The sequence below is a fragment of the Scardinius erythrophthalmus genome (genome assembly GCF_964197995.2).
Source record: "Scardinius erythrophthalmus genome assembly, chromosome: 6".
NCBI lineage: Eukaryota > Metazoa > Chordata > Actinopteri > Cypriniformes > Leuciscidae > Scardinius > Scardinius erythrophthalmus.
Window position 1 is genome coordinate 45,097,181 of NC_138226.1, and position 60,948 is coordinate 45,158,128.

The window sequence follows — 60,948 nt, forward strand, 5'->3', positions numbered from 1 at the left end:
GTTGCATATGCTGGTGCTGAAGTCTAAAATGTTTTAGTAGGTCATATCTATCAGACAGAGATAGACTACACGCCTTAGACTTCCACATCCCTCCCACACCCCCACCCCATTAGAAAAAAAATCTAAACAAACTAGGCAAATACAGGTTTAGCTGGACCCTAGCATCATAAGCATGTCAACATTGGAATCAGTCAGTAAGACAAATTCACTGTTTTAGGCCAAAAATATTCAGGTCTGGCAAAACTTACAAGTAACTATTGAAATCACAAACTTGATGATGGCCGATGACCCCCTTCACCAGTAGTCATGTGGTTGGATGGCAGATAAGTGACGTTCTGAAAGAGATCCGATAAATTTACAACCATTAAAATATTTCATGAGTTATGGAGAACAAAGATAAATGAAAGCAATAGTAAAAACATAATACAGGACAAGATTAGCTGTTAAGAAGGAAACAGAAAACCCAATATTACAAAGACATCTTTACAGCGGTGGACTGCTGTACTTTTTTCAAAAAGTGAGCCCTAAAGTGTGTTCAGTAAAATATAAATTAGAGATGCATAACTTTGCATCAATTTTAAATCAACACATACATAAAATGTATTTATCATAACAAAATTTAAATTTGATGTTATTTTCACCAAACCTGGTTTTTCATTAAATTAGGCAGCATATATTAATCAAAGTCAGACTATTTTCGTTACTTTAGTCAAAAATGCTGAGTAGAATAACATAACTCCTTGACCATACTTCTAGTCACTTTTAAAAGCTAAGAAGGAAGGGAGTATTATTCCATGGTATTCAAACCAATTATCTAGCGCAGGGGTGCCCACACTTTTTTGCTTGATGATCTACTTTTAAAATGATCAACACAATGAGATCTACCAACTACCAACTAAAAAACACAGTTTAATAAAAAAAACGAAAAAAAAAAAACACTTCAAATGCTTGTTGCTACTACAGTAGTAGTACTGCATGTTATCTTGTAATTAAGGAGAAAAATAATAATACATGTTCATTGTTGATATTCAATTTTATCACTAAACTCAAAATACCTACAACATTTTGCCTTATTCTGATGACTTGCACTGACTGGAATCAGACAGTTTTATATAATCCGGGCAGAAGCTGCTGATAGCTAGTCTCAAACAGGCCTCCACATTGTCATCAGTCATGGTGGATCGGTGTTTTGATCATTTTCAAACAGTTTATTTTCAAATGGTTGGAATTTATGAATGAATGAATGGCATTTGTGTACGCTACCGATTCCGAATACTGTTAGCTTCACAATTTCGCGCTCTGTTCTCCGAAGCTCTTGAGCTGGAAAGCAGAAGCAGGCTAGTTGTCATGACAACCGAATAAACAAAAATCGCGCCTGGTAAAAATTCATTCGTCAAGTGCAAGTTATACAGAAACTAAAAGAAGGAAGGACAATGCTATATTTATTTTTATTCAAATTTAACAAAAGCATATTTTAAAATTATGTGCGATCTACCAGCATTGTCCTTGCGATCGACTGGTAGATCGCGATCGACCTATTGGGTTCCACTGATCTAGCCTTTCCAGGGTCAAAATTAAGGAAAATATACATACTCACCTAGTAAAATTAGAATCACTAGAATCAAATTACAGTAGTCAATTTTGCAAATGTATTTTCATATTGGTTGGTTGACAGAACAATTTTTATAACATAGGTTAACGTAAGCATTTTCACATCAGCACCAGCATCAGACTGTTTGAGACCCCTTGAAACTATAATTTTATATATGTTTTTGCGTACATTTCGACTACCTTTACCAGGGCTCGACTTTTTGACTCGTTTAGAATCGCCTTTGACCGCTTATGAGTGGCTGGCTACAGGCATTCACAAACATGTCTATAAAACAGGCACGTGCACAGGTAGGGCTCAACCTGTGCAGAGCACATGCCCTTTTTGCCCTAATACTCCGAAGTGTCCTTTTTTTGGTGGTGTTTTTTTTTTTTTTTTTTTTTTTTTTAATGAATGCCATCCCTTACGAAACAAAAATATATTGCAATATACTAGAATTTATATTGCAATACATTAGAAAATATATTTCAATGTATCAGAAACTTACTCATATATTTGAAAATATATAGCAATGTATGGATGGACAACCTATTGCTATATATTGATTCATATATTAAAATACATTGATATACAAACAAAACTGTATTACATTTATTGCATGTATGTTTAATTTGAAACAAAGTATTTTTTATAAGTTAAGCAAGCTCATAGTCCAAATCAAATTTTTGCATGACATTCATTATATTTTACATTATATAGCCATATGGATGGGCCATATATGGCTATGTATTGATTCATATATTGTAAAATGTAGATGAGAGTATTATAAATTAAATTATCATTAACAGCAGCAATTACAACATTTTTTTTTTTTTTTTTTTTGTACACTTTGAATTCCCCCACATGACATTTCATCCTCAACATGACCAAAGTCCAACTTTCCAAGCGCACTCGGCTACGTTTACACGGAAACGACCTGAAGAGAAAACGCAAAAGTGATCACTTTTTATTCTGCGTTTAGACGAGCGTTATCGGGGGGAAATCTGCGTGCATATGGGGACGCAAAAGTGTGTGAAATTCAATGTAGTATGCACTCCAGGCGGCTAGGTGGCAATGTGAAGCACTGATCGGTGCCTTCACTGTCTAGCAAACTTTTGCGTTTTTACCATTTGGACGGAAACGCGACGGTGGAGCGTTTAAGATTTCCACTCTGGAGGGTGGTTTCACTTTTTTGCATTTTTAAGCCCCGAAAACGCCGTCGCCGTCTAAACGAAAGGCACATCTGATAAAATATTTTTACGTTTTCACCCGCGAGCGTTCTCGTGTAAACAGGGCCTCAATCACAGTTTTTGTTAAGAGAAGAAATGCTTTGGAGAAATGCTCTGTGCTGCTGCCTGCTGTTTCATCAGATCTGCTCTCATCTGACTCTCTCTCCCCTGCTCACACTGGCAGCGGCGCCAGCGCGATCTGAATGCGCCACTCCTATTGGCTCTTAGCACCATAACATAACACTGCACTAAAGGATTGTTGTCCACTGAGGGATTGTTCTGTTTTTGTTGCACTAAAAACTGTTTTATTTGTTTACAATGAAGAACAGTTGTCCTTCAGCTGCTGCTTTTATAATAAACCTCATTCAGTTAATGTGAACTATATCGATGTCTTATTCAATCTATTATATTTTAAAATATATGACAGACATTGTACATTAGATTATTTCATATTTACCATATACAATATATAATATGATAATTATATAATATATTATGTAATATAAATCAATATATTTTTCAACATATTTAATATATGTTCCCATATAAATCTGATTATATTATCTTGTACATTGAGGTATATTATTGCATATAATTTTACATATATATTTACATATATATACAATGCCTCTTCCAATATATAATTTCATATAATGTGGGATATATTTCAATATACATAACAATATATTAAATAGTATAATAATATGTATTTATTCAATATATGAAAACGGCAATAATTGCAGTATTGTCCCATATATTGCAATATATAACTTACATATATAATATATTATTATATAATATATCATATGATATATTACTATGTCAATTTCACAATATATGGAGACACGTGAAATATATTGTCACGTAATATATTGAGAAATATATTTTTGTTGCGTAAGGGATTGGTCACCCTTTATGAAAGTTCTTAAAACGAGCTTGTGTAAATCTTATTGGATCCTCAAGCTGTCAGTATGCTGATAACTCTGCCACCTCTATATTCCCTGAATCAACTGAAGTTCCACAGCAGCCGCACAGTAGACAGCAACTGAACAAAGTTTTGCGAAGGGTAAATAAATATTTTGTTGTTTGAATAAGTACTACTAAACACTATGTCTCTAAAGGCTAATATTTTATTTATTTGATGTCTGACTCACTGACTGAGACATGTGGGACGTCGCCTGAGACTGAAAGAGAGGTCTAGGCTAGCATTTGCCATCTAGTCATAGCCAATACATAGCCTACACTTAAATAGTCTGTGCATACAGTAGTATTTCATCTTTTATAAAATGCAATTTTGGCCAAATGTATTTTACAACAGGAAAAACTGAGCGCCCTGCCTATATACGTTAGCTACAACAAACTACTTTGTAACCTAGCTGTTGATGAAAATGTAATGTGATGCCGCCGGTGCCGTTTTAATGACGGACAAAAAAATGCACATTTGCACACATTTGCTGATCAAAAACGATATATTGCTAAGTAATACAACAACATATAATTTTTTTTTACCATCGGAAAAACATCATAATGTGCTCCCCCGCGCTGTTTCGTACTGGAGCTTACACAAAGCGACGAGTGATCCTCACCTAACATATATGAAGTAAGAAATGTCTTCTTTGATTTATGATTGCTGATACACTTCATTTATTAACATTTAGGCTAATCATGTTATGGTAATAATATTAAATTGTGGTAATTCAAGACTGTTAATATGCACGTATTCGCTATTTTTTTTAATCTATAGTATTCTATACTCTCCGCTCGTCCTCACATGTATAAAATGTAGTAAAACATGGTTTTTCTACAGTAATGTTGTAGTAGTAATAAAAAAAAAAACATTACAGAAGATCACTGTGAAATCTTTATATTTTATCATGCAGAATGTAATTCATGATTTAATTCATTCCAAGGCTTCATTTATTTGATCCAAAATACAGCAAAAACAGTAATAGTGTGAAATATATTTACAATTTAAAATAACTGTTTTCTATTTGAATATATTTTAAAATGTAATTTATTTCTGTGATCAAAGCTGCATTTTCAGCATCATTACTCCAGTTCAGTACTCTTCAGTGTCACGTGATCCTTCAGAAATGCTTTTCACTGCAACTGTACTTTTCACACTATTTTATATATTTTTTTCATTGCTGGCTTATTTTAGGGAAAGTGTAGTGAATAAGAGACCTTCAAGAGACCAACATCCCTGGCTCACAGAAGGTTGCTGTTGTAATTAGGTTTAAAGAAGCCCTTAAAACCCTGTTTATCTATATTATCTATATTATTATTATTATGGTTGTGTGAATAAATCTAAAGCTTTTGAGACTACTATTTCGTGTTATTGAATTTGTCATGAAGATGTAACCATTTATTCCTTTTATGTAGGCTTACTAAATAATCTAGATATAAAAAAAATGGAGGGGGGGGGTGCCCTTTTTCAGTTTCAGCACATGCCCCTCAAAAGGTCTGTGCACAGCCCTGCTATAAAACAACCCTTAACGTTCGTTTTCAAAACTGTGCAACTCACCGAGTGGTTAGTGGTGTTCGTTGATGTTCCAAAACAAGACAGCGTAGCGAAATACAGTTTCTGTCGTGTTTTATTTGGCATTTTGTAAAATCCCATTGATTTCTGTTGGAGGACTCATTGCTCGTTGATATTACTGTGCTTCAGACTCAAATATCGAGCAGAAGTTTATACGCGGTTGTGAAGTATCTGAAAAAAAAGTTCCATTATAGCAAATAACACGGATTGAAATCATACATTGCGCCGATATATTTGTTTTAAATCATCAACGAACACCACTAACCACTCGGTGAGTTGCACAGTTTTGAAAATGAACGTTAAGGGTTGTTTTAAGGACATTTTTGTGCATGCCCGTAGCCAGCCACTCTGAAGCGGTCAAAGGCGATTCTAAACGAGTCAAAAAGTCGAGACAGGACCCATCGTCAAAATTTCTGTGTCCACCGCTCAAGTTCATCCATAAACCAGAAAAGAGACACAAAGTGCTAAATACCGGAATTATCCTTTAACTGAGAGCCAACTATCGTCACGTACGTTAGCATGAATGTGCCAGCATGACATTAACGGCCTGAGTACAAAAATAACAAACAAGCATGACCAAATATTGCTGAAAATGATGGACAGTCTGCTGATGACTTTATACACATCATTTTGTGGATGGATGAAAACAGATTTTTTCTTACCTTTTCCAAATGAACTCCAGGCACGCCAGGCAAGTTCTTCATGTGATAATCTTGTTATTTTCTGAGGCACGTGGTTTGTCATCTCGCGTGATCTCCCGTGATCTCTCTAGTCCATCTTCGGTGCAAGATCAGTCTGACTATATTGAATCACGTTATCTCAACATGACTGAATTTAACAAATGTTAATTTGTTGAATTTCATGCTTATCCTACATTATTTTATCACATTATTTTATCACATTCACCTTTGAAACATGAAATAATTTTGTTAAAATTACACGTTACGCTTGTTTTAATGTAATAACCAGCTAATTTCCTTTTTTGAGTGCATATCTGTAGTATTGTGAGAACCACTAGTAGTTCACATGACATGGGACATAATTGTCATGAGAACTTTGATGTTTGATGTGGGGGGGGGGGGGGGTACATAATTATCATGGTTTACCAAACAAAGGGCAGAAGCAAACATATAAAACCTTGAACAGAAGCATTCTAAACCATTTCTCTTTGTGCTTTGTGTGCTCTCTCTTTATGTTCTCTATCTCTCTCATTTGAAAAGGACATCTAAACAAATATTTTCTAGAGGACAATGTATCTGAGACAGACAATAATATTGAAGAAGCATAAGGAGCAGTTTAATCACGCACATCCAAATTAAGTACGGGTGCTGGATCTCATAAGCCCCTTTCACACAGTGATTCCGGAAAAACACGGATAAAGTGACCCGGGATTTAACCCGGGTTCGTTTGATTTTGGTTCATTCACACTGCCAGTGATTTTCCGGAATCAGAGTGTGTGTTCACACACAACCCGTAAAAATCCCGTAAAGACACGTGACATTGATGTGACTTCATAAACTTGCGCTTTACATTCCGTTTCACAGCTGGTGAATGATACCGGCTTCAGCGTCATCACTACGACACGGCATTATTACGGCTTTTGTTTACACAGCGCGCATTCTGGGACTGAACACGGCAATGTTACTAGGTCCCCAACATGGCATCGATCCCGGCATAAATCCTGGGTCGAGTTTGAGTTCACACAGAAGGCGCTCTGCCAATTTGACGGCAATTTCCCGGGTTCAAAGCGCTGTGTGAAAGGGGCTATATATAATGCAAGTAACCAACGTCACACATTAATAAATCATGTTAATGGGAGCTCTCCAGTGTGTGGATCTTTACTTTGTTAATATTGAGGAAGACCTTAATTATTAGATATCCTCCTCAGACAAGAAGTGTTGACCCTCCTGTTGTCTCTCAACCACCAGTAGACACTTTACCTTCCAAAAATGGAAAAAAGTTATTGTGGTCCTGCTCCCCACTTGAACTTCAGGGTATTAGTTCTGCTAATGTCCTCAAAATGGTTGCAGGGCTCACCAGATTATACCAAGATATACAATCTGCATTTGAGCTTTTCATTACACCATCAATTGAAAAGGATATACTTCAAATGACAATCTTAGAGGGGAGGCGTGTGCATGGGGATGGTTGGAAACACTTCGATGTGATTGACTTGCAAGCCTACATTGGGTTGCTCATTTTGGCAGGTGTCTACCAGTCAATAGGAGAAGCAACATCAAGCCTTTGGGATGCTGACACTGGAAGGGCAATATATTTTCAGCCAACATGTCTCTAAAGACATTCCATGTTTTCTCCCGTGTCATATGCTTTGTTGACAAAGAAACAAGACAGGGCAGATTAGAGCGTGAAAAACTCGCTGCAATACAGGATGTATGGGACAAATGGGTCCAGTGATTACCCTATCTTTACAATCCAGACCCCCACATCACTGTGGATGAATGTCTGGTTCCATTTCGTGGGCGCTGTCCCATCAGACAATACATGCCAAACAAACCAGACAAATAAGGCATAAAAATATTGGCCGCATGTGATGCACAGTCCAGCTATGCTTAGAAAATGCAGGTGTACACAATTTAATCCCCTGTAGAAGCACCTGAAAAAAATCAGGGCATGAGGGTGGTACTAGACATGACTGAGGGACTGAATGGCAATAACATTACACGTGATCATTTTTTTTCACATCGTACGTCCTGGGTGAAGAACTGCTAAAAAGGAAGGTTACCATGTTGGGGACAGTGAGGGGCCAGAACTTCCCCCTGAGCTTCTTGCGATAAAGAACAGGAAGGTAACATCTTCAATGTTTGCCTTCACTGAAAAAAGCCACTGTCGTCTCCTATTGCCCCAAGAAAGGTAAACATGTCCTGCTAATGAGCACTATGCACAAAGATGCTGTTCTGAGCACCAGAGAAGCCCGAAAACCACAAATGGTCCTGGATTACAATGAGACAAAGGGAGGGGTTGATAATTTGGACAAGGTCTCAGCCACCTACAGCTGCCTCATTCAACATCATTGATGTGAGTGCCTATAATGCCTTTGTGTTATGGAGTGAAATAAACAAGGATTGGAACAGCAGAAAACTGAGTCGAAGGATAATTTTCCTGGAGCAGCTGGGTTACGAGCTAGTGAAACCTCACATCGAGAGAAGACAGTGCCTTCCAAGAGCATCAACGGCTGCTGCAACTGTTGTGAAGGACATCCGAATGGAGACGCACACTCCATTGGTTCAAACTGCAGGCAGGACACGTGGCAGGTGCCAGGTCTGTCCCAACAGAAACGACACCAAGATCAGCAACACTTGTGTGAAATGCAAAAAAAAGTGGAGGGGTGGAGGGGTGGAGTGGTGGGTGGATGTCAATTTAAAAGGCTATTTAAGTAGTCAACAAAGACATAAATTACCAGAGACACAAACCTTTGTAAAAAAAAAAAAAAATCTTGAGGTTTAAATTGCTGGGGTCAATATCAGATTTGAGGGTAACAGGAGGGTTAGGAGGAGTAACAGGAGAAGCTGCTTGTTGTCGTGTAAACGTACCTTTAGTTTATAAAACCAAAATGTTAACTCATTGAAATATTAAATATTAAAGCAGTAGTTACTCACCAAGGAGGTGATCCAGCCCTGCAGTGTGCCCTCCCGTAAGCAAGTCCCTACGCTACTTTTTTGAAGAATGAAAGATTCTTGCGTCCCCCCAGTCCACCGGGCTACCATGTTAAGGAGGGATAGTCTGGCATCACAAATTATTTGCATGTTTATCCAGTGAAATGTTTTGCGATTGTCTTTGTCTATGCCTGGCCACCACACCAGGTTGCAACATCTCTGTTTAAGTTTCACTATGCCCATGTGGCCCTCATGTGCCATGGGCAGCACACGGGCGCGAAGGGCCCCTGGAATCACGGTGCAAAACCCACGCGCCACACATGTGTCATTCCAACAAGAGAGCTCCTGCTTGAGCCGAGAAAAGGCTAACAGCTCCTCTGGTAATTCCCGTGGCCATACCTGACAAATGTAGGTGCAGAGCTGGAAGATGACTGGATCCTGTTCTGAGGCTGCCTTCAGTTCATGTAGAGTGACCGTGGACTCGAGCGGAGTGTGTAGCGTGAGAATAATCTCACTTTCGTTGTGGTTGACACTGGTGGGCGGGGCCTGGGCAGGAACTGACCGAGAGAGAAGGTCTGCAATGACATTATCCCGGCCCGGGGTAAACTGTAGAGTATAGTTGTATTGGCGGAGGCGGTCATACCAACGATGCAGTCTCAGCAGCTTGTGCCCAGTGCCAGTAGAGGAGAGCAGAGCTGTCAAGGCCTGGTGGTCTGTTCTCAGCGTAAACTGGCAGCTATAAAGGTAGAGGTGCCATCTCTCGCAAGCCCACATACAAGCGAGTGCCTCCCGCTCCCCAACTGAGTATCTTTGTTCGGTTTGGTTCAGAGCTCGGGAGGCGAATGCAACAGGCCTCTCCACGCCATTCTGTACTTGTGACAGTACTGCCCCTATTGCCATGGCCGAGGTGTCACAGGTGACCAGGGTGTGACTGAATATGTCAAAATGTGCCAACACTGGAGGTGAGGTAAGTTGAGCTTTAGTCAGTAAGTTGAAGAGTTTGCACTGCCTTGGTGCATTCTAACGTCCAGACCCAAGGTTCATCTCTCCGAAGCAGCTGGCGCAGTGGGGCTGTTATGGTTGAATACTGAGGCATGAACTTCATGTAGTAGCCCGTCATGCCCAGCAATAAAGCGAGCTGGGCAGCCGAGGTCGGTTCGGGAACGGAGAGGATGGCCTCCACATTTGACTGAAGGGGAGAGATGCCCTCAGTGGAAAGTCGGAAGCCTACATATTCAATGGCCGGCACAGTAAAAACATATTTGCTGCCATTGAGGGTTAGACTGTGCTTGGTGAGGGCTTCAAACACACTCTGCAGGCGACTGTCATGGATAGTCGTAGTAGCACCATGCACCACCACATCATCAAGGTAAATAACAACACCTGGTATACCTGTCAGTACTGAGGTCATGACCTTTTGAAAGCAGGAGGGGGCGGAGCTAAGGCCAAACGGCATCCTTGTGTAGCAAAAAACACCAAGGTGTGTAACGAAGGCTGTCAGGTTTCTGCTTTCAGGGTGGAGGGGCACCTGGAGATAGCCCTCTCTGAGATCCTGTTTCAAAAAGACAGTGGAGCCGTGAAATTGTGCCGTGAGCTCCTCCGACGTGGGCAATGGGTATCTGTCTGGGATGACTGCTTTGTTTACTGCGCGGAGGTCCACACAGACTCGCAGAGACCGTGTTTTCTTTCTTACCACTACCAAATTCGAAATCCATGGTGAAGCATCAACCGGCTCAATGAACCGGCATCCAGCAGCCGCTGCAGCTCAACAGACACTCCATCCCTCAGGGCCAGTGGAATACGGCGCAGTGGCTGGACAACTGCCGTCACCGAGGAGTCAATGAGGGGTTGATGGGCAAAAGCAAACAGACAGCCCAGCCCTTCAAACAGTGATGACCACTTCTGATGCGGTCCGGCAGCGACAGTCATGATGGCAGCCCCCCCGTCTTTTAAAGTTGGCTCCGTGGTTCTTCATTACTGCCGATAGAGGTTAGACAGCAGAGGACCCGTTAACAGCTCTTAGCTTCTCCTTCGTTCACCGGGTCAATGATTCTCCATTCCTGGTGACAGAGACTGAACAGCAGAGGCTCAGTGATTCTTCATTCCTGGCGACAGAGACTGAACAGCAGAGGATCAGTAACAGCTCTTAGCTTCTCATTCGCTCACCGGCTCAATGATTCTTCATATTCACTCACCAATGACTAGGACAGTAAAGGACAGTAAAGGACAATCCAGCGCCGCTTCACAAAGGATCCATTCGTTGGGGCCACCAGTACACTCCACAGTATACATCCCACACTCGTGCATGCACTGCAACCATATAACTCTTCACACGTGATCAAAATAACTTCAAGCACTGTAAATACAAGACTCACAGGGAAATAGGGTAGTTGTACCGTGTCCAAACTAATGCCTCAGCAGATGGAAATATCAGAGCGCTGGTCAACTGAAGTTCATTCCTCCCTCCTCATCCATGGGTCCTTCGTGCTGCTGGCTTGGGGTTCTCCAGACTGTGTGAGGAATAAACATACCACAGGTGCTACAAGTTCTCTTCTTTCGCGGCTTCCCTCCGCTGCCTTTGTGTCTCTCTCCCTGTGTCTTCGCTGCTCTCCCCCTCTCTCTTCTTCTCTCTTAAAAATGGCCTTTTATACTCCACTTTGGGAGCATGTGCCCCAATCACCGCTCTAGCTCCTCCCCCTCCACACCTGCCGCTCATTTTTTTAATAATCACCTAATCACCCGGTGACATTACCATACCCATGTAGGACAGCAGTGGGCATGGACAGTGGACAGGAATGAAATAACTTATGGTATGTACTGGCATTCAGAAGGGAGACACTTGCACCTGTGTCTAGCAGCATGGGAATTATGGTGGTTGAACCACAGGGAGTGTGTCCATCCGACCTGGAGGGGGCAGAACGGCACATTTTTGCAAAGGGATTTTTCCTGCCACAGTTACAGCATGTTTGGTCATTAGCTGGACAGTGCCGGGCTCTGGTGGCATGTGTGTTTGATCCACAGTTACCGCAGGAAAACTGCCTTTGACGCTGACGCCGCCCTTGTTGTCTTGTGAGATGCATGACTGGGTCTAAGGCTGTGTCTGGTACATCCAAACCAGAGCTAGATTGCTGCTGCTGTTGCTGCTCATGTGACTATGCTCTTATGCATACTGCTTGGCTTAATGATGATTCTGTCCGTGTTAATTTAGCTGCACATTCCGCTGCACTTTCAATTTGGAATACAATGGCAACAGCCTTAGCTAGTGTCAAGTCGTCTGATTCGAGTAGCAACATCTCCCTGATTTTAGCCTGTGTAGTGTGCTCAATCAGTTGATCGCGTATCATCTCGTCTGTCAATACGCCAAATTTACAATGGCTGGCTAAACCTTTTAGGTTGGAGACGTACTGATGGACGGACTCCCCTGGTAGTTGATGTCGTTGTCTAAACATAAACCATCTCAATAAAGCACTCTGTGGGGCAGCAAACTGGTCTTTTAAAAGTTTCACTGTCCCTGCATAGTCTTTATTTGTCCCGTTGCCAGTTAACGTCCCTCGAGTCCTAAACAGTGCCTCAACAATGCTGTTTTCCAAACTGCACTCACGTCGGCTAGTCCCGTAGCTTGTAGGTATGTTTCAAAAGCCTGATGCCAGCGATTCCACGGTATTGTAGGCTCACCACGAAGTGCGAGGAAAGGAGGCTGAGGAGGAAGAGAAAATTCAGCCATCCTCGTCGCCAATTGTTGTGTATAAAAAAGGACGCTGGACGAGAGATTTATGCATGCAACTCTCTTTACTTTTTTGACAAAACCGCAACCCACCATTCAGACCAAAACAGCTGCAACCTAAATGTAGCAGGATGCAGCTGTCTGGCTCATGCTTCCCTAAGTGACACCACTGGTTTTTTTTTTTTGTTTTTTTTTGGCACAATTTGCTGTGCTGTGAGTGGTTCTGGACAGTTAACTCTAAACCCCTTTATAAACCGGGACTTTTCTTTTGACAAGTGATGTCACCGGTATACGACTTGTTGTCTTGTTTACCTGCCCAGCGACCTGATATCTGCCTTGGTTATCTGTTTACCGTAGCGCCACAGGTATATTTAGCTTCGTTTCTCTTTCGACTCGTTGACTTCATAACTTGGGCTTATAGGGAATATTTGCGTTATAGAATCCCCGGTGCGGCAGCAGCCCTGTTACCAGCTGAGTGTGTGCCCTGCTATCAGCGATCAGAGCTCGGGGCTTGTGACACAACGCTGTTTATCATAGGTATGTTGTTATACTGAGTAATAGTTGAATGATTAATGGGGGATATATTTGTAAATGGACATCCTGTGCATTTTAGGGAGTGCTATTTTACCAGGGGTGCGGCCGCCAGTTGGCTACATCAGCGCTGAACATCTGCTGCTTTGCTTATACTCTTCACGGTACATGTTCACGGATTTTCGTCGTACCTGGCTGCCTTTTCACACTGGACCAAGGAGTATTGCACTCAATTATTAGCCCAAGTTAACAGGCGGCTTGCTGGCGTGTTACATCGTTGCCTGTTTAACACTGTTTGATCCTTCTTCCTGTCTTTGTTGTGAATCAGTGTTTGAGTGTAGAGTGTGTTTGATGGACTGACACCACTTTAATGGTTTTGTTTTTGTTTATTTATTTATTTGAACTCTTGTGTGGAGGCCTTTTCTTGCTGCTGATATTCGAGGATTGACCTAATTGTGATTTTTCTTTTGTGATTTGTCCATGTTTAATTGTTTATTTTGATTTATTGCGTGATTGTGAATCTCTGTTCATATTGCTAACCCCAGTACCACCTTGGACTTTAGAATGGGTGACATATTAGACATTGTTTATTGTAATTTTGTGTGTAATTTTGTTTAACTTCAACGTGTCTGCCCATTGTCCAGGTGCTGAGAACTGTCAGTGGGAGCAGTGCCCCTTGCGGTGGCGGGTCCCTTGGTGTGTGCTGTGGCTCTTTCAAAACGCTTAAACGCACACAGCAGAATCTGTAAAGTGTCACAGGTCGAAAGACTGCACTAAATTGCCTCATGTCTAAACTGCATAACATTACAGTGATAATGAACATAAACAACTTGCAGTGCTCTAGTTGTCGTGAGGCCTGGAGTAAAATACGAGGAGGACTCAAATTTCACTTCGTGAACAATATAATAAATTCCATGCCACAGTGAGTAATCGTGAAGCCTCCCCGATTTGCGGTTCCAGAGAGAACAGGCCGTAATCCTGCGGACGTGAAGAGAAGCAAAGACCAACGTCAGACAGAGAGAACCCAGGAATGTCCAGCAAAAGACGAGGACAGGGACCAGCAGGTGAACTATCCTGCACCGATCTTCACGTCTAGGAATCCTGAACACAGATCACTGGTAAGTAGCACAGCAAACACCAACAGACCAGAAACACACACACAACATAAAACAATCGACTGACAAACACTGGTAGACACAGCTGGGGATATAAAGGGTAGAGGAAACGAGCGACAGGTGGGGAAGATCAGCTCGTGATTGTGCTAATTGCCACCCTCACGAGCTGCAGAAATGACAGGACCAAAACAAACAACAAAGAGGGACCGGTGACACACCCTGAGCCATGACAGATCCCCCGCCAAAACAAACAACAGAGTGGGACCGGTGACACACCCTGAGCCGTGACACTAGTTGTACCACCTATAGCGAATACGACTTTGGGTAAATTTGAATTAGCTCAAGAATATAGGGAATTTTGGAAATATTAATAATTATGACTCATGGTCATAATTCATAAGTCGCATATACATTTATTTTATCAATTATAGAGATTAACTGGTTCTGTAACTGATCTAATCGTTATTCGTCCAGCGAATAACGGTGAGATTATCACAGTTAAGAAGGGTTATCTCTTTACAAACTCCAAGAAAGTTTGATCTCCTGGCCACGGACATCAAACCTTCTGAGTTTATTAATTAAATCTACTGAATGTAGTCTAATATCGAGCTTGTAGCTTAAGATCTTTTGTTTCATTGACTTTAGAATGGTGGGTTTTCAAACACAGAGACAGTGAAAAGTATAAATGGATTTTAATAAATGTGACTAAAGATTATATGAGCTACGAATAGAAACGTACGTAAAAATGCAAACAATAAACACAAACAAACATTTAAACAATAATAACATATGTGATAAGAATAAAATGAAATGAAAGAAAGAAAGAGAGAAATAGAGAGAAGGGAAAAGCTAGTAATTGTTACATACAGAAACCTAAACGACGGACCCCAGAAAAGCAGCTTTTATCAGATAAATATACTTGCACGTCTGTTCTCTGTTTGGTTGATGCTGAAAGCGCGGACGAGGTCCTGTTTCGACTGCGTCTTCCGGTGTCGCGGGAAGCTTGAAAAGGCTCACTGAAATGTAACGTTACCGAGAAAGTTCGTCTTCATCTTCCGTGAAGGAAGAGGCAAATATAACTTAGTTGCAAAGGAACGGCTGCTACGACTCGAACATGTGTTTGTCCGAGGCCTTCCGGGATGTTCCTCGGGGAAGCGTTGCGCCGGTAGAAGAGGAGGAAGGATGAGAGCGAGGTGAGAGAGAGAGAGGTGAGAGAGCCCGCTGTGTTTTGAAGGAGCTCAAGTCACGCCCCCTTGCGTGCGTGACCCAATCGCCTGGGAGGACGTATTGTGGTCATGTCCTTTCATTTGGAAAGGTACACGCCTCTTCTAACTAATGCTGGCGGAATAAACTTCGTTCATAAACATTTATAAAACTGGTATTAATCAAATAATGCATCCTCTAATATTCTGTGCTAAATATTCAACACCGTTGTGTTCTTCTGAACAAAACAATACCGCGAATGACAATTCTGTTAGTCAACAACACAAAGAAACAGGATTTCTCGTGATTACATGCATATTAAACTGATTACATATCAATAAAGCTTATAGATATCGTATTTCGGGTATAAGGATCATAAGCACAGCAAGAAATACATTTTAAACATTTTAAAAAGGTAATTTTGACCACAAGTGGTCGGGCATGATAAGGAGTCTGTGTTTTGTGTGTGTGTATGCAGAGTCGTGCACACGTGGAACCGCGTGGCAAACTTTGTCCTTCCTTTTCAGTGTGAATATCTTCTTGAGTTGATGAGATTAACTCAGGGGACCTGACCGAGCATCTGCTAACACTGTTGTTTTGTTTTGAGGGGTTAATCAGTACCTTTTGTTTGTTGATTAGATTTGATTAATCAACAAAAAGGCAGACCTGATCATCTGCTTTCCGTTACAGTCCCCCCTTGATGAGTTGATAGGGCGTGTATGGGCCTAGTTGACTCATCACGGTAACAATGGTCAGATGGCAGGTGATTGCTAGGCTGATGACTCAGCTCAAATGAGGTTGAGGGGGGTCGATAGTGTGGGATCCCCCCTTTTCGGGGTTCCATAGGAAACCGCCGGACACGGCTTTGTGAGCTAGGCTGTGGATGTTCACATTTCGTTGAGGTAATGTGCTCTTTCGACGTTGCTGGGTTTAAGTCGAATGTACACTTTCGGAGTGTGAGTCCTGCTTTGGTAATCAGGACTCGGGGTTGCTCTCTCTCCATGCGATGCCGGATGCCGGATCTGGTGATGTCCGATTGTGGCTGCTTTCTAACGAACCACCACAGCATCCTGTTGGAGGAAAAAGAGAGAGAGAGAGAAAGGGAGGAAAAACTTCAGCGATGGATGTCCTTGGTTGGCTAGGGCATCTTGTTGCTTCGCTGAGGTTGGTATGCCACATGCTTTGGTGTGCCATGCGTGGGTTTGGTGCTGCGGTGTTCAGCACATGATGTGTTCTCGGCACGCCTGACCCCCCTTTGTGCGCTGTGGCCTTACAAGCTGTGGCGCTGTGATGGCACAGGTGCACAATGCGTACTGAAGTCCTGTGAACGCAGCTTGTGCGTGGTGGCAGACAGTTGTCTGAGGCACTGGCTGCCAGTGAGCTCAGATGGCTTGCGAGGGTGGTGGAGGGGTAAGTGGCGGCATAGAAAAAGTCTGTTCTTCAGAGGCCCGCATGACCTTTTAACACAGCGGAGGTAGCGTAAGCAGCTCTGAGGCGTGCAGTGTAGTTGGTAAAGTTCGTTTTTGCTGTGTAGTCACTGCAATCGTGAGGGTGGTTGGTCTGTGTGGTCAAGAAACTTACGCACATCTCTATTTGCGGTTATTCGTAGCAGGTACAATTTGTCCCAAGCTGTCACGTTGGGGACAGTTTGCAGGTGAAAGTCAATGTCTTGTAAGTAAGCAAAAATGTCATGGTTTCCTGCAGGATCTGGGTTGAACGTAGGAATGTTGCGGGCTAGCTTGTCAAGGCTTTTGGGAGGAGAGCTGTTGCTGGGGGCCCAATCCGTCTGGAGAGGAGTCTGACCCTTTACAGCTCCGCCCCCTTCAGCTTTTGGTGTTTGGCTGACCGGGAGAAACTCTGTGATGCGTGTTTCTCCGTTCCAGACACTCTGCAATCTGTAAGCATGTTTTAGTTCTGCATGAACAGTGTCAAGTTCCTCTTGGAGCTCGTGTCTCTGCTGAGTGAGCTGATGGATTTTAGTCTCTGCTCTCTCAAGGAGAGCTTCAGCCTGTTGGAGCCTTTCGTTGAGTTCTTTTCTGGTTTTTCTCTCCAACTGTTCTCTTTGGTCTGTGTGTCGATGAAGATCGTCTAGGGCATTTTGAAGTCTTTCAACTTCCTGTTGCAGCGTCGTGTCCGTCTCGTCCTCTTCCTCGGTCAGGAAGAGTAGCTGGTCTAGACGGCTCTGTGTGTGTGCTCGGTCCTCCAGGGCCTCCGTGGCCTGGAGCTGTAGTGCGGCTACCTTCTGCTCCAGTTCGAGGGTGGTTCTTTCGCTGACCCGGGCCTTGACGACGAGTTTGAGTGCGAGGTTTCCGAAGATTCTGGACAGCTGCTCGTGGCTGTATGTCTGGGCTGGATCATGGGACTCGAACTGGCTCAGGTCTGTGTCCCGTTGCTCTTGGCTCGAGCGATGTGAGTCCTGGGGCAGCACGGTCTTTGTTATGTCTCTCAGCCATGCCTCAAGGTCGTCCCAGCGGACTGCAGGACAGGGTGAGCTCGACATCTCGGCTCACTGTTGGCGAGAGAAGCACAGCACACACAAAAAGAGACAAAATGCAAGTTTGTTTTAGGGTCAAATGAGCTATACTCATACGGGCTAGGCCGTTTATGAGAATTTCGGGGCTAACTGATGCCGACAGTTAGCGGAGCCAATTTCGTGGGTATGGATAAAGCCCACAATAGAGATTTTGACAGGCGGTAGCCTGGGGGTCGTCTAATGACGCCGGCTTTGATCGTTACTCTATTCACTTTCCTGGGGTCTCTCTTAGGTTCTGTCTGTCAGTGAAATGAGAGAAACAAATCACAACAGAAATGGAGAAAAATTAAAATAAAAACAAAGTTGAAGGTAGGGAAGATCAAAGGGAAACACAACACAAGGAAGTGAATTGGTCTGCAATGAAATGTCACAAGCAATAACACGGGGAGTGTTATAAAATAAAAATAAAGAGGCCTAAGCCTATAAAGACTGACTGAGTCCTGCCAATAGATACACAATAAGGGATTAAGATGTTAGACTCAATGTAAATTAAGGCTTTCTGGTTTCATCAAATTGAGTACATATGTATGCAGGAGTCCAAGGCAAAGGCTTTACTAAAATAGTGATACAACAAAAGGGAAATTATGATAACTGATGGTGATTTATCAGAATAACCTACCCCCCCCCCCCCTTTGGAGAAAAGAGGGAAGAGAAAAAAAGGAGAAAATTATCAATGAAAGAAAATGTGAATAACAACACAGGCTTGAGACGCAGGCAGAGGGATAGGCCCCGGCAGTGGGTTTGTGCCACTAGGGTGAGGGCCGTATGTCTTCTCAGTGGTCTTCCCTGGCTGATTAGACACAATTTTGAATTAAAATTCAAACTAGTTTGAATTGGAATTCAACTAAGCATGCAAGGGGAGGTTCAAAATAATAAAAATAAGGAAGGAAAGAAAATTAGAATGATGACAGTGATGTATCAATACTAAAATTAATTAAACTGAAATTCAGAATGACATCCTATAATCCCTACAATAACACTGAAGTTATTAGTATTGATTCTAAAAATAATCAAACGAAAAGGGTAGCAATGAGACACTTCAATTGCAGACTGGGGGTTAAACAGATATTGATAAGTCGACCCAAGATGGCCACACGGTGGCGTGCTTCTTCCTAGGTGGACCTATCAATGAACTGAGTGAATCAAATCTAAGTTTTTAATTTGAAAAGTTTTCTTTTTTTCCGAACTTAACTTAAAGTGTGACAGTCAAAAACAGAAAAAGGAATTGTCTAACTCCAAATAATATCAGCATAAGCTAAGCTTGAATGCAGTTAAGTATTTGAGAGAGAAAATGAATGCAGAGAGAAAAAGAAATTGAAAGCAGGTATTATCTTATAACGCCACGAGATGGCGTAGTTGCGCTCGCGCAGGCTGACGTCAGTGGGAGGCGACACTCACGCAGGATGACGTCGGTGGGGCGCGCGTGATTTGAGAACTGCCACACACCTAGAGGCTGCCCTCTAGTGTCGGTGACGTGATTCAGCAATTTAGACAGCAGATTTTTTTTTATCTGTGGAAATCACGAGTATTTCGCGCTCTGTTGCATGCGGAAAATTACACGAGTTTCATAACATGTGACTAACAGGAATTACACATCTATTTAATTACACATTATATATGAAACGGTTTAAATAAAACAGGCATTAAAACTTCCGTTTTTAATTAATCGAGCTGTGAGTAAACAGGCATTAGACTTCGGTTTACTTACACATTATACATGAAACGGTTTGAATAAACAGGGATTATCTTCTGTTTATTTCAGCTGTGAACAGGAATTTTTTCTTCTGTTTACTTACAGCTATGAACAGGAATTAAACATCTGCTCATTACAGGAACAGGAATTATTGCATCTGCTCCTCTCCCATAAGCATTAATCAAAATAGCACTTTATGATAATGCGTAGGTTTACGAAATTGGATCGCGAGGCCAATTTCTGACCAGGAGCTTATCGTTAACGTATTGTATATAATAAGGCCTATTACGACTGAAAAACTGAGTCACTGCTCAGGTCAGATTTACGTCTTCGTCCTAAAAGAGATCCTTTCGTCTTCATTTAGTCGGTTTAAATCGTATTACATGAACTAACTGTAAAGAGTTTTGCTTCATCTTTACAGAGACAAATGTAATATCATGAACTGCAGTTTTAGCACTTAACAGTGATTAAAAATGCTTAGACATTTTTGAAACTGTTAATTTGAAGAGCTGAGCTGGCTTTGTGCCTAACGTCAGCTGAGTGAGTTCGCTTTATAGCGACTTACCTCACAATTCAAAACGCGCGTGTAACGTTACAATTATTAATACCAATAATACACATTCACTGAAACTGAATTTTGCCCACCAAATAAAGTTTGAAACTGCCTAAAATAACTCCACCAAAATGTAGTGAATACGACTTTGGGTAAATTTGAATTAGCTCAAGAATATAGGGAATTTTGGAAATATTAATAATTATGACTCATGGTCATAATTCATAAGTCGCATATACATTTATTTTATCAATTATAGAGATTAACTGGTTCTGTAACTGATCTAATTGTTATTCGTCCAGCGAATAACGGTGAGATTATCACAGTTAAGAAGGGTTATCTCTTTACAAACTCCAAGAAAGTTTGATCTCCTGGCCACGGACATCAAACCTTCTGAGTTTATTAATTAAATCTACTGAATGTAGTCTAATATCGAGCTTGTAGCTTAAGATCTTTTGTTTCATTGACTTTAGAATGGTGGGTTTTCAAACACAGAGACAGTGAAAAGTATAAATGGATTTTAATAAATGTGACTAAAGATTATATGAGCTACGAATAGAAACGTACGTAAAAATGCAAACAATAAACACAAACAAACATTTAAACAATAATAACATACGTGATAAGAATAAAATGAAAGAAAGAAAGAGAGAAATAGAGAGAAGGGAAAAGCTAGTAATTGTTACATACAGAAACCTAAACGACGGACCCCAGAAAAGCAGCTTTTATCAGATAAATATACTTGCACGTCTGTTCTCTGTTTGGTTGATGCTGAAAGCGCGGACGAGGTCCTGTTTCGACTGCGTCTTCCGGTGTCGCAGGAAGCTTGAAAAGGCTCACTGAAATGTAACGTTACCGAGAAAGTTCGTCTTCATCTTCCGTGAAGGAAGAGGCAAATATAACTTAGTTGCAAAGGAACGGCTGCTACGACTCGAACATGTGTTTGTCCGAGGCCTTCCGGGATGTTCCTCGGGGAAGCGTCGCGCCGGTAGAAGAGGAGGAAGGATGAGAGCGAGGTGAGAGAGAGAGAGGTGAGAGAGCCCGCTGTGTTTTGAAGGAGCTCAAGTCACGCCCCCTTGCGTGCGTGACCCAATCGCCTGGGAGGACGTATTGTGGTCATGTCCTTTCATTTGGAAAGGTACACGCCTCTTCTAACTAATGCTGGCGGAATAAACTTCGTTCATAAACATTTATAAAACTGGTATTAATCAAATAATGCATCCTCTAATATTTTGTGCTAAATATTCAACACCGTTGTGTTCTTCTGAACAAAACAATACCGCGAATGACAATTCTGTTAGTCAACAACACAAAGAAACAGGATTTCTCGTGATTACATGCATATTAAACTGATTACATATCAATAAAGCTTATAGATATCGTATTTCGGGTATAAGGATCATAAGCACAGCAAGAAATACATTTTAAACATTTTAAAAAGGTAATTTTGACCACAAGTGGTCGGGCATGATAAGGAGTCTGTGTTTTGTGTGTGTGTATGCAGAGTCGTGCACACGTGGAACCGCGTGGCAAACTTTGTCCTTCCTTTTCAGTGTGAATATCTTCTTGAGTTGATGAGATTAACTCAGGGGACCTGACCGAGCATCTGCTAACACTGTTGTTTTGTTTTGAGGGGTTAATCAGTACCTTTTGTTTGTTGATTAGATTTGATTAATCAACAAAAAGGCAGACCTGATCATCTGCTTTCCGTTACACACCTAACTGATGCAGATTCATTTCGGCGTTGATAGTGTTGACATGGAAATGTCTGAATCCAAATGCAATGATTGGACGAACAATTCTATGAAATCTGTGAAGTTTCAACCAGTATTGTCTATTGACCAATAGTCTTCTGCATTCTGAAGCATTTTAGTGAAATTGTGTCTTCTACCCATATGGAAAAGGTTTGCTAAAAACTCCTGTGATTCTTATATGTTTCAACAGAATATTGTAAGGGACATATATGCTGCAAAAACCACGTATATAAATTGTATAATATTAGTGTATTTTTAATCATATTATGTCATATATGTCCTACATACAACTGAAGCCATATAGATTTTCATGATGTAAAAACATAGGAAAATAATGCTAATTTAATATGAATGTCCAGCATGGATGTGTATAAAACACAGTGCAGTTTATCAATCAGTGTAAGGCTGTACTTCACTCATGCTTATTCTTATCTTGTCCAAATTCAAGCCCTATGCCTGTACGCAATCATGGATATATACTGTATAATCAGCCTTAGATGAAACACAACATTTAAACTACACACACAAGCACACATTTTAATTACAAAATTATTTATTAGAGTGTGTTCTACAAGATACAGTTGCATATTTCACATATAAATAGTTTTAATTTTAAATCCTGCATCACCAGATTTCATTTTCATTTGTGACAATTTCTCTAAACTTTATCACAGTACAACTATGGTATACAACAGTTCTATTCTTAACCTACAAACATAAAATTTTCCTAAATGTCGAAGTGATTCTTATGGGTAAAATAAAAAATTAATTCTAAAAAATCTAAAAAATAATTCAGCGGCTTAGTAAATATCACAGCAATAATTAACTTTATTCACTTAATAAAATCTCTGAATATCATTTACTTGATAGTTTGAGTTGAACTTACCGAAATAATTGACTAAAACTCCAACAATTAATTTTGTCTGAAATTTAGTTATATTTAAGTTTGAAGTTTTTCACTAAAATAATTTAGTATTTGACTAACCAATTATTTATTTAAAATACACTGAGCTAATATATTTGTGAAATTTCCATCACCATATTTGAGAATGGATAATTAAACTGGGCCCGGTTTCCCAAAGCGTTTTTATCTCTAAGTAGTTCTTAACCTAGTACTTAAGTTCTCTCTTAACCTTAATGCACGGTTCCCGACATGTTCGTACGCTAAGTATATCTTCTGTAAGTCACACTTTCGTAAGGTTGGTCCAGACCATTCGTAAGCTCTCTCTTAGCGTTGTTTGCAAGTCAAACTATGGTATGTTGACAATGTTGTGGCTCAACAATGATTTTATGCTATATATAATGATATATATACTAATAAAAAAAATGTCCGCAATGGATACAGGACTATTTATGAAGTTGACTTTATTTGTTATTAAAACTAAAATGGTGCTAATTAGCCTTGGCTATTTTCTAATGTCATTAAAGCATTAATGATTGTCAATCTATAATTGGCATTCACTTTTGATAATTATAATCTGGCAAACAATTTGCCTCTAATTGCTACACTACTACACTATAACACTACACTACACTACACTACACTACATTACACTACATTACACTACACTACACCAAATTACACTACACTACACTACACTACACTACACCACATTACACTACACCACATTACACTACACCACATTACATTACACCACATTACACTACACTACACCACACTACACTACACTACACTACACTACACCACATTACACCACACTACATTACACTACACTACACTACACCACATTACACTACACTACATTACACTACACTACACTACACTACACTACACTACACTACACCACATTACACCACACTACATTACACTACACTACACTACACTACACTACACCACATTACACCACACTACACTACATTACATTACACTACACCACATTACACCACACTACATTACACTATACTACACACTACACTACATTACACTACACTACACTACACTACAAGTTAAAGAAAAACCTTTATCCTATTCAATATCTGTAGAGAACAGGCCTCAAAACATAAGAATATCTGTGAGTGATCAGCCCTGTTAAATACCCTTATACGGGCAATGTATCCCCCAGGATACAGGCATTCAATGCCTGATAATCAAAGTTGTGAGAAGATTATTTAAAAAATATCCACAAGAACATGTAAAACTATCCTTAAAAAACTATTTTCTAAAACAAAATCACTCTAAAATATCATAATCGTGAAAAATATAAAAACACTTCCCTCATAGCCAGTGTCTTTGTCCACGTATGCTGCCATTTTGGATTTTGATACAAATATTTGGAATGTTGGCATAAAGTCACATGACCTGATTACATGACCCATCACCCCATCAGTGTTTCTCATCAATTGCAACCACATAATGCCCCTCCTCCCATGACCCTTCCCCCCACAGCCTGTTAAATGACTGTATCCCCCAAGATACAGAAACTCTTTAAGGGTTAATGTTGACAAAGGAGCATACACGTTAGAATTTCTGCATCAAAAATTGACATATGCCCAAATGACCACGTCTCATAGCTGATTCATCTTCATTCATTTATAGGGCATTGAACGCAGGTCACATGGTTGTCAGAGGATTCCCTGTCCACTGCTTTGCCTCATGCATAGCTTTACGTCAAACACACAGATAATGTACATTACAAACTAATGTCTTTACGCAGCCTCTTCAAATGAGACTTTATATCTGAATGTGCACTTAGAATGACACTGTTTAATTTCCTTCTGGATAAATAAGGTATCTCATAGATAGAGCATAATTACATAATTTTTAGAAGTCGTTAAACCCATGTAAAGAAGCTGCACAAGTGGCACAACGGGATAAGGAGGGTGGATGATTAGCTAGGGATACCCGGTTCGTCTACCCGTCACAACATATTGTGTGAACATATTACTGACAATTTAACCATTTAATTAATAGGCTATGTTTTACTGATAACTTACACTATGTTAAAATAAAAGTTACTGGAATAATTTGAGGAATGTTTCATTTGGATAGAACGTGTTGTCTTTCTTAACGCTGTAATGCACCGTGTGAAGTGTAAAATCGATTCCTGAGCAATCGATGCCAATTAATTCAGCACCTTCACTTGGGACAGCGCCTTTGTTAAGTTGAACTTAAGCGGCAGCAATTTAAGAAGCTTCCAAGAGACACTTCGGGGAACACACTTAAAAACATAAACTACTTTGGTAAGATATATCTTTCGAGTCTTCTTAGCAGGCTAAGAGTGACCGTTATCGGAAAACCGTGCCCTGATCTGTTTCAAGAACCACAAATATTACTTAAATAAAATCAATATTATTAATATTTAACACGCATAAGAAATTAAGTTTACTCAATAGAGAGCCTAAGTCCCTCCCCTTCCGGTAGACCACCATGGGACCTTACTTCGGAAAAATATTGTATGGTAGTCAATGGCGCGAGACAACAAATATGTTGATCTCGTTTGAATTGTGCCCTGAATTACACATATGATGTTTATCAATTTAAAAGATACATTTTAAAGTCAAGAAAGTCGCAGTTTGATGTAAAACTGTTGAGGTATAAGACTGTGAAAATACGTAATTACAGAGACTACAAACCCAAAAGGCGCACATGTGACGTCATACCTTTTCTCTCAATGAATGAAGCTAACTTTACTGAAGCTAACGTCTGTCATTTTTTCTATAGTCTTACCTTATAATCGTAACGTTGCGCCGTCATGCCTGAGTGTTTTGTACCAGACTGCACACATACGAGCAACGGATCTTGTGATGTACATAGTGCGAGACGAGAGATGTAGTTCATTGAGCGATTTTCACATTAAACTAAATGTTACTCTTCTGTTTTATGACAAACTGCGACTTTCTTGACTTTCATAATTACCTTTTAAATTGACAAACATCATATGTGTAATTCAGGGCACAGATCAGACGGAATAAAAAGATAAGTTGTCTCTCGCCATTGACTCCCATACATATTTTTTCCGAAGTAAGGTCCCATGAGCCGGAAGCGGAGGGGAGGGACTTAGGCTCTCTATTAAAACAATGCGCACCTCTCCCCTCTCCCCTCCCCCCTCCACTCTGACGTGACGACAGCTCAGCCTCAACGGTTGTGTGAGCGAGCGCGGCGCGCGCTGTTTGAACTCTCTTCAGTCTTCAGAACAGTTCTCCTCTTCTCTCCCCAGCGGCGCAGAATTGGTGCATTTTCTCTGCGAAATTCAGGTGTGTACATGTTTTATTTTATCTATATAATCAGTAATGTGCTTTAAATCATTGTATTTAATGCAAAAGAACATACAGAGACGCAATGTTACTCACCTTAAAGTAAACGAGTTAAACGAGTGTCGACTCGCGCCTGTCTTTTCACACGATTGTAACGCCTTGCATAAAAAACACACGACTATATTCCTAAAGATAATGAATATAACTAATTTGGATGATAAAATGTCCTCAGAACTGTGCACGGTTTGTTTATTGGCAGGTTATAGAGTCAGTCGCGTCGCAGCATCTTTCGGCTGTGAGTGACGCAGGACGGCGGTGTAAAGTTAGAAGTTCCCCCGCAGAGGCGAGTCCATCTCCGACTTGGGAACCAGCGCTGATCCGGTGGATACTGGATAACAGACCGGTTGATAACACTTGAATTACTTGAATGTTTAGGCCTAAATGTTTTTTATGCAAGGCGTTACAATCGTGCGAAAAGACAGGCGCGAGTCGACACTCGTTTAAGAGAAAAACGAGATTCTTCTAAAATCTGATTTTATTTCGGGCATGTTAAAGGGGACAAGATGTAAAATGAGTTTCTGATGTCCCCAGAGTGTGTATGTGAAGTTTTAGCTCAAAATACCCAACAGATCCTTTTTTAACAGCATGTTTAAATTGTCACTTTTTGGTGTGTGCCATTTAAATGCAAATAAGCTGCTGCTGCACGGCAAAGGGGGCGGAGCTTCATGAGCTCGCGCTCAGTCTCAGGACAATTTCATCTCACGGAATGATGATAATATCAGAAACTCTCAGTAACGGTGTTCATTTCGACTCGGAGTCGGACAATAATGCCTACAGAGTCAGAGTGCTGTATGGAGATGGAACAGGTATAGTTTAGTTTAATTACGGTTATAACGTATTTGTCATCTGCTTGTATGCATCCACTACATACTAACTTACATACCACTGTAAAGTATGCTGTTTCGGACCAGGTCCGAATGATGATCAAAAATATACAGATGAGTGTAGTAAAGTTTATTGTACATCACACAAAAGATGAAGCGTCAGTTTTACTCCAGAAAATCACCGTAAGAGCTGAGTAAACACAGTATAAGATGTGCGTAAGTACATAAACTTCTGGTCATTCCTAGGATATCTAAGTCCACTAAAGGAGGATTTTCACATTTTCACATTTAGCTCCTAAACTCTGGAATGGCCTTCCTGATATTGTTCGAGGCTCAGACTCGCTGTCCCAGTTTAAAACTAGATTAAAGACGCATCTCTTTAGCCAAGCATTCACATAATACTTACCTTTTATACTACAGTTGAATCAGATTGAATGCATTAATATTGCGAACAGCAGCTACGCTAATTATTTCCCATATGCTTTTCTGTTGTTATCTCGGGACGCTAGTCCCGAGGTAAATACAGATCGTCAGCTCCAGTTTGTATCCAGCCTCTCATGGAAACTACAGATTCTCCAACACCCGTGCAGAGACGACTCGGCACCTGTGAAGAGACGACACGACGCTGGCGATATGTTTATGCCCTAAATCAATACATGATTAACTACCTGTATTTCTCTATGTACATTTCTGAAATGCACTTTCTGTAAAGCTGCTTTGAAACAATATGTATTGTGAAAAGCGCTATACAAATAAATTTGAATTGAATTGAATTAAATAAACGAATTTCGGTAGAGTTGAGGGAGCATTTTCTTTGAAAACAAAATAATTCCACCACGTCTTCAGCGTCTGCCTCAGATGTCGGGAGTAAATAGAGAGAGAGCTATGTGGATTAATACATCCATCCACACAACACCTACAACGCTTAGGAGACATTCTCGTCAGTGCAGCAATGGCGGATGTGTACAACTCGCTGTGAACTCGATCAGGGGTGCGTTTCCCGAAAGCATCGTTGGCCAACTCTGCCCTACAAAGGCAAAAGACCTTAACTCACCAGAGTGTGAAACTGAGAAAAATGACTTTAAAGTTTTTTTGTTGTCCAGCCAATTGTATGATAGGTAGGACACTGAAAATTTGCCAAGTAGTTGTCATAATGAATATATTTATCTACATAAAAAAAAATTGAGCTCAAACTTGACCTTTGACCCTTATTCGGAAGTTACTGCATTCTGCCTTTGCATTATCTGCAAAACAATAATGGCTCATACAAAGGCAAAGTACCTTAACTTCTAATTTATTGACCATTTTGACTTTTATCACTCTATAAACACATTTCTATGATAACAATGATAGTCTTAAAATTACATTTAGTGAGTTCTGTTTAGAAGGCTTACATCAATAGAATATTACAAAATAAAAAATAATGAGAAGGCTACTGTACTGGATCGTTTTAAAACTTTATCGGTGTTCTTACTTTAAGTAAAATAACACTTTAAGAAGTTAAAATAACCTTTCACAAATATTTCTTACATTTGAAAGATTTGATTTGACACACACACACACACACACACACACACACACACACACACACACACACACACACAGAAGCCTCTGTTTTCTGACGTGCTCTGCTTGCCGTTGCGGATTGAGGAACGCACTGATTAGCCGGTTTCATATGTTGTGCAAAGATAAGCGCCAGTAAATTTAAATGCTTAGCGGCCCCAAAACCAGGACATTTTCATCACTTTATAAAAAAACAAAAACAAAAAGGTAAGCTGCAATCTAAGTTATATCTCCTGGGTTTGTTTGTTTGCGTGGTAATGTTTTCTCCTCCCCTTATTTATAAAGCGTCCCCAACTCACTCGCGTTGTTTTCTGTCAGTGAGTGAGTGGACTGTCAGATTGGCTGGATAGTATCCAAGCTTTGATTTGTGGTGTCTTACAGCTGACACACCATCTATTATGTAACGTTAACATTATTTTTGGATCAGGAATAGTTGTGTTTTGTGTGTCAGCCTATCTTAGCCCAAGTTTGCGTCGCTAGCTAGCTAGGTTACCAGTATCCTAGCTGAATTTCACAAAATCTGAAGTAAATTGCATATATTAAAAAAGGAAAAAAATTCCATATCCATATCATCCTTACCTTGATCTTGTTATTTGCGTTTCAAAGCCATCTCCACCATCATTTTCCCGCGAGGATAGGCCATTATTAATGTTAGATAAAGTTAAAAACAACCACTGCAACAATTTTATTTTCACTTTATTTATTTAAGGCAAAAGTGCTTCAATTACATATAGGCATTAACGTTACACCGTAACTTCAGCGCAAAAATTAAACGTTGGTAAAACAAAGGCAGAGTGCCTTAACTCCAACTGTAACTTGATTCCAGCATTCTAGAGTGCAGCGGAACTAAGCTAAAAGACCGTAACTGATGTTAAGGGCTTCTGCCTTTGCTTTCCCTCTGCTTTTGGAAGTTATGACAAAAACGACATCTTATTTTTAGCAGAAAAGAACAAAATTGACTCACGATATTTTTCCACATGATAAAACTGATGTCCATTGTTCAAAAAATGGCAATAACTAATTTTGGCCAAAATTGAAGTTAAGGTCTTTTGCCTTTGCACGGCAGAACTATGGTCGCAAGTTCCGTCGTTACCAATAGAGTTCAATGGACATTGCGATGAACTTGCGACCATAGTTGGCCAACGATGCTTTCGGGAAACGCACCCCAGGGCGGGTCTAAATTAAAACTGCAGTGTCTGTCAACACTCATGGGCGGGGCCTGTGGCTTTAGTGACGTCACTAAAGTCGCAATCTGAAAACAGGTCGTTGGGAGACACTGCTGATGATTTATGGGGATTAATAAAAAAGGAGTGAGTGGATTTTTATCACTATTGGGTGGTTGTGTACACACACTGCCAACACACATTTATGTCCAAACAGCATGCAAAAGTGAATTTTGCATAATAGGCCCCCTATAACCCTCTGGGGACCAAGCTGTTTTTGGGTTCCTTGAGATGTTCTGACATGCCTTTATATTTGTGCTTTTTTCAGTTATTTATAAACATGTTAATGGCAAAGGTGTAAATTCACTCTATATAGCACAAACAGGGCTACCATAATATGCGAGCAACGTGTATGTAGATGTTTGTATTTTTAAGAGAATAATGTTTATGCGTGGTTATTGGAAAAAAAATAAAATGAAGGTTGCTGATTTAGGAGCACAAAACACATATTAACCTGTTAAGCTGCAACGCCACTTTTGAAAAATCCCCAGAAATGACATACCCAAACTTAAACAGATACAGTTCATGAACCCTTTGAACTAAAAGCACAAGTATGATCTCATTTGAAAGCTGACACCTGGCAGTTTATTGTAAATGTAGAATTAATTATTGTCATAATGAAAAAAATTGTTATAAATAGCTTCAAAGTTTTGTAAAGTTATTAGAAATTATTTTTTATGAAACATCCTCATGAAAATAAAATTGAAGTTGGCACTGGAGCAATCTAGAAATGCACTACAGCTAAAGCCACATGTCTAAACATTTTATGTTTAAAATCTGAAGATAATAAGTCCAAAACTCTGTATTTAGTTACATGTTTTTCAAGACCATGTCAGTTGACTTTATTTTGATTTGACGTTAAAGATGCTTCTGATGTTTATTGCCATCTTCTAACCATCTATCCAGTATATTGTCTCTATTGTTTTGTGGTGCAAACGAGCCCCATTCAGTCTCAGTCTCCCCCTGCACACATTAACACCTCTCCAGCCTGGTTATGGCTGTAAATATGCATTTCTTTTGTCTGCATTATAGTTACTAACGACTGGCTATTCATAGGGTTTCAATCCCTAATTTCTTTTATCAAAGTTCTTACTTAACATTTAAAAACTGGATCAAATGCCCTGCTTGAATAATGAAACATTTTAGTAAGCATATTTAGAAAAAAATTATAAAAGGATAACTGCAATATGTGGCAGGTGCACCTAGAGCTAGCTAGCATGTTAGCTTAGCACACCATCAATACACGACAATTTATGAGATTAAAACCATTTTTGTGCTTCAAACTTAATTTATAACGCAAGTAGAGTGTTTTAAAATAATCTTTTGTGATATAATTTCGCTTCAGATTAAAAAATCAGACAGAAAATATATATTTTTTATATCGATTAGCAATACATTATAAATATAATCTATTATTATGGAAATACCTGACATTATTTGAAGAACACAGGTAAACCAAATATCATTTCAATCATGTTTATTGTCTTCAAAAAGTCTTTTTTTCTGCATGTAACAACGATCTCTGATAGCTTTGTGTGTGTTCGAGACTTCCTGGATTGTCACATGATCATGGTTCTTCTTCATGTTACATAAATGGACTATTATTGTGAATGTAGCGCCCTCAGGCTGTTGGTATGGATTGAAAACACAATACATCACAGTGTCCAGCGCTCATAATGATTACATCAACGCATTTGGGCATAAATTCAATAAATATTATTCCTGTCTATAGAAATCTGATGAAAACTTATGAAAATATATCAACATTTCTCCAAATCTACACATTTTTGAGCTAAAAGCCCGGAAGGACGTTGTTTTGTGTATCGCTGTCATGACGACAGCACGGGAGTTTTTTATGAATGAAAGCGGCTGACGGTCATAATTCATATTAAAGGTATCGACTCATTTTTTCATTTCATAACTCCTGACACAAATTAAGACATAACTGTCACTATAAGTTTTTCAGAATACAATAGTGGTCAAATACTGAAACTTGAGTCTTATATCTTTTTAATGATGTATAGTTTGTCAATGTATAACATTAAATCTGATAGTAAATTTTAACTAAATAAAAAAAAAAACGCTTCAGTGCGCCGACTCACTGGTGAAGCTTAACAGGTTAAATATGTGTCCGCAAGACTTTTGACTAATTGATGTTGTCCCTTTGAGTTCTAGCTTCAAAATCATGTGAAAATCATCCTGCCTAATTGTTCACATAAAACACTACATTGATTTAAACATTGTAAAACAGTTTTTTTGTCAGAAGAGGTTTATGCGTGGGAGTGGTAATGGGTCATCAATATTAATGAGATTCAGACCAGGGGTGTGACATAGACGCTCCCCCAAGTGCTAATGGGCCATCAAGTGAGGCAGCCTGAACAAAGAATGAGGAGATTCAAATGTTTTGTTTTTCAATCTGTTTTATTGTAATTTTGTAAAAACAAAAGTAAAGGCAGGTATCTCACAGTAAATGCTTATGCCCCGTTGATGCGAGCTCTAAGCAAATCAAATGTGACCAAAATAAATAATCAGTCGGCTATAAACAAGGCAATTGTGAGCAATAAATAAACAAAAGTACGGAGTGAACAAGCTACATTCCTTTTAAAAAAAGTTACGAAACATATATAACATCAACCAATCTCCAAAAATAAATAATAAAGTCATACAGGCTCATATTATTAACACTAAGTATAAACACAATTGAACTAACATCTGTAAAATAGTGGGTAAATATGTACTTACTCTTTCTGATTTCTGACTGTGTTGCTAAGCGCACTCCGAGTTGCAGGCGGAGGTAGTGATGAAGCTACATTCCTTTTAAAAAAGTTGAAGAATATTATTTCATAAATATAACTATAGTAGCATTAGTCTATAATGAATAACTGATGTAAATAATTTTAGACGCGTGCAATAAGCCTATATGCGTGTCAATGGGCCATTACTGGAGAGGCACACCGCAAACATTAGCCTAACACATTTGTGCACTTCATTAACTGGGTATATTTACACATTTCAGCACATTTACACACATTTACAACTGATATTTGCGAGCATGCATCGTTAATGATAATGAGGCAGCATTTATATAGTCAAAATATAATCTAAACAACTATTAGGCCTACTTTCTAAAACAATTTCTAAATTCTATCTTTCATACATAATGATCTAAACATATCATTTAGGCTACACATACAAATACAAATTTCCTAACCAAGGGGTGTAGCATATGTACACAAAAAAACAAAACAAAACATTTTTGACGTTGAAATGGTACGAGATATTAAATTCATGGTATAGATATGCACTTTCATTAGATCGTGTTGAATATAGGTAGATATCAAATGTCAATACTCTGGATGGCAAGTCCACCCAGTATAAAATGTAAGCTCATGTTTTGAATAGCTTGTCAACTGATGCAAGTAAGAATAAATACTTACTCATCCGAAATTCTATCCACGGCTGCATCAAGTCGCTCTTCAAAATACAAACGGTCGTCATCAGAGTAGTCGCGCTCCTCTTCTGATGAAAATCTGGACTCTTCGTCGCTAGTATCCAGGATGAACTGAAGGGCTTCCGCACCGGTGTACCGTGTCATCTTCCCAATGCGCAGGTGACGAAATGATGAAACTTGAAGCGTTTAATGCATTTGCTGGGGGGCGTTTACCTGTTTTGCATAGATGGCTTAGCACATTATCTTGTGAATAGCGCGCTCCGTGAGTAGGCGTGAACGAATTAAAGTCAATGAGCTCGTAATGAGCTCGACTGGAATAGCTCTCTTTTTATACAGATTACAGAAGCTGATAATATTTGTTTTTTATATAAATGACTTCATTTAAAAGATGCGATCTCAAGCTTTATGCCCGTGGGTCTGTTTGCCTGTTTGACTGAATTTTCGCGGAGTTATAGATCATTTTCGAACACGTTTCAAATGGGAGTTTACTGACAGAGAGAAGGCAGAAATCGCATCATGTTAAAGTTTCTTTATTTGTCAAAAAGCAAAACACTTTATTTTTATTGTGAGTATACAGAAAAAAAATAGAAACTGAACAGGATCGATTGATGTATAACACGAAAATTAAAGATCAAAATTAACAGAGCATTTTGTGTTTATTTTTCATTGCTAAAAAAAAAAACGAGCAAAACGCGCCGGCGCGTTTTTGGTCCCCAGAGGGTTAAATTAGCATTCGACAAACGCGAACAAACTTTTACTTATGTACACTCACAATAACAATTAAATGTTGTGCTTTTGTAAAATAAAGAAAACAAACAGGGTGTGCTTTCTGCCGTCTCGGTCTCCGTCACAGAAATGAACCAAAACTCTGTAGGCTACTTGCCTTGGTCATGATAAGAAATATGTCTATAGAAAGCTTGAGTGAACAAATATTATCTGATTATGCAATCCATACGAAACCATCCAATATTAAATTGGCTATGATATAACCATGGCTGTGTATTCCACTATATTCACTACAGTGGCTGGAAACATTGTTTTCATTCATAATTACTTGCATGGATTTACATGGCAAGTCAATCAGCAATTGAAAAATTCAGATTCAAATTCTAGACATGCCCCTTTGTCTCTTGATGTTCAATGCAGATTTATGCCCGTCTCCAGTAGAGATCCATTTCCTGGAGAGTTTAGGTGTAGGAGTTTAGTCTTAATTACAACTTGTAACTTGTGGTAGAACTCCGACTTGTACCACGTGATCGCTGTACCACCTGACCACTGCAGATTCATTTGCCGTTGATAGTGTTGCCATAAAAACAATCAATCATCTCCTAATTACGGTAATTATTACGACGTCCAACCCTAATCAAACACACCTGAACAAGCTAATCAAGGTCTTCAAGATTAGGCTATATTAGAAAGCTGCAGGCAAGTGATTTTCATTAGGGTTAGAGTTACCCAGACCCCCTTTAAAAATGTATTTTCAAAAAGTGTTTTAAACTCTTTTGGTAGCGTTTGTTGTGGGTTTCAGCTGATATTTTGATGCAGCAACAGGGGTCTTTCTTTGTAGTTTTGTGGTCCTTGCTGTCCGCCCCTCCTGACTCACTAATTCAGTGCATCTTCCAGCAGCAGAGTTGATTTTGAGATTGCAGGTCGAGAGGATGACAGCTCAAGTGTACTGCTCGTTTAGTGCTGTTTTATTGTGTCTGTCTGCTTGTTTAAGCACAACAGACGCTGGAGTCCTAGGTGAGAAGTTCTTTTAGCTTCATTACGCAGCCCGAAGAAGTGCATAAATAAAGTGCCTTACAAAATTTGATTTCCAACACATCTGCTTGCAAAAATACAGTACAGACGTCAAGTGGAAGTTCATCTTTGTATGTTGGTTTAGTTTTAATAAGCAAAGTATAAATATGCAAACTGTCATAAGTTTATGCATTTTTCATTGTACAAGTAAAACCCACATAATCACTAATGGGCACTTTTGTTTACTGTTAAGCACGCACATTAGTCTTATAATATGGCTGCAAAATTGTTACCGGACTGTATCAATCCTGAGTTTAAACTTTTGCCTAAAGTCTTTTTTGGTTTGTTTTAAGAAATGCATAAGCCTACAATATAACGTGGGGAGCTAATTATAGCCGATAACTCTGCATTTTACATATATAGTGGGTTTTTATATTTGTTCTGTTTTCTGTTGAGTAGCTTATTAAAATGCTTAAACGGAAATGAGGGTGGTCATGGGGATGGCATCATTTTTGAAGATGTACACCAGTAAATTTGTATACAACAAATTAACTGATGTCAATGCTTTCTATCAGCATTGCACTATTACTCCCTCTACTACAGTGGGGTAGGTTGTAACTTCACTCTCAGTCTTTGAAACTGATTGATGCGGTTTAGTGAAAAATGGTAGATTTCTAAGCTACTTGACTTGAAGCAGATAAATGTGTGAATATTACAAAGTTTGAGACTTATTGCAAAACCCCTGACTTGCAAATGCTGAAGCAAACTATTACAGCACTTCCTGGTCTCCCCTAATGATCCTCTTCTGTAGTGTCTGGTCAGTGTCCGGCGATGCTGACGGTCGTGCCCTCCCGACGAGATTGCACTTCTGATAGAGATTGCTCTGGAGGACACAAATGCTGTCAATTTCCCTGTGGGTCCGCGTGTGTGCCACCTGTTTTCAGTGAGTTTTAATTATTGATGCATGCTATACGTCTTCCAGGAAAAAAACCCTGAAAAAGTTTTCACTCAGGAATTGCTAGCAAGTTTCACAAATAATTGCAAAGAAACAGCGAGTAACACATTGAACTAAACGTGAAACTATGAAGTAGATGGACTGAATATTCCGGTAAATCCTCCTACGATCATCTATTTTTTTATTTTCTTTCATACAGTGTAATGAGACATTCAGTATTCAGTGATGTGGTTTCTCTGTCATGTGTCTCTATAACAGCAAAGGCAGGGGAGTGTCCAAGCACAAAGTCTGGAGCAGGAATGTGTGCAGAGTTGTTACTATGACAGTGACTGTCCGAACAATGAGAAATGCTGCAGCAATGGATGTGGACATCAGTGTATGGATCCATTTGCAGGTATTTGTTATTATATTAGGGTTTGGGTCAGCTTCCTCATTTCAGTTTGTCTTGTTTTATAATTAATCGTTCTCAATGTAAAAAGTATTCAGCCAATAGCACAGGATGGCTTTACAAAATTAATTCATATGATTAATAATACGATCATGATTAATAATTAAGAGGTGTAAAACTTGGTATTTGGGTTTTGTGCTGTATCTGAGACTGAATGCCTCTAAACGGACTGACTGAAGTTGACGATCTGTATCTATCCAGTGAAGCCTTCAGCCGAACCGCCGAGGCCTCCAGGAAAGCCTGCAGCCGAACCTCCAAAGCCTCCAGTGAAGCCTGCAGTTGAACCTCCAAAGCCTCCAGGGAAGCCTGCAGCCGAACCTCCAAAGCCTCCAGGGAAGCCTGCAGCCGAACCTCCAAAGCCTCCAGGGAAGCCTGCAGCCGAACCTCCAAAGCCTCCAGGGAAGCCTGCAGCCGAACCTCCAAAGCCTCCAGGAAAGCCTGCAGCTGAACCTCCAAAGCCTCCAGGAAAGCCTGCAGCCGAACCTCCAAAGCCTCCAGGAAAGCCTGCAGCTGAACCTCCAAAGCCTCCGGGAAAGCCTGCAGCTGAACCTCCAAAGCCTCCAGTGGAGCCTTCTACCGAAGAGCCGGAGCCTTCTAACGAACTGCCGGAGCCTTCTACAGAAATGCCGGAGCCTTCTGCTGAACTGCCGGAGCCTTCTACCGAACCTTCGGAGCCTTTAGATGAACTGCCAGTGACGCCTGCAGTGGAACCCCCGAAGCCTCCAGCGAAGCCTGCAGCCGAACCCCCGAAGCCTCCAATGAAGCCTGCAGCCGAACCCCCGAAGCCTCCAATGAAGCCTGCGGCCGAACCCCCGAAGCCTCCAATGAAGCCTGTGGCTGAACCGCCTAAGCCTCCAATGAAGCCTGCAGGCGAACCCCCGAAGCCTCCTGTGAAGCCTGTGGCCGAACCGCCCAAGCCTCCAATGAAGCCTGCAGGCGAACCCCCGAAGCCTCCTGTGAAGCCTGCAGCGCCTCCAATGAAGCCTGCAGCCGAACCTCCCAAGCCAACTGACCCTTATGGCCAATGTCCTGGCCATAATTAATGTGGCTATGCATGCAGTGCTGATTTAACCATTGGATGTGTGTTGTTTTCCCTGTTTATCACCAAATAAATCTCACACTTGTAAGACCATTTCCTTTCTTTTTCTTTTTTCTTTTTTTTAAAGTGGGAAAACAAGGAATTAGATTTTTGTATTCCAGTGTTAGTTTGGCTGTTCTCTCAAAATGCTTGAACGCACACAGTAGAGTCTGTAACGTGTCACAGGTTGAAAGACTGCACTAAATTGCCTCATGTCTAAAATGCATAACATTACAGTGATAATGAACGTAAACAACTTGCAGTGCTCTAGTTGTACCACCTGACTGATGCAGATTCATTTCGGCGTTGATGGTGTTGACATGGAAACGTCTGAATCCAAATGCAATGATTGGACGAACAATTCTATGAATTCTGTGACGTTTCAACCAGTATTGTCTATTGACCAATAGTCTTCTGCATTCTGAAGCACTTTAGTGAAATTGTCTTCTAGTGGTCGTTTTATTTTAGGAAGTTGCAACTTCAAGCCTATTAACAGATGATCCCTTTAGTTACCTGCGACCAAATGAGCTCTGAATGCCTGTAATGCCGAGTTCACACTGCACAATTTTCAAAGTAGTCGGGTCACTGTTCTTTTCACACTGCACGGCTATCTGGGGTAACGTTCAGTTGCTGCTGTGTGCATGATGCACTGATGACAGTTTCACAGTGCATGACTATACAACCAAACCCACGCAAGAAGTGGCAGGAGTAGTCGTGGCTGAGAGGTTATGGCGATGGACTTGAAATCCATTGGGGTCTCCCCGCGCAGGTTCGAACCCTGCCGACTGTTTGGCTCTTCGTCTGTTTGCGACAGGAATTGTGACATCTAAGAGCTTTGTACGAGCTGCTTTTTTTTTTCTTCTAACACGGACATTGGGCTCTTTTCAAGCCTGACGTGGGCATCGTTTCAAAAGGCCCAGATCATATGTGATTTTGGCCATTCTATTCAGGCTGTCGGAACAATGGCTTTGGCATCCCCCGACAACTTCATGGCCTTCATGTTGTGCAGCTCAAGAGTTGCCGCATTATATTTTATGGAGAATCTTGGATATTAGTGTTTTGAAATGTTGCATTCGTTCTCTCTTAGAAAAGTCAAACAGAAACCTACTCATTATGTCCCAATTGCTCTTTTGTCGAAACCACCTTAGAGTTAGCAACATGCCATGAAAAAAACTCCACTCTTTCAATGGCAGTGTTCCTAGCTTTGGAAGGAGCAGCCTATCTCTCTCGTCCCTTTATAAATTGTGGTCTTCATCCTTTAATACCACAAACTTTAAGCTGACAAAGCATGAACACTTTAAGGAGAAAGTGCTGTTATATCCCTGGGGTGGCTGTTCCCTGGCAAAAGCCCAGCTAGCTCAAATGGTAGAGCATCAGACTTTTAATCTGAGGGTCCAGGGTTCAAGGAAACCTTCCCTAATCTCTTGCTGTGCTCTTCCCAGCCTTTGAGAGAGGTGGTCTTCCTCTTCAAGATAAGATGTGCCGGGGTTATTTCCCAGCATTTGGTGGTGTTTTGCCTGCTGTAATGCTTGGTTACTAGGGACTTTAAGCAACAGCTGTGGATTGCCCAACACTGCCGTTCCGGCAATGGCAAAGAGCTAAAGAGCGCAAAGATCACTAAGCGACAGTAAAGAGGACGGCATAGGGGTAATTTAATCATCAGACAAAATACAAAAAAAGGAAGTGATTTTAAAAAGGAAGAGAAGGGTTGCTTTTGGCATTTAATGATATACAGAAACGATTACAATGCCACATAACCTAAAACATAACATTAATATTCTTAATCTGTCACGTAGTAACGACTACGGCAAATCAGCTGTTCTCCCGTGGTAGACGGTTACAGTAGAACGTCGCGAGGTAGCAGTTAATGTCACGCATGCGCAATAGAACGACAGAATGCCGTTCCACCAGAGGCTGTTGCTTAAAGTCCCTAATGTCTAAGCAAGTGGTGGTGGGGGACTTTGAGAGAACTGAGCTGAAGCTTGCCGTTGACTCTGTATGTGCAGGCCCGGGGCAAGTGGAAAGATTGCTTTCTCTGTATAGCATTTAGTACTCTGCGTTGTGCCCGCAGCATCCCCAGTCCAAATCCGGATGATGGCATCTTTTCGTGTAGGTGAAGACGTTGTTGAACTGACGTTGTTGCCAACACAATATTTTCGCCATCCACATTGATAGTTGGCCCCGGTGTTCTCTGAGCATGTGACTCACTGGTGGGAGTAGTCGTGGCCGAGAGGTTAAGGCGATGGACTTGAAATCCATTGGGGTCTCCCCGCGCAGGTTCGAACCCTGCCGACTACGTGGCTCCTTGTCACTTTGTCTGTTTGCGACAGGAATTGTGACATCCAGGAGCTTTGTACAAACTCCTTTTTTCTCTAAAACGTAGAATTGGGCAACCCACATCTCTTTTCAAGCCTGAAGTGAGCAGGTTTTTGGTGTAGGCGAAGACGTCGTTAGTTTATAAATAAGTGTTTTGGCACACCTGTCCGAGTGGCGCAACAAATTCTTCTAAAATCTGATTTTATTTCGGGCATGTTAAAGGGGACAAGATGCAAAATGAGTTTCTGATGTCCCCAGAGTGTGTATGTGAAGTTTTAGCTCAAAATACCCAACAGATCCTTTTTTAACAGCATGTTTAAATTGTCACTTTTTGGTGTGTGCCCTTTAAATGCAAATAAGCTGCTGCTGCACGGCAAAGGGGGCGGAGCTTCATGAGCTCGCGCTCAGTCTCAGGACAATTTCATCTCACGGAATGATGATAATATCAGAAACTCTCAGTAACGGTGTTCATTTCGACTCGGAGTCGGACAATAATGCCTACAGAGTCAGAGTGCTGTATGGAGATGGAACAGGTATAGTTTAGTTTAATTACGGTTATAACGTATTTGTCATCTGCTTGTATGCATCCACTACATACTAACTTACATACCACTGTAAAGTATGCTGTTTCGGACCAGGTCCGAATGATGATCAAAAATATACAGATGAGTGTAGTAAAGTTTATTGTACATCACACAAAAGATGAAGCGTCAGTTTTACTCCAGAAAATCACCGTAAGAGCTGAGTAAACACAGTATAAGATGTGCGTAAGGACATAAATGAATTTCGGTAGAGTTGAAGGAGCATTTTCTTTGAAAACAAAATAATTCCACCACGTCTTCAGCGTCTGCCTCAGATGTCGGGAGTAAATAGAGAGAGAGCTATGTGGATTAATACATCCAGCCACACAACACCTACAACGCTTAGGAGACATTCTCGTCAGTGCAGCAATGGCGGATGTGTACAACTCGCTGTGAACTCGATCAGGGCGGGTCTATGTTAAAACTGCAGTGTCTGTCAACACTTGTGGGCGGGGCCTGTGGCTTTAGTGACGTCACTAAAGTCGCAATCTGAAAACAGGTCGTTGGGAGACACTGCTGATGATTTATGGGGATTAATAAAAAAGGAGTGAGTGGATTTTTATCACTATTGGGTGGTTGTGTACACACACTGCCAACACACATTTATGTCCAAACAGCATGCAAAAGTGAATTTTGCATAATAGGCCCCCTTTAACCCTCTGGGGTCCTTCGGGTCCAAATGGACCCGAAGCGTTTAAATAAAAAAATGTTAAAAATCATAGCTTCATCGGAATGGTCCGAGATTTGGTGACTTTGTTGGTACTTGGTATATGAACACCCAAAAAAATTGGGGACAGGATTTGAATAGTCTAAGTGGTTGTAAAAAAAATAGTCACACTCAGGACCTTCGGGTCCAAATGGACCCGCCATAGGAAATGAATGGGAAATTGGCAAAAATGTGAAAATGCAGAGTTTTTTTGTGCGTACAATCTACAAATCAGCCACGATCCAGAAAAAAAGCACACAAGAGTGAAGGGGTTAATCTATAAAACATCAAGAGTGCAAAAAGAAACACACACACACACACATTTTTTTTTATAAAAATAAAATAAAAAAAAATATATATAAAAAATGTCTATTATATTCAATGGGAAAAAATGGGTCATAATTATTGCATACATATTAATTAAAATCATAAAATTATCTCAAAACACCAAAAAAGAAAAGAAAAAATATTATAAAAAACAAGTAAAAAAAAAAAAATATGATTTTTTATATATATATATTAATCCCGCCCTCCGGGTCCATTTGGACCCGAAGGTCCTGAGTGTGACTGTTAAACGAAGGACCCCAGAGGGTTAAATTAGCATTCGGCAAACGCGAACAAACTTTTACTTATGTACACTCACAATAACAATTAAATGTTGTGCTTTTGTAAAATAAAGAAAACAAACAGGGTGCGCTTTCTGCCGTCTCGGTCTCCGTCACAGAAATTAACCAAAACTCTGTAGGCTACTTGCCTCGGTCACGATAAGAAATATGTCTATAGAAAGCTTGAGTGAACAAATATTATCTGATTATGCAATCCATACGAAACCATCCAATATTAAATTGGCTATGATATAACCATGGCTGTGTATTCCACTATATTCACTACAGTGGCTGGAAACTTTGTTTTCATTCATAATTACTTGCATGGATTTACATCGCAAGTCAATCAGCAATTGAAAAATTCAGATTCAAATTCTAGACATGCCCCTTTGTCTCTTGATGTTCAATGCAGATTTATGCCCGTCTCCAGTAGAGATCCATTTCCTGGAGAGTTTAGGTGTAGGAGTTTAGTCTTAATTACAACTTGTAACTTGTGGTAGAACTCCGACTTGTACCACGTGATCGCGGTACCACCTGACCACTGCAGATTCATTTGCCGTTGATAGTGTTGCCATAAAAACAATCAATCATCTCCTAATTACGGTAATTATTACGACGTCCAACCCTAATCAAACACACCTGAACAAGCTAATCAAGGTCTTCAAGATTAGGCTATATTAGAAAGCTGCAGGCAAGTGATTTTCATTAGGGTTAGAGTTACCCAGACCCCCTTTAAAAATGTATTTTCAAAAAGTGTTTTAAACTCTTTTGGTAGCGTTTGTTGTGGGTTTCAGCTGATATTTTGATGCAGCAACAGGGGTCTTTCTTTGTAGTTTTGTGGTCCTTGCTGTCCGCCCCTCCTGACTCACTAATTCAGTGCATCTTCCAGCAGCAGAGTTGATTTTGAGATTGCAGGTCGAGAGGATGACAGCTCAAGTGTACTGCTCGTTTAGTGCTGTTTTATTGTTTCTGTCTGCTTGTTTAAGCACAACAGAAGCTGGAGTCCTAGGTGAGAAGTTCTTTTAGCTTCATTACGCAGCCCGAAGAAGTGCATAAATAAAGTGCCTTACAAAATTTGATTTCCGACACATCTGCTTGCAAAAATACAGTACAGACGTCAAGTGGAAGTTCATCTTTGTATGTTGGTTTAGTTTTAATAAGCAAAGTATAAATATGCAAACTGTCATAAGTTTATGCATTTTTCATTGTACAAGTAAAACCCACATAATCACTAATGGGCACTTTTGTTTACTGTTAAGCACGCACATTAGTCTTATAATATGGCTGCAAAATTGTTACCGGACTGTATCAATCCTGAGTTTTGCCTAAAGTCTTTTTTGGTTTGTTTTAAGAAATGCATAAGCCTACAATATAACGTGGGGAGCTAATTATAGCCGATAACTCTGCATTTTACATATATAGTGGGTTTTTATATTTGTTTTGTTTTCTGTTGAGTAGCTTATTAAAATGCTTAAACGGAAATGAGGGTGGTCATGGGGATGGCATCATTTTTGAAGATGTACACCAGTAAATTTGTGATTGTAGTGGGACGTATTGTGGCGCTGTAATCAGACTAATGTGCTTGGGGTAGTGCAGGTCCAATTACGAGCAGGGTGGGACAGTATAAAAGAACATGTAGTCACCTCCTGCGGGTGCTTGGCGTTTGAGCGTCGCGTCATTGCCCGTGGGACCGCCCCTTGTTTCTGCAGCGCTTCCGCTTTGAGCTGCGTGGATGGCCCGCGGCTGTTGGCGGCTCCGGCTCTCACGTTACATGCCTCTTGCAGTCCCGTGTCTCATATGCTTTGAGCTGCGTGGATGGCCCGCGGTTTGAGTTTTGAGTGGCTGCTGCTCTCCCTTTACATTCCCGTGCTTCGGGGATGTTGTGTCCTGTTCCTGTGTATGCGTGGATGGGCGATGGGTTTATGAATTAAAGGAGAACATATGTTCTGAGACACCTGGTGGGCAACGCTGATTTGACGCTGCTGTTTTCATATCTCAAGATTATCCTTATAACAAACTCCTCCAACACACGTGTGTGTGTGTGTGCGTATGTGTGTGCGCACTGCGCAGCCTAACGTGACGCCCGTTCTCCAGTATTAACCACTCTAAACGATGAGTGTCTTCCACACTATACATTCAAATATTGCAGTATTTTCATTTATAATTGTTTGTGTATTGAGTGATCTGATTTGTTTATTTTGAGTGTTTTACAGTGTTGTATTTATTTTGATTTGTGAGTTCCTTCAAGAGGTGCTGGTAGAAGGTCAGTGAGAGTAATACCCAATGCCAGCACCAAACTTCGACTTTCATATTTTCATTTTCTGTAGTATTTTCTTGTTTGTTGATCTAAATGTTTATTATTTGTGCATGTTTGAGTGAGGGTGTTGTATATTGAGACCATAAATAATTTTACACTCTTGTTACAGGAGCTGAGGCTTTGGGGCAGAACACTAGTAGGCCCGTGCGTGGTGGTAGAGAGCTCGTCACAGAGTGCTGTGTGATTATTTCTTGACTTTATTGCAGTGTGTGTGCTGTTACTTGTACACGGGGTGTTGAGAGTGATATTGAAGCCTTGGGCGTGTGTCTGCCATCAAGCCTCGGCCTCCTTTGGATTATGGTCTCTCCTGCATGTGTTTGTTGACGATTCTCAGCTTTTATATATTTTAAAAATGATTGTATTTAAATAAAAACTTTTGTATTATTGGTATCCACGTCTCTAGCCCCTTCTTACTAATTACATTCCTGTGTGTCTTTTACCAATTCTTAGTAGTAACATCTATATTTCCCTATTAAATAGGGTGGCGTAGTCATGTGACGCTAGAGGCGGTGTTTCTATATTTGCCCCAAGTGTGAAGGGCCGAGGTCCCGCTACATATACAACAAATTAACTGATGTCAATGCTTTCTATCAGCATTGCACTATTACTCCCTCTACTACAGTGGGGTAGGTTGTAACTTCACTCTCAGTCTTTGAAACTGATTGATGCGGTTTAGTGAAAAATGGTAGATTTCTAAGCTACTTGACTTGAAGCAGATAAATGTGTGAATATTACAAAGTTTGAGACTTATTGCAAAACCCCTGACTTGCAAATGCTGAAGCAAACTATTACAGCACTTCCTGGTCTCCCCTAATGATCCTCTTCTGTAGTGTCTGGTCAGTGTCCGGCGATGCTGACGGTCGTGCCCTCCCGACGAGATTGCACTTCTGATAGAGACTGCTCTGGAGGACACAAATGCTGTCAATTTCCCTGTGGGTCCGCGTGTGTGCCGCCTGTTTTCAGTGAGTTTTAATTATTGATGCATGCTATACGTCTTCCAGGAAAAAAACCCTGAAAAAGTTTTCACTCAGGAATTGCTAGCAAGTTTCACAAATAATTGCAAAGAAACAGCGAGTAACACATTGAACTAAACGTGAAACTATGAAGTAGATGGACTGAATATTCCGGTAAATCCTCCTACGATCATCTATTTTTTTATTTTCTTTCATACAGTGTAATGAGACATTCAGTATTCAGTGATGTGGTTTCTCTGTCATGTGTCTCTATAACAGCAAAGGCAGGGGAGTGTCCAAGCACAAAGTCTGGAGCAGGAATGTGTGCAGAGTTGTGTTACTATGACAGTGACTGTCCGAACAATGAGAAATGCTGCAGCAATGGATGTGGACATCAGTGTATGGATCCATTTGCAGGTATTTGTTATTATATTAGGGTTTGGGTCAGCTTCCTCATTTCAGTTTGTCTTGTTTTATAATTAATCGTTCTCAATGTAAAAAGTATTCAGCCAATAGCACAGGATGGCTTTACAAAATTAATTCATATGATTAATAATACGATCATGATTAATAATTAAGAGGTGTAAAACTTGGTATTTGGGTTTTGTGCTGTATCTGAGACTGAATGCCTCTAAACGGACTGACTGAAGTTGACGATCTGTATCTATCCAGTGAAGCCTGCAGCCGAACCGCCGAGGCCTCCAGGAAAGCCTGCAGCCGAACCGCCGAGGCCTCCAGTGAAGCCTGCAGTTGAACCTCCAAAGCCTCCAGGGAAGCCTGCAGCCGAGCCTCCAAAGCCTCCAGGGAAGCCTGCAGCCGAACCTCCAAAGCCTCCAGGGAAGCCTGCAGCCGAACCTCCAAAGCCTCCAGGGAAGCCTGCAGCCGAACCTTGTTGTGGTTAAATTCTTTTCAGGGGAATGACTTCAAAGATATTTGACATCAGGAAAAATTAGACTTTATTAACAAAACAAATCCGAGTGCCCCTCTGCAGAAAGACCCTCCAGAAAGATTGCCCAGCAAACGTATATACCCTCTCCTTGTCCCAAACATGGTAATACATTCTATAGGTATTTTGAGAAATAGTTTTGTACCATGTGACATTACTGAAATAGAATTTTCTGCTGTAACAACACCTTGTGCTCTCAGGTTCCAAAGTCAGCCAAAGTCACCCACAAACAAGGAAATAATAGTGTACAAAAACAGTTAAATTACTTATTTTCTAAATAATAAAATCTTCAACATTCCCTCCTCTGGGGCTTATTTAAGCCCCACATTCGCTATCCTTTCCAGAGTGTAGTTTCAAAATCCAGTCCCCTCCGTTATACTACCTTAGTGACTAAATTAAGTCACTCATTCTTATTTCCAATGACTGAAATTATGCCACCATACTCCGGAGGAGCAATCGAGCCAAACATCTTTCTCCATACATTTTCTTTCTTTCAGTTGTTTTTTCTTTTTCAATGGAGAAAGTAAAAGACTCGAATCCTCCCTAATCAACCATCAAACATTGTTACAAGTGTGTGGATGAAATTGGTTCAGCATTGTCTAATTGTCACAGTTATGTAGAATATGTCAAACACAAAAATCCCTTATACAGTTAAAAGTTCTTCTTGTGGTGTAGATATCCTCTTCGACCCAGACACCGATCTGGCTTATTCATTTTCTTCTTCATCCTTATTCGAGGTACTTCAATCAATGTCCAATGATTGTAAATCTCAATTTGGGTTATAAGCCCAATCTTCTTAATAATATATGATTTAGTTGCCCTCTCAAATTGGTTTTCATTATCTTTTTAATATGGGAAGTACACAACAGAATAATAACCCTCTTTCAATATTTCAACTCCAAAAAACATTTCTAATTTTTTTAATCAAGCTTTCCTTAACTTTTTTTATTCAATTGTAAAGTCATTGTACTTTTTTCATGTAATTGTTTTCATTATTATAAAGGCAAATCATTATAATAAATCTCTGCTGATTATAGAAGAATAATTGATTCAGTTTGCGTTTTTTCCCCGTATATTCCATATGAATTTTTATTTAAAATAGGGCTGGGTAAAAATAACTTTATCTCTTTTTTATTCGCTTCTTATTTTTATGAAGGAACATCAATTCACTTATTTTTAAAGAATCAATTTTTAGTCAGTCATGTTTTAGTTGATGAACAACCATAACACTGCGGTGCAGCTACACTAAATCACAATTTTCTTCGTTATAATGTTTAACATTTCAAATTCTGTCTACTTCATTATCAAATTTAAACAATAAATATTCTCACGTGTTGCAGCTTTTTCTCATTATAGCTCCTCAGTTCAAGCATACCTTAACTGAATACCTTTTCCTTCCTTTCTACTAATTTCTAAATGAACTATCATGAATTAACTTAATTATGTCACATGTAATCACTCAAACTAAGAAAGCTTCAAGAGCAATGTTACATTTACTTCATAAAAGTAATTCAATGAACTCATTAGACAATTAGAAAAAATAACTCTTGAAAATAACTTTTTATACTATCTTACATATTCATTGTACAGTCATTTCTTTTTCTGTATGTCTGTTTTTTCCTCAACCATTTCAAACATAAAGCATTATAACTTAATTATTGGTAAAACGTCCTTTCTGTAATTTACGTTTCTGCACACAATTAATGTTAATCTTCAATTTTTCTGGAATGACTGCTAAACCATTATCTAAACTTATTTCTGATAGAATTTCAAATCTAAGGAATAATTCTTTGGTCTTAAATTTAATTACTTCTCTTGACCCTCCTCTGTTGATCTCATTGCCTTTACCCATCTCTATCTTGTTCATATAATCCATTACCAAGAGTTTTATTAGTCCTTCTGGTACTGATATATGGCCTATTTTTGTCACTGTTCCTTTCCTACCTTTATTTTTGTCGCAAATTTCTCTTGTATACAGTCAAAAATTGCAAAAAATGCCTTTTATTTAATTTTCCTTAAAAATGCCTTTTATTTAATTTTCCTTATTCTTTTTCCTTATTCTTAATTTAGCCTTTTAATTATTGTCCTTCCTTATTCTTTTAATCCCTCCCCCCTTGCGCAGGTGAATACCATGCGCATCTGGATTGTGAATATTCCAAAAGTATGTTTTTGTGCAATAACCTGTCATTCTTACCCTCCTCTGATACCATATAAATTGTTTATAGGGTCTGTTTGTTATTGAGTTCGAACAACTTACAATTGTGGTGGTCGTTCCATTAGCACCATAAATCAGTCAATAGCATGAATCAAATCATAATTCAAATCATAAATGAAATCAAATATTTGTTAATAGTCAGTGTTAATCTTTTCTTTAATTTTCAACTGTAGTCTTAAATTAATTACTTATACCCCTTTATTGACAAATTACATTCGAGTACCCATTATGATCTATTTTAAAATGTCATTTAGGTCGATTTGTATTTTCCTTCATGACTTGTCTTAATTCGCACTGTGCTATGACAGTTACTTGAATTAGTCGCTTATCATTCATTATTTTCATTTGTTTTCTGATTTTTCATTATCGTTTACATTGTTTTTGACATATTCTTTGATTCAATAATTTTTTCTCTTGTTGGGTTATTATTAAGTTGTTACTAGTGTATTCAAGGGCTTTAACATTAAATTTAAAGACAGTTTGATTGATGTTGACTATTGTTTGAACTTGTACTCATCTCTGTTGATTCTCTCTTCTTTGCACAATTCCTTGTAAGTTTCTTATTCTGCAACTTTTCCTTTAAGGTTCTTCTTTTTCCATCCATGTTGATCATTGTGAGTTGTAATTGGCTTTTTCCTTTTCTCTCATTGGCAAGGGAAGGTCATTGCCAGCATGTCTTTGAACCCTCACTTGCTGTTGTGGGGGGTTCCTGGAGTCGTTTGGTGTATTTTAAGTTGAGAGCCATAGACTCAAATTTCACTTTGCTGATCAATGTTCAAGCCTTTTCTGAGATGACAAGGCACAGTCACTGGTTCTTTTTGTTTGTATCGTCCCAGAAACCTTCCTGGAATTGAACTGTTCTCATCTGTGAATGAAACCTTCATTATTTCTTTTTAGTTCTGTTAGTGACAACAACATTTTAAATCATCTGCTCCATTGTCCTTCTTGGTGTCGTCACCTGTAAAATGATCATGTGGGCTGAGTGGTGTTCTGGCCTCTTTTGTGTGTTTTCTGCTCATTAGCAGTAGGGCTTTACCCCTATATTACTTTTTACAATTAGTCAATTCAGCTCAGTTATCTCATTGTTTTGAGTCCCACTATCAGCATACTAGTTATCAGACTTGGACAACACTCAACCCACTTTGCTAAAAGACAAACAATATTTCATACTTTTGACAAAACGTCAGCTCCTTCGTGATATGCTGAAAAGCAAGTCAGATGTGTTATTCTCCATCATGATATTCTGAAAGGAAAGTCAGATGTGTTAGGCACTGCGCAAAATGTAGTACTGTTTTGTTTTCTTTTGCAATTTTTTCCCATTTTCTTTTTCTATTGTCACTACAGTTTCGACCAGGATTTTAAACAAATCCATCCATGGTCATTATTTTATTGGGCAGAATATGGGCCCACATATGAAATTTAGATACAGCTGTAGGCAAAATAATTGATTTGCCTTGGTGTACACCATCTCTCACTCATTCATACTTAATCACTCATGGCCATCACACATTCTTCTTCCACAGGTTGTGCTCTAAATGCGGAACTTATAATTTTAGCTGTGGAATTCCAAAGGTCTGACAGACAACGTCACAACAGCTATTCAAACACTATTCAGAAGTGTCAGTTATCTTAATGCTTAGTTTACTACTGTTGTTATAATCCCTTTTTTCTTGTTTTTTCCCAAACTCTAATAGATTAAATATTTCAGAATAATAGGCCTTAGTATGGTGCAGTTGAGAGTAAGACAGCCAATTGTAATTTCTCAAATGCATTTTGTCATTTGTTTGGTCTATTTTTTCATATTCTTTTTGTTTTTGCTCATGAGCTTCTTTAAGAAGAACATTGGAGATCTCTACCTAATCTTGGATCCATGGCCAATAACATTTCCATCTCATTATCCCAGTTTTGACAGCATTTTTAATTTCATAATTTTTGGACTTTTGGAGTTATGTATCCTTCTCCAATCTATCTCTATAAAACAATATTAAAACAAGATGGAGTGACCAGTATCATTGTTATGCAAACAAAAATAATAATTCTTTGACATTTTGTGTCTTTTTCTTTGCCAGAGAATAATTCTATCATGCTTTTAGCCCTATAGTCTAATATAATAGCCCTCACTATACCAAATCCAGCCTCAGTTTTAACTATGTAGTGAGTTGAGCACCCACTTCTCTGTATTTTCTTTTCTTATAGAGCTGGACTTGTACCTATTGAAAAAGCAGAGAGGGTTAGTTTAGCAGAGAATATAAAGAATTGCCATGAGACCAGTGAATAATCATAATGAATAATGTTAATATAATAATGAACTAAATTTGAAGCAGTCTCTAGAGTGTTCATTAGGTTTGTCACACCTGTGGTGCCGTAAGGGTCAGTTCTTCTGTTTTTAGATCAGTGTCTGTTGACATGTTTTTCAGCCTTGCTGTCACTCAAAGGCCATTGCAGAGTGGAATATAGGCTCTGCTGCTTCTCTGTCTCTTCTCAGTTTGGGATTTTGATCAATCCTGTAACAGTTTTGCATCTCAGGATTTTTCTTTGTTTTCAGGAAAAGTCTCAAGTGAAAGATTCACCTTTTCCAGTCTTAATTCAGTCTTTCTGAGTCTTTTTGAACTTCAGGAGGGGAGCTGAGAACCCCTCACCCACTTCTCTCTTCTTCTCTCTGCATTCGTGTCTCTGCATTCATGTCTTTGCCCTTTGCCCTCTTGTTGCTTCCACAGGACACTGAAAGATGAACACTCAGATCTGCATGAGTCAAATTGAACTTTTACATATAAGCTATTAGCTCTTTATATACATTCCACTTTTTTTTTTTTTACCTGCATCTTTTCACTATTTCTTTTATATAAAAATCTCACTGGTTGACCATAGCATTTCCCTCATTCTATTAGTAAGCAGTTCTTAATTGCAAGAAAAAGCAAGCTAGTTCTGTTTTTCTATATCAGCAATAATATAACTCTGTTGATCTGAGAATATTTCAGTTAAATAATTTTCCCTATCATAAAATCAGACTTCAATCTTTCTTCTATATTTGCATGCTGTGTTCACAATAATCTAGTATGTTTCTCAACAATCATCAAGGAATTCTTCTTATTTATTACTCTCATCAACTTCTGTAAAGTATTTTTGACTTTTGAAACTTGGTCACTCAATCTTGCTAACCCTCAGCACACTGCACCAGTTATTTTTCTCTTAACACAAACTTATTTATCTGCAATGGAATACTTTTTCCACTCTGTCGTCAGGGATAATGAGATACAAATTTTAGACGTCTTCAGATATAATATATAATATATTAAGCACGTGCAATCTTATTTATATTCATCTATTAATATTTATCATTACATTTATTGATTAACTATATATCTTATTATTTTAACTTATTTTATACTACAATATTCTTTATAGTTAATGTCTTGAAACAATTGTTTTCCCTTACTTTTCTTTCTTTTTTTTTCTAATACACACCATTTCAGTCCCTTCATTCACAGGTCAGTCACACATTCTCTGTCCCTTCAAGCAACCAGGGTCAGAGGTCACTTATTTTCAACCACAGGCACAGTCACACAAGACACAGGATCCCTCAAACACTTACACACACACATTATTCTGTACTCCCTGTCAGATCTGAACAATACATTAACAGATTCACTAATCAACACAATGACACTTTTAACTATCCTATTCCATAAACCTCTGTGATTCACTTCCTCAACACAACAGAGTGAAATAAGACCTTAATTCCCCTGAGCAGACTCTTATTAGATTAATAAGGTACCCGGAAATTGACTTTATCTGCAATCATGCTCATTTGTATCCTTCAAGGCCCTCTTACAAATGTCTGCAGATCAACCATCTATAGGCTATAAGCTAAACTACACCTGTATCAATCAATGCCCACTTACAGGTATAACACATCAATAACTGATATCCTTATATCAGTACGCTTGTCATCCATCGAGGCCCTCTTGACAAGTAACACAAAACTTAACTGATATCCTTATCAGTGAATTCAAACCCTCTGTGTGCATGCTTTTTGCTCATCATCCTTCAAGGCCCTCTTGATGAACAAACACAGAACCTTACGTACGTACGTCAAAACTCTTTGCGCTAAATCAGCATCACCAGTAGTTATAGAATCCACTCAGGATTAAACAAGCACTAGCAAACACTATTGGGAGCTCCCCCGCGCTTTTACCAAGTACTTGACATACAAAGACAATACATGCAATTTTTTCTGACATCAAACATCCCACTTTCACTTTTTAAGTTCTTTAAATTTGGAGAAGCTTGTCTTACCACATCCGGGCCACTGGTGACTAACACATACACCTTATTCAAAAGCAAAAACTGCTCACCTCAAAGTACAGCGGCCACTGTTGTCTGTGTGAGTCACCAGCGATCCCTTTGTGGCTCCTTCAGCTCCTAAGCCACGTCCCTGTTTGGGCGCCATTTGTTGTGGTTAAATTCTTTTCAGGGGAATGACTTCAAAGATATTTGACATCAGGAAAAATTAGACTTTATTAACAAAACAAAGCCGAGTGCCCCTCTGCAGAAAGACCCTCCAGAAAGATTGCCCAGCAAACGTATATACCCTCTCCTTGTCCCAAACATGGTAATACATTCTATAGGTATTTTGAGAAATAGTTTTGTACCATGTGACATTACTGAAATAGAATTTTCTGCTGTAACAACACCTTGTGCTCTCAGGTTCCAAAGTCAGCCAAAGTCACCCACAAACAAGGAAATAATAGTGTACAAAAACAGTTAAATTACTTATTTTCTAAATAATAAAATCTTCAACATTCCCTCCTCTGGGGCTTATTTAAGCCCCACATTCGCTATCCTTTCCAGAGTGTAGTTTCAAAATCCAGTCCCCTCCGTTATACTACCTTAGTGACTAAATTAAGTCACTCATTCTTATTTCCAATGACTGAAATTATGCCACCATACTCCGGAGGAGCAATCGAGCCAAACATCTTTCTCCATACATTTTCTTTCTTTCAGTTGTTTTTTCTTTTTCAATGGAGAAAGTAAAAGACTCGAATCCTCCCTAATCAACCATCAAACATTGTTACAAGTGTGTGGATGAAATTGGTTCAGCATTGTCTAATTGTCACAGTTATGTAGAATATGTCAAACACAAAAATCCCTTATACAGTTAAAAGTTCTTCTTGTGGTGTAGATATCCTCTTCGACCCAGACACCGATCTGGCTTATTCATTTTCTTCTTCATCCTTATTCGAGGTACTTCAATCAATGTCCAATGATTGTAAATCTCAATTTGGGTTATAAGCCCAATCTTCTTAATAATATATGATTTAGTTGCCCTCTCAAATTGGTTTTCATTATCTTTTTAATATGGGAAGTACACAACAGAATAATAACCCTCTTTCAATATTTCAACTCCAAAAAACATTTCTAATTTTTTTAATCAAGCTTTCCTTAACTTTTTTTATTCAATTGTAAAGTCATTGTACTTTTTTCATGTAATTGTTTTCATTATTATAAAGGCAAATCATTATAATAAATCTCTGCTGATTATAGAAGAATAATTGATTCAGTTTGCGTTTTTTCCCCGTATATTCCATATGAATTTTTATTTAAAATAGGGCTGGGTAAAAATAACTTTATCTCTTTTTTATTCGCTTCTTATTTTTATGAAGGAACATCAATTCACTTATTTTTAAAGAATCAATTTTTAGTCAGTCATGTTTTAGTTGATGAACAACCATAACACTGCGGTGCAGCTACACTAAATCACAATTTTCTTCGTTATAATGTTTAACATTTCAAATTCTGTCTACTTCATTATCAAATTTAAACAATAAATATTCTCACGTGTTGCAGCTTTTTCTCATTATAGCTCCTCAGTTCAAGCATACCTTAACTGAATACCTTTTCCTTCCTTTCTACTAATTTCTAAATGAACTATCATGAATTAACTTAATTATGTCACATGTAATCACTCAAACTAAGAAAGCTTCAAGAGCAATGTTACATTTACTTCATAAAAGTAATTCAATGAACTCATTAGACAATTAGAAAAAATAACTCTTGAAAATAACTTTTTATACTATCTTACATATTCATTGTACAGTCATTTCTTTTTCTGTATGTCTGTTTTTTCCTCAACCATTTCAAACATAAAGCATTATAACTTAATTATTGGTAAAACGTCCTTTCTGTAATTTACGTTTCTGCACACAATTAATGTTAATCTTCAATTTTTCTGGAATGACTGCTAAACCATTATCTAAACTTATTTCTGATAGAATTTCAAATCTAAGGAATAATTCTTTGGTCTTAAATTTAATTACTTCTCTTGACCCTCCTCTGTTGATCTCATTGCCTTTACCCATCTCTATCTTGTTCATATAATCCATTACCAAGAGTTTTATTAGTCCTTCTGGTACTGATATATGGCCTATTTTTGTCACTGTTCCTTTCCTACCTTTATTTTTGTCGCAAATTTCTCTTGTATACAGTCAAAAATTGCAAAAAATGCCTTTTATTTAATTTTCCTTAAAAATGCCTTTTATTTAATTTTCCTTATTCTTTTTCCTTATTCTTAATTTAGCCTTTTAATTATTGTCCTTCCTTATTCTTTTAATCCCTCCCCCCTTGCGCAGGTGAATACCATGCGCATCTGGATTGTGAATATTCCAAAAGTATGTTTTTGTGCAATAACCTGTCATTCTTACCCTCCTCTGATACCATATAAATTGTTTATAGGGTCTGTTTGTTATTGAGTTCGAACAACTTACAATTGTGGTGGTCGTTCCATTAGCACCATAAATCAGTCAATAGCATGAATCAAATCATAATTCAAATCATAAATGAAATCAAATATTTGTTAATAGTCAGTGTTAATCTTTTCTTTAATTTTCAACTGTAGTCTTAAATTAATTACTTATACCCCTTTATTGACAAATTACATTCGAGTACCCATTATGATCTATTTTAAAATGTCATTTAGGTCGATTTGTATTTTCCTTCATGACTTGTCTTAATTCGCACTGTGCTATGACAGTTACTTGAATTAGTCGCTTATCATTCATTATTTTCATTTGTTTTCTGATTTTTCATTATCGTTTACATTGTTTTTGACATATTCTTTGATTCAATAATTTTTTCTCTTGTTGGGTTATTATTAAGTTGTTACTAGTGTATTCAAGGGCTTTAACATTAAATTTAAAGACAGTTTGATTGATGTTGACTATTGTTTGAACTTGTACTCATCTCTGTTGATTCTCTCTTCTTTGCACAATTCCTTGTAAGTTTCTTATTCTGCAACTTTTCCTTTAAGGTTCTTCTTTTTCCATCCATGTTGATCATTGTGAGTTGTAATTGGCTTTTTCCTTTTCTCTCATTGGCAAGGGAAGGTCATTGCCAGCATGTCTTTGAACCCTCACTTGCTGTTGTGGGGGGTTCCTGGAGTCGTTTGGTGTATTTTAAGTTGAGAGCCATAGACTCAAATTTCACTTTGCTGATCAATGTTCAAGCCTTTTCTGAGATGACAAGGCACAGTCACTGGTTCTTTTTGTTTGAATCGTCCCAGAAACCTTCCTGGAATTGAACTGTTCTCATCTGTGAATGAAACCTTCATTATTTCTTTTTAGTTCTGTTAGTGACAACAACATTTTAAATCATCTGCTCCATTGTCCTTCTTGGTGTCGTCACCTGTAAAATGATCATGTGGGCTGAGTGGTGTTCTGGCCTCTTTTGTGTGTTTTCTGCTCATTAGCAGTAGGGCTTTACCCCTATATTACTTTTTACAATTAGTCAATTCAGCTCAGTTATCTCATTGTTTTGAGTCCCACTATCAGCATACTAGTTATCAGACTTGGACAACACTCAACCCACTTTGCTAAAAGACAAACAATATTTCATACTTTTGACAAAACGTCAGCTCCTTCGTGATATGCTGAAAAGCAAGTCAGATGTGTTATTCTCCATCATGATATTCTGAAAGGAAAGTCAGATGTGTTAGGCACTGCGCAAAATGTAGTACTGTTTTGTTTTCTTTTGCAATTTTTTCCCATTTTCTTTTTCTATTGTCACTACAGTTTCGACCAGGATTTTAAACAAATCCATCCATGGTCATTATTTTATTGGGCAGAATATGGGCCCACATATGAAATTTAGATACAGCTGTAGGCAAAATAATTGATTTGCCTTGGTGTACACCATCTCTCACTCATTCATACTTAATCACTCATGGCCATCACACATTCTTCTTCCACAGGTTGTGCTCTAAATGCGGAACTTATAATTTTAGCTGTGGAATTCCAAAGGTCTGACAGACAACGTCACAACAGCTATTCAAACACTATTCAGAAGTGTCAGTTATCTTAATGCTTAGTTTACTACTGTTGTTATAATCCCTTTTTTCTTGTTTTTTCCCAAACTCTAATAGATTAAATATTTCAGAATAATAGGCCTTAGTATGGTGCAGTTGAGAGTAAGACAGCCAATTGTAATTTCTCAAATGCATTTTGTCATTTGTTTGGTCTATTTTTTCATATTCTTTTTGTTTTTGCTCATGAGCTTCTTTAAGAAGAACATTGGAGATCTCTACCTAATCTTGGATCCATGGCCAATAACATTTCCATCTCATTATCCCAGTTTTGACAGCATTTTTAATTTCATAATTTTTGGACTTTTGGAGTTATGTATCCTTCTCCAATCTATCTCTATAAAACAATATTAAAACAAGATGGAGTGACCAGTATCATTGTTATGCAAACAAAAATAATAATTCTTTGACATTTTGTGTCTTTTTCTTTGCCAGAGAATAATTCTATCATGCTTTTAGCCCTATAGTCTAATATAATAGCCCTCACTATACCAAATCCAGCCTCAGTTTTAACTATGTAGTGAGTTGAGCACCCACTTCTCTGTATTTTCTTTTCTTATAGAGCTGGACTTGTACCTATTGAAAAAGCAGAGAGGGTTAGTTTAGCAGAGAATATAAAGAATTGCCATGAGACCAGTGAATAATCATAATGAATAATGTTAATATAATAATGAACTAAATTTGAAGCAGTCTCTAGAGTGTTCATTAGGTTTGTCACACCTGTGGTGCCGTAAGGGTCAGTTCTTCTGTTTTTAGATCAGTGTCTGTTGACATGTTTTTCAGCCTTGCTGTCACTCAAAGGCCATTGCAGAGTGGAATATAGGCTCTGCTGCTTCTCTGTCTCTTCTCAGTTTGGGATTTTGATCAATCCTGTAACAGTTTTGCATCTCAGGATTTTTCTTTGTTTTCAGGAAAAGTCTCAAGTGAAAGATTCACCTTTTCCAGTCTTAATTCAGTCTTTCTGAGTCTTTTTGAACTTCAGGAGGGGAGCTGAGAACCCCTCACCCACTTCTCTCTTCTTCTCTCTGCATTCGTGTCTCTGCATTCATGTCTTTGCCCTTTGCCCTCTTGTTGCTTCCACAGGACACTGAAAGATGAACACTCAGATCTGCATGAGTCAAATTGAACTTTTACATATAAGCTATTAGCTCTTTATATACATTCCACTTTTTTTTTTTTTACCTGCATCTTTTCACTATTTCTTTTATATAAAAATCTCACTGGTTGACCATAGCATTTCCCTCATTCTATTAGTAAGCAGTTCTTAATTGCAAGAAAAAGCAAGCTAGTTCTGTTTTTCTATATCAGCAATAATATAACTCTGTTGATCTGAGAATATTTCAGTTAAATAATTTTCCCTATCATAAAATCAGACTTCAATCTTTCTTCTATATTTGCATGCTGTGTTCACAATAATCTAGTATGTTTCTCAACAATCATCAAGGAATTCTTCTTATTTATTACTCTCATCAACTTCTGTAAAGTATTTTTGACTTTTGAAACTTGGTCACTCAATCTTGCTAACCCTCAGCACACTGCACCAGTTATTTTTCTCTTAACACAAACTTATTTATCTGCAATGGAATACTTTTTCCACTCTGTCGTCAGGGATAATGAGATACAAATTTTAGACGTCTTCAGATATAATATATAATATATTAAGCACGTGCAATCTTATTTATATTCATCTATTAATATTTATCATTACATTTATTGATTAACTATATATCTTATTATTTTAACTTATTTTATACTACAATATTCTTTATAGTTAATGTCTTGAAACAATTGTTTTCCCTTACTTTTCTTTCTTTTTTTTTCTAATACACACCATTTCAGTCCCTTCATTCACAGGTCAGTCACACATTCTCTGTCCCTTCAAGCAACCAGGGTCAGAGGTCACTTATTTTCAACCACAGGCACAGTCACACAAGACACAGGATCCCTCAAACACTTACACACACACATTATTCTGTACTCCCTGTCAGATCTGAACAATACATTAACAGATTCACTAATCAACACAATGACACTTTTAACTATCCTATTCCATAAACCTCTGTGATTCACTTCCTCAACACAACAGAGTGAAATAAGACCTTAATTCCCCTGAGCAGACTCTTATTAGATTAATAAGGTACCCGGAAATTGACTTTATCTGCAATCATGCTCATTTGTATCCTTCAAGGCCCTCTTACAAATGTCTGCAGATCAACCATCTATAGGCTATAAGCTAAACTACACCTGTATCAATCAATGCCCACTTACAGGTATAACACATCAATAACTGATATCCTTATATCAGTACGCTTGTCATCCATCGAGGCCCTCTTGACAAGTAACACAAAACTTAACTGATATCCTTATCAGTGAATTCAAACCCTCTGTGTGCATGCTTTTTGCTCATCATCCTTCAAGGCCCTCTTGATGAACAAACACAGAACCTTACGTACGTACGTCAAAACTCTTTGCGCTAAATCAGCATCACCAGTAGTTATAGAATCCACTCAGGATTAAACAAGCACTAGCAAACACTATTGGGAGCTCCCCCGCGCTTTTACCAAGTACTTGACATACAAAGACAATACATGCAATTTTTTCTGACATCAAACATCCCACTTTCACTTTTTAAGTTCTTTAAATTTGGAGAAGCTTGTCTTACCACATCCGGGCCACTGGTGACTAACACATACACCTTATTCAAAAGCAAAAACTGCTCACCTCAAAGTACAGCGGCCACTGTTGTCTGTGTGAGTCACCAGCGATCCCTTTGTGGCTCCTTCAGCTCCTAAGCCACGTCCCTGTTTGGGCGCCATTTGTTGTGGTTAAATTCTTTTCAGGGGAATGACTTCAAAGATATTTGACATCAGGAAAAATTAGACTTTATTAACAAAACAAAGCCGAGTGCCCCTCTGCAGAAAGACCCTCCAGAAAGATTGCCCAGCAAACGTATATACCCTCTCCTTGTCCCAAACATGGTAATACATTCTATAGGTATTTTGAGAAATAGTTTTGTACCATGTGACATTACTGAAATAGAATTTTCTGCTGTAACAACACCTTGTGCTCTCAGGTTCCAAAGTCAGCCAAAGTCACCCACAGACAAGGAAATAATAGTGTACAAAAACAGTTAAATTACTTATTTTCTAAATAATAAAATCTTCAACAACCTCCAAAGCCTCCAGGGAAGCCTGCAGCCGAACCTCCAAAGCCTCCAGGGAAGCCTGCAGCCGAACCTCCAAAGCCTCCAGGGAAGCCTGCAGCCGAACCTCCAAAGCCTCCAGGGAAGCCTGCAGCCGAACCTCCAAAGCCTCCAGGAAAGCCTGCAGCCGAACCTCCAAAGCATCCAGGAAAGCCTGCAGCTGAACCTCCAAAGCCTCCAGGAAAGCCTGCAGCTGAACCTCCAAAGCCTCCAGTGGAGCCTTCTACCGAAGAGCCGGAGCCTTCTACCGAAGAGCCGGAGCCTTCTACCGAACTGCCGGAGCCTTCTACAGAAATGCCGGAGCCTTCTGCTGAACTGCCGGAGCCTTCTACCGAACCTTCGGAGCCTTTAGACGAACTGCCAGTGACGCCTGCAGTGGAACCCCCGAAGCCTCCAGTGAAGCCTGCAGCCGAACCCCCGAAGCCTCCAATGAAGCCTGCGGCCGAACCCCCGAAGCCTCCAATGAAGCCTGCAGCCGAACCCCCGAAGCCTCCAATGAAGCCTGCGGCCGAACCCCCGAAGCCTCCAATGAAGCCTGTGGCTGAACCGCCCAAGCCTCCAATGAAGCCTGCAGGCGAACCCCCGAAGCCTCCTGTGAAGCCTGTGGCCGAACCGCCCAAGCCTCCAATGAAGCCTGCAGGCGAACCCCCGAAGCCTCCTGTGAAGCCTGCAGCGCCTCCAATGAAGCCTGCAGCCGAACCTCCCAAGCCAACTGACCCTTATGGCCAATGTCCTGGCCATAATTAATGTGTCTATGCATGCAGTGCTGATTTAACCATTGGATGTATGTTGTTTTCCCTGTTTATCACCAAATAAATCTCACACTTGTAAGACCATTTCCTTTCTTTTTCTTTTTTCTTTTTTTTAAAGTGGGAAAACAAGGAATTAGATTTTTGTATTCCAGTGTTAGTTTGGCTGTTCTCTCACATAATGGCTCATTGGAATCAATGCGTGAGATCCAACTCTCCAAAGCCACGCCTCTTTCAAAATGCTTGAACGCACACAGTAGAGTCTGTAACGTGTCACAGGTTGAAAGACTGCACTAAATTGCCTCATGTCTAAAATGCATAACATTACAGTGATAATGAACGTAAACAACTTGCAGTGCTCTAGTTGTA

At 39.3% G+C, this 60,948-nt stretch overlaps 1 protein-coding gene across 12 annotated transcripts; it reads left to right on the forward strand.

Annotated features, from left to right (window-relative positions):
• The first annotated feature begins 34,805 nt into the window (after nucleotides 1-34,805).
• LOC308692766 (uncharacterized protein) lies at nucleotides 34,806-60,666 on the forward strand. 12 transcript variants are annotated; one of them, XM_081369112.1, is made up of 5 exons: nucleotides 34,851-35,155; nucleotides 44,989-45,120; nucleotides 45,391-45,528; nucleotides 45,784-45,940; nucleotides 59,814-60,666. In XM_081369112.1, the coding sequence occupies exons 1-5, from the start codon at nucleotides 35,071-35,073 to the stop codon at nucleotides 59,992-59,994; spliced, it is 693 nt and encodes a 230-aa protein (XP_081225238.1). In that variant the 5' UTR covers nucleotides 34,851-35,070; the 3' UTR covers nucleotides 59,995-60,666. The 12 variants fall into 12 exon arrangements, with proteins under 12 accessions (XP_081225243.1, XP_081225246.1, XP_081225238.1 ...); XM_081369113.1 differs by having other exon boundaries at nucleotides 34,854-35,155; nucleotides 45,784-45,992; nucleotides 59,826-60,666; XM_081369115.1 differs by having other exon boundaries at nucleotides 34,854-35,155; nucleotides 45,784-45,959; nucleotides 59,826-60,665.
• The last annotated feature ends 282 nt before the right edge of the window (nucleotides 60,667-60,948 follow it).

Excerpts from the sequence above, each read along its gene's own strand:
- LOC308692766 (XM_081369113.1), top strand. The coding sequence starts at position 35,071 with ATGACAGCTCAAGTGTACTGCTCGTTTAGTGCTGTTTTATTGTGTCTG. Across the intron at positions 35,156-44,988 it reads AACAGACGCTGGAGTCCTAG|TGTCTGGTCAGTGTCCGGCG; the intron begins GTGAGAAGTTCT and ends CCTCTTCTGTAG. Across the intron at positions 45,529-45,783 it reads GTGTATGGATCCATTTGCAG|TGAAGCCTGCAGCCGAACCG; the intron begins GTATTTGTTATT and ends GTATCTATCCAG.